The sequence below is a fragment of the Ruditapes philippinarum genome, unplaced genomic scaffold (assembly GCF_026571515.1).
Source record: "Ruditapes philippinarum isolate M1 unplaced genomic scaffold, ASM2657151v2 ctg2292_1_1_1_1, whole genome shotgun sequence".
Classification (NCBI taxonomy): domain Eukaryota; kingdom Metazoa; phylum Mollusca; class Bivalvia; order Venerida; family Veneridae; genus Ruditapes; species Ruditapes philippinarum.
In genome coordinates this window covers 1-72,089 of record NW_026859003.1, presented here as the reverse complement: position 1 = coordinate 72,089, position 72,089 = coordinate 1, and the positions used below count along the sequence as shown (strand labels likewise).

General features: G+C 31.9%; 3 protein-coding genes across 7 annotated transcripts in view; 1 reads left to right on the top strand and 2 right to left on the bottom strand.

Annotated features, from left to right (window-relative positions):
• The window catches only part of LOC132754890 (uncharacterized), a 33,868-nt gene extending 24,868 nt beyond the window's left edge, over positions 1-9,000 (bottom strand). The window contains exons 1-2 of the mRNA XM_060745638.1: positions 8,571-9,000; positions 1,278-1,343 (exon numbers count right to left, since the gene is read on the bottom strand). Coding sequence (XP_060601621.1) covers positions 1,278-1,319 — 42 coding nt within the window. The 5' untranslated portion in view covers positions 1,320-1,343; positions 8,571-9,000. The remainder of the gene's footprint in view (positions 1-1,277; positions 1,344-8,570) is intronic.
• A 7,470-nt stretch (positions 9,001-16,470) lies between these two features.
• LOC132754891 (uncharacterized) lies at positions 16,471-19,259 on the top strand. The gene is made up of 2 exons (XM_060745639.1): positions 16,471-16,698; positions 18,075-19,259. The coding sequence occupies exons 1-2, from the start codon at positions 16,487-16,489 to the stop codon at positions 18,664-18,666; spliced, it is 804 nt and encodes a 267-aa protein (XP_060601622.1). The 5' UTR covers positions 16,471-16,486; the 3' UTR covers positions 18,667-19,259.
• A 3,884-nt stretch (positions 19,260-23,143) lies between these two features.
• On the bottom strand, positions 23,144-71,645 carry LOC132754889 (WD repeat-containing protein 64-like). Of its 5 annotated transcripts, none has more exons than XM_060745635.1 (28): positions 71,528-71,645; positions 61,122-61,262; positions 60,532-60,765; positions 59,645-59,704; positions 59,227-59,315; positions 58,812-58,904; positions 58,469-58,561; positions 57,611-57,728; positions 56,753-56,822; positions 55,862-56,156; positions 54,572-54,677; positions 49,633-49,784; positions 46,749-46,781; positions 41,604-41,706; positions 40,667-40,773; positions 39,992-40,071; positions 38,700-38,738; positions 35,838-35,861; positions 33,987-34,082; positions 33,582-33,629; positions 31,898-32,064; positions 30,456-30,618; positions 29,821-29,972; positions 29,382-29,526; positions 28,345-28,473; positions 27,614-27,795; positions 26,280-26,392; positions 23,144-25,825 (listed from the first exon to the last, which is right to left on the bottom strand). In XM_060745635.1, the coding sequence occupies exons 1-28, from the start codon at positions 71,627-71,629 to the stop codon at positions 25,672-25,674; spliced, it is 3,288 nt and encodes a 1,095-aa protein (XP_060601618.1). In that variant the 5' UTR covers positions 71,630-71,645; the 3' UTR covers positions 23,144-25,671. The 5 variants fall into 5 exon arrangements, with proteins under 5 accessions (XP_060601618.1, XP_060601616.1, XP_060601617.1 ...); XM_060745633.1 differs by lacking the exon at positions 71,528-71,645 and adding an exon at positions 64,286-64,464; XM_060745634.1 differs by lacking the exon at positions 71,528-71,645 and adding an exon at positions 63,099-63,197.
• Positions 71,646-72,089: the final 444 nt, after the last annotated feature.

The following is a 72,089-nucleotide window of genomic DNA, read 5'->3' as shown; positions in this document are numbered from 1 at the left end:
ACAATCATCCAATGAAGTTTGAATATTGTGGGCCAAATGGAACTTAAGTTATGCTCCGGAAACCAAATTGCTAACGGACGATGGAAGTTTTTCTTCCAGTTTAGTCAAAATCTCTTCAGAAATGTAGGAGTTGTGCCTCTGTTGGTTTTTAGAAAAGGGCCATACATATGCCTCAGGGCATTTGATGACAAAGTAAAGTTTGGTCAAAATTCCTTGAGAAATGTAGGATTTGCATACAAAAGAAATTGTTCATACCCACTGACATATCCCAATCTAATAACCAGACTTTTCCTATGTAAAAACTGGTGAAAAATCAAAGGGCTGCATGCTCTGTGGTATTTTCTGATCTTTCCTGTATAAGTTTATTTTTATATACTATAATTCATCTTACGCAGCGACTGCGTTTAGATTTTTTTCTATAACAGTTTGAGATTGATACATATGGAATTTTGCATGCCTAGAGTTGCATCAAAAAATCATTTTTCATTTTTTTATGACAGCCACACTTTATCCTTGCATATCGTGGCTACTTCCTTAAAAAAGACACTTAAAAAAATGTTGCCTCGACTAGGATTTGAACCTTAGGCCTCTCACACCCTAAACGAGCGCGCTACCTCTGCACCACGGTGAAGTAATACGTATGTAGCTTGAATAAAAACAAATACATTGTAATTCTAAAATTGAGAATTTCCATTTCGTGTTTGTAATCCTTATAAATTTCGAGGTATTTTTTCACGATAAACCTGTTGTTAAACACTGATGAAAATAATTTAGCGAAAATCTTCTCGCCAAAACAGTCCGACATGTATATATTCCACTACTCGACAGTCAGATTTATTTGTGTACTACGCTCTGGAGTATTCGGTAATCGACATAGCTAAAAATAGCATTTTCATTGATTAAGCTTTACGGAAATAGTCGAACATTATTCATTGGGTAAAAAAGATATTCATCCTCGAAATTTGTGATTGTAACCTCATATTTCTATTGACTAATCTAAACTTTTAATGCACTGTAATTCGTTAAAGGTCTACATTAAACATTATTCTTTCTTTTAAATTGCTGGTTTTTAAGCAGTTTTGAGTGAGAACTACTTTGCGTTGTTAGGTCTGTGAGGAAATTTTGTGTTAGACCGTGGATGTTAGCTTTGTATTTACTGATCTTGCGATCAGAAAATACAACCATGATACTTAATCAAGCAATTTTTACTTAATTTTATCAATTGTCAAATGTATTATTAGATAACCTTATAAACAGCATATACATGTATTTCTTACCTCATCTTCTTCAATTCTTGAAAAATCTGGGATACCTGACATTTCTTTTGTTGTAATTGTTGATACCTGCAAATAAATATTAGGACTTTGGTCAATATCAAAATACACTGTAAGTATAGTCTAACTAGAAATGTGTTGTCATATCATGGAAGGCCCGCATGCAGCCTAAATTTCAAATGTTATAATAAGATTTAGTTACAAATTTGTTTGCACAAACTATTTTTTCAAGGTTCAAGGCTCTCAAATTATTCAATGTTAACACAAACTATTTTTATACAAAGTTCAAGGCTCTGAAACTATTTAGTGTAAACCTTTTGCAAATAGCATATTTGTAGCCGAGGTAACAATAAGAAATTGTGAATTTTTAGATCTTTTCCCAGTTCAAAGGGGATAACTATCAAAAAATCTGACTATGACCAAATATAACTTGACTTGTAATTTCTGGTAAAATACAAGCACATGCCATGTCAATCTTGGACAAGCATTAACAGAAACTGAAAATTTCTTATTTTTCAAGAAAGATAACTTGGTCAAAAATCATCGGGCCAAAACCAAATAAGAACTTAACTTGTATTTTCTGGTAAAATACCTGTACATGCTATTTCAACCATATACATACATTTCCACAAAAGTAAGAGTGCGGAATTTCAAATCTTTTCCGAGGTTCGTGGATTACTTTGTCCAAAATCATCAAACCATGACCAAATTCAAACTTTACCTGTGCATTCCTATGACACATCCATATTTGAATTAAATGTGTACAGCTATTTGGGAGATAATGAATGGAAACTGAAATTTCTTTTTTTTTTAATTCAAAGTTAAAGGGGCATAACTCTGTTAGAAATACTCGAAACATGACCAAATTCATACTTGACCTGCATTTTCCTATGATATATCCATATGTCAAATTTGAGTTTAATGTGTACAACCGTTACTAAGATAATGAATGGAAACTGATGATGAGGGAATGACAGAGGGACGGAAAGATGGAACAGGGTAACACTATAATGCCCCAGCCATTTTATAAAATAACATATAAACTAAGCCGCTATAACTTTCATTCATTCTGCTGAAATGGGCATTTAAGATTTTGTAAGTAAATAAACATGTGACATTTCCTGATCTACTGCCCCGTGTTCACAAAGATTTAAGGATCAGGATCAAGATCAGGATCAATTTTAAAACTCAAAATTCTCCATTATTTATCCTCATAGATTAAACATCCAATATTAACATGATCAAACTTGACTTGAAATAGCATGTTTATGAAATTTTAGAATAAATTTATTGTTGTTTACAAGATATGGGCAATTTACAGTTGATCCAAATTTTGTTCTTCACCCCAAAATTGATCCGATTATTTTTGTATTTGTTTTGTTATTCGTTGAGTTTATCCCAAAATAGGTTGGTTAAATTTCTTTGCAAATAAGCAATTATTTACATTTCGGATATGTACCCTTTAATTCTAGCATAATACGATCAATTTAAGTTTTATAAAACAATGAAAATAAAATCAGGATCACCTGATCCTTGTCTTTTCTTTGTGAACACGAGGCCAGGGTTTCAGTTAATGGAAGTTTGGGAGTCATTTACTCCTTGATTTTGGCTTGTGACTTTCAAATTTTGGAACTTAATGGAAGCCCTGGATTAGGTTCATTAATGAATATACATGCAATTTAAAAATAAAATATATGATTATTTTGTTGTCTACATTTAAATTAAGGTTAAATTTTTGTTGTAATTTCATACAAGTGTCCATCAGATTTTTTTTTTTTTAATTTAATAAATTTAATGAAGTATATTTGGGTATATTTCGGTTCAAAACACAATGATTGGAAAATGTATGTTTGGATATATTTGGTTATATCTTAGGGAAAGGATATTTTATTATAATTAAAACAGCATTTTTTAGTATAAAATATGTATTTTAGTATATATTTGGATAGGCAAGTTGACTGATGACATCACATGCACCTGCTACCAGAATTTAGCAGATTTAAAGCCAGTATTCATATACATGTATGCATTATAACGCAGCAGAATTTTTAAATTCTACCTTTTTTATTTGTGGATCGATTTTTTAGATTCCTACATCATTTAAAAGTTCTTTATATTGATATTTTAGACATATAAGAGGATTTTCATTTTTCGCCTTTAAAAAGAAGTCAGCTATTTTTTAAGGAACTGGCTAGCCCGGACACACTGTATTGTCTAGTCATAAGGCACTTTTCAGAATTATATGAAAGTCAACTAGAGCTCCGCGAGTCGGATGTGTCGCCTTGTGAACAATATTGTTTAGGAGAAATGGCCAGAACAAAAATGAAATATGAAAATTAACAAGAGCGATAAGTGATCACATGTGTCGCCTTATGATGGCCAATTTCATGTTGGGACAAGTTTTGTGACAGCAAACAGTGCACAACTAGACTTGGTACTGATCATTCCTGTAAAGTTTGGATGAAATTGCACCTGTAGTTGAAGTAGTCCGGACAAGCTTTTGTGTATCTGGCAACACACAGAAAAAAGCACCTTTTTATCAAAGGGCCATAACTCGGCCAAAAATCATTCAACCGGAAAACCCGTGCAATATGCGCAAGGACTTGAGCTACAGATCAATCCTGTAAAGTTTCATTGAAATTGCATTAGTGGTATAAGAGAAGTAGTCCGGACAAACTTTAAAAATAAAAATTATTAAAGGGCCATAACTCTGACAAAAATCATTGAACCGGAAAATGCTGACAATATGCACAACTAGACTTGGTACTGATCATTCCTGTAAAGTTTGGATGAAATTGCACCAGTAGTTTATGAGGAGTAGTCCGGACAAGTTTTGTGACGGATGGACGGACGGACAGACGGATGGACGAACAGACGGACGACGGAGAAGTGATCCCTATATGTCCACTACTCCGTAGAGGCGACACAACAAAGGGCAATAATTCAAAAAATAAGAAGTGCATAGCAGCAGTTTCTGTGCACTGCACTTCTTATCAATAAGATCTATTATCAAGTCCATAGCTTTTATACTTTAGGAGAAATGGCCTGGACAAAAATAAAGTATGAAAATTAATAAAGGGCAATAACTCAAAAAAAAAGAAATGCTGAGTACTGGTTCTTATGCACTGCACTTTTTCTTAATGAGATCTATCATCCTATGAAGTTTCATGTCCATAGCTTTTATACTTTAGGAGAAACAGCCTGGACAAAAATAGAATGAAAATTAACAAAGGGCAATAACTCAAAAATTAAGAAGTGCAGAGTACCAGTTATTGTGCACTGCACTTCAGATCATTATAAGAAGCATGCATACCAAGTTTGAAGTCAATCTGACTTTTAATGACTGACTTATGCTCCAGGCAAGCTTAAGGGACGCCGACACCGCTGCCGCCTACAAAAGTAACCCCTATATGTCGCCTTTTTCAAGGCGACACAAAAATGCATATGCTAATCTTTACAACAAGATTTTTAAATTTATTCTTATAATTCCTTTTGTTTGCCATGTCAACCAGATTTCTGCATGGAATGAAATTCTTTGAACAACTTTGGAAGGATCAATTCTTTTCTAGTTTGGTTGAAATTGGACTAGTGGTTTTTCACAAGAAGATTTCATACATGTAATCTATAAAACACACAAACATACATACAAACACACAGGTGAATTGCTATATGCTACCACATCGCAGATGCTGCGGTGGCATAAAAACACTGAAATTAATTGTTGTTGGGCTCGGTAAATTGCGACAATTATTTACAGCAGAAGTTTGTCCATCAATAAGGAAAGTTTGTATGTTTCGTGTTGCGGACAGCTCTTTGTAGAGGTACAGGTCTCGTTTATTATAGTGTCACCCCTACTGAAAGGGCCAGCCAATTCTGACTTATGGGACACCTTTTGCTTGAATACCATGTACCTCCCAACTCCTACCACTATGCCAGGAGCCAGACGGATAGAAATTGGTAACCATTCATTTTAACTACCTCGCAGCTCACGAAGCGGCCATTTTGGAACGATTCCCACATGTGGTAAAGGAAAACACATATTAAGTAAGCACGGATGTAATATAAATCTGTGGAGAAAGTCATAAAATATTTCCAAAGTAAGTTATCAAAAAAATTATTTCATTATTTTTTCTCTTGATTTACTAGTATAAAGTAACGGTACCAAAATAGACATCATAAGTTAAAGCATTTTTATGTTTAGGAAAATATATTTTCGAATTTACATCAAATAAAGACATGAAAGAGACCATGGTTTTTTGACAATTAATATTTCTTTGTTTATTGATTGCTCTTAATTTTTTGTTCATCACTTTTGAATAAATGCATACGTTCACACATAATTATTGATGTTAATATAATTATTCATTATCACTATTATGTATAAAAGCCTTAACTGGTGCAATTAAATTACCAACAAATTATAGCCTAATAATGTTTTTCAATAACTTTATTATATGGTTACTAATCTTCATTTGGTAAAGTTTTATTTACTTGTAAATATGCAATTATTCATATATATTTTGAAAATCTTTTTTTGATGTGTGTAATAATTTTAAATATATCATTTATATACAAAAGGGAAAATGAAAGAAGCAAAATATTGTCTAAAACATAATGATTTAATTTAATAAAATATTCTCTGAAAATCAATTTTGAGGCCGGATTAACTGACTTTGGGCCGCATTGACCAAATAGAAATAATGTGGGCCGGATTGACTAATTTTGGGGCCGGATTGACTTGAGGCCTGGTTAACTTGGGGCCGGGCTGACTGTAATTCTTAACTTACAAGTCCCGTCTCTTACAGTAATCAAATATAGCATTTAAAGCACTCGATCTGCAAATCAGACTGGCACTCAGCAAACAGTATTGTATCATCCGCATGAAGCAACAAATAAAGTCTAAGATATACATCAAAATCATTCCCACTCAATAAATCAAATGCTGATTTTGAGAATGATCTTAGCCACCCAAACTTTGTCGACATAAATTTAAAATTGAGACAAATCATTAACAGATTAAGAAAAATTGAAAATATGGGTGAAAGGTTTACACCCTGACAGACGCCTGAATCACTGGTGAAAAAGCATTACAAAATATTACCAGACTTTACACAGGATTTTACGGTGGCACAAATGTGACATGTGTGTGTTTTTATTTATCTCGTGGCCACGAGATAGATAAGTCGTGGCCACGAGATACTATGTTGTGGCCACGAGTTACTAAGTACTAGTGGCCACGAGATACTATGTCGTGGCCACGAGTTACTAAGTCGTGGCCACAAGATACTATGTCGTGGCCACGAGGTACTAAGTCGTGGCCACGAGACACGAGTTACTAAGTCGTAGCCACGAGAATTTAGCCAAGTCGTGGCCACGAGATACTATGTTGTGGCCATGAGTTACTAAGTCGTGGGAACGAGATAGCTAAGTCGTGGTCACGAGATAATTAACCAATCAGAATGCACCATATATTATATTATGACTTTTTTAAACTTAATAACTTACTTTTACATGTAACATTAATCTTTGAAAATACTGAAGATATTCACTTTGAACATGTCTTTAAATAGGATCATATTAGAAAGTCATCTTCCAAGGCCCATCAGACATTAATTTTGACTATAGCCTCTTGTTGGGACAATTTTGTGATCAAATTGGTCAGTTTGTACGTACTTCAGCCTCTTAACCTTGTTTATACGATAACATGAGAAGGAATAAGTCCTGGTTTATTTTATTTGGAAGAGATATTGCCCATGGACAGTAGATAGCTTATAAGGTAAAATCCTGGTCTGATGAATAATTTAGACGGGATAAGCCATGGTTTATATAAGATCATTGCACCTGATCAGTAGATGACATCTAATAATGTTGAGGTCATTGGGTCAAAAATCAGGGTCCCAGTGATGCTAAATGTAAAATTATTGACCAGTCAATAAGTTGTATAAATTGCACTTTTACAGGCTGATGAAGTTGGGGCATCCTTGTACTATAGCACATGTCTAGTTAATTAGGGAAATTCATATAAATGGTGTAATCTGATTAGTTATTTATCTTGTGGCCACGACTTAGCTCTCTCGTGGCCACGACTTAGCTACACAAATGTATCTCATGGTCACGACTTAGTAACTCGATCGTGGCCACGACATAGTATCTCGTGGCCACGACTTAGCTATCTCGTGGCAACGAGATAAACTGAAACACACACATGTCACCTTTGTGCCACCGTAGGATTTAGCCTTTTGATACATGTATATCATTTATAATTTTAGAACATTTACCATGAATATACAGTAGCGTAGCCGGGCATACGCCAGTACGCCGTAGGCATACTAAACGAAAATGAATTTTCAAATATCAAAAAGTCTTAAATGTTGAAAACAGTTGTCCAAATCAGTACCCTAACCCGTGTTAGGCATCGCCGTGAGTTTTGACGGAGAAAAAAGGATTTGCTGACAAAAAATATTTTGTTATTTTTAAAAGCGATTTAAATAGTGTATCGGTATTTTTTGTTGCAAGTGTAGAACAGTTAGTACTATTTTAGGTAAGACAGTGTCATGCGTATTGACTTTTTAGTATCTTATCGTAGAATCCTATTATATTCCGAATGTTGTTTACATAAGAAGTTAAACTAGCGGGAAAAATCAAATGGCGTCCCAATGTAAAACGTCTGAAGAACATGAGCCTCCTTACGTAGATATTTTCAACTGCACCGTTTTAAACGATGAACAGAAAGTCACTAAATTTATATTAAAGTCAGATTGGCCCGATGTCCATAATTATGCATTTAAATCGAGGTAAGTTTATGCAGATCAAGAAATTTAAAGTAGGTAAGATAATGCAATTTGTCATTAAATCATATTCAAATGTATTTTTTTCTATCAAATTACATCAAATATTATTCTATTTTATTTTTTAACTAGATTTATAATAAACTGAAATAAAGAGTCATTTTTAAACGCTGTCTAGGGCGTACGGACGAAGCTACCTTTACAAGGGAAGTGAGAAAATGGGTTACATGTTGGACAGATGGAGCACTTAATGCGTTGGACTGTCCACAAGCTCCTGATACACTTCTAGGAACATTACCACTTGGCTAATGAGCAGTACTATCCCAATGTCTGTCATTGTTTGCTAGAACTGCTCACTATGCCAGTGTCTACGGCTACAGCTGAACTATCATTCAGCACCATGAAGAGATCTACCATGACATGCCACCCTGTCCCTTAACCCTCCAGAGGCTCACATAATATATCAATTTATTAAACTCATTAAATAAATTTAGTATATTAAACTTACACTATTTCAATATCCTCTATTTATTAGATAAGAAGAGAATTAAAAATGTTGTCAAATGTCTCCAGATTGCGTTATTTTGCATCTATAAATCCAAATTTCCTCGGGGGAAGACCCCCGAACCCCCTGCCGTTTACAAAGGGAGGGGCCACCCCCTCCCTAACCCACTACTTTTGGTCGCGCTACGCCACTGATATATATTAACTTCGTATTACTGAATCAAAAGCTTTTCAATAATCAACAAAAGCACAATATAATATCTTCTTGGAACCTAAATAGAAGTCTATAAGCAATTTTAATTTGAAGATATGGCCAGCTTGTTTACACCAACATCTTTTCAGCAGACACGAAGAGCAGACACGAAGAACGGAAGTTAAAGAGTTAAAACTCCATCGATTCGCATCTACAATGAAGAGTATTTTAATATTGATGGCATTAATCACGGATTTATAAATATAAATGAGGTAATAAAAATCCGTGCATTTATCTACGAATTTGACCAGGAAATGTTTAACGCCATAAAATTAACTGAATGTGAATAAAACTGTCAACATATTTAATACAGTAAATGGTTCCGTATCAAGTTGTAGTGAGCATAACAAAAGAAAGTAGTAAATGATTCGCCACGAAACTATTCGCTTCCAGGGCTTTCTTTTTCACAGGTTCGGAAAGTAAAAACAAATCACGATATATTATCAACTATTGCAGTTCACAGACGCTTGGGGGTCAGATCCTGCCCCCAACGTGATACGCCCCTGTAAACAACCTGTCAAAAATATTATAATGTCTAGCTGCTACAACGATACAACTGGTTTTCGAACAATTGTACTATTCTCCGGTCCGGTCGCTTCCGGTCTCTCCCGGTCTATTTTGACCGGAATTTTCGAGAGACCGGCGAATAGTATCATATTTACTGGCCCGGTCAGTGCCGGTCTTCTAAATAATATCGATCTTTCTAGATGAAAAATGTGTTGATATAAGATTTTTTTTCGTATATAATGTATTTCGTTTCAAATTAATTGTTTTTTAATTATGTATGTTTTTTGTAGGTTATTGTATGATTGTATAATGATAATAATTAGATCTATAATAAATAAATAAATTTGAGAGATGATCTCTGTTAATTCATTATTGCAACCAAATTAAGTGAAAACATTTAATTTTGGGAAAAAAATCTTATTTTTGATACGATTTCAAATAAAATATCTACTTCAAAACCGAGAGAGACCGCGTGATACTATTCGCCGGTCTCTAGTAAATCCCGGTCAAAATAGACCGGGAGAGACCGGGATTTACCGATAGGAGACCGGAGAATAGTACATCCCAAACAATTTTTTACATATCTGAAAAAAATTACCTTTCACCATCAGGATCTGACCCCCAAGCGTATGTGCATATACCTACATTTATCAATATTGTAAATGCTTGAAATAATCGTACTAAACAAATCAGAATATAATATTTACTGTTGAAATTTATTAAAAATGATAAAGAATATAATATGAAATTCATAACTTTTATAAACGCCCCCTCTGTCTCTCCGACGGAATGTGACACATATACTACCATACCAGCTATAAAGAGCATTTATAAATGTATGTTTCTTATGTGCTAAATGAGAAAATATGCGAATTAGATATTAGCAGACACTAATTTTCTGTCTCATTAAAAGCAATTTCTAGTCCAATACGTTACTCTTTGAACACCCCCTATCGGTCAAACCAAGTAATGTGACGGGTATACCTATATTTAGCACTAAAGACCAAACATATACCTACATTTATCAATATTGTAAATGCTTGAAATAATCGTACAAAAAATTCACGATATGATATTTACTATTGCAGTTTAGTGAAAATGATTAAAAATATATACAAAGTCAGTAACTTTGAAACGACCCCTCTGTCCCGCAGAAGGAATGTGAGACTTATACTGCAATGCCACCTTAATCAAGGCTTTCATACCTTTATTATGCCCCCACAGAGTGGGAGCATATAGCGTTGCACTTGTCCGTCCGTCCATCCGTCCGTATGTACGGCCGTCCGTCCGTCTGTCCGTACGTCCCGAAATCTTGTGAACGCAACTCCTCTTAAACCGGATGGCAGATTTTGCTTAAACTTTCAGGGATAAACAACCTTAATGTGTAGATGGTAGTAAAGGAAGGAATTTTCGCTGTGACCAAATTTAACAGAATTATGGCCCTTTGTTGATTGTTTCACTATATACTATGTAGAAATTTTGTGAACGCAACTCCTCTTAAACCGGATGGCAGATTTTGCTTAAACTTCCAGGGATGAACAACCTTAATGTGTAGATGGTAGTAAAGGAAGGAATTTTTGCTGCGACCAAATTTAACAGAATTATGGCCCTTTGTTGATTTTTTCAGTATATTACCATATAGAAATTTTGTGAACGCAACTCCTCTTAAACCGGATGGCAGATTTTGCTTAAACTTCCAGGGATGAACAACCTTAATGTGTAAATGGTAGTGAAGGAAGGAATTTTTGCTACGGCCAAATTTAACAGAATTATGGCCCTTTGTTGATTTTTTCACTATATACTATATAGGATGGCAGATTTTGCTTAAACTTCCAGGGATGAACAACCTTAATGTGTAGATGGTAGTAAAGGAAGGAATTTTTGCTGCGACCAAATTTAACAGAATTATGGCCAATTGTTGATTTTTCACTATATACTATATAGAAATTTTGTGAACGCAACTCCTCTTAAACCGGATGGCAGATTTTGCTTAAACTTCCAGGGATGAACAACCTTAATGTGTAGATGGTAGTGAAGGAAGGAATTTTTGCTACGGCCAAATTTAACAGAATTATGGCCCTTTGTTGATTTTTTCACTATATACTATATAGAAATTTTGTGAACGCAACTCCTCTGAAACAGGATGGCAGATTTTGCTTAAACTTCCATGGATGAACAACCTTAATATGTAGATGGTAGTGAAGGAAGGAATTTTTGCTGCGACCAAATTTAACAGAATTATGGCCAATTGTTGATTTTTCACTATATACTATATAGAAATTTTGTGAACGCAACTCCTCTTAAACCGGATGGCAGATTTTGCTTAAACTTCCAGGGATGAACAACCTTAATGTGTAGATGGTAGTAAAGGAATGAATTTTTGCTGCAACCAAATTTAACAGAATTATGGCCCTTTGTTGATTTTTTCACTTTATACCATATAAATGTTGTCAGTGGGGGCATCCGTGTCCTTTGGACACAGTTCTAGTTTTTCTTATGTGATAAATGAGAAAATATGTGTTTAAGATATTAGCAGACACTAATTTTCTGTCTCATTAAAAGCAATTTCTAGTCCAATACGTTACTCTTTGAACACCCTCTATCGGTCAAACCAAGTAATGTGACGGGTATAGCTATAGTTTGCACTCAAGACCAAACATATACCTACATTTATCAATATCATAAATGCTTGAAATAATCGTTCAAAAAATTCATGATATGATTTTACTATTGTAGTTTAGTCAAAATGATTAAAAATATATACAATGTCCGTAACTTTGAAACGACCCCTCTGTCCATCAGAAGGAATGTGACACTTATACTTGCATGCCACTTTAAATTTAATGAGGGCTCACATACATTTATGTTTCCTATGTGTTCAATGAGTAAATATGTGATTAAGATTTTAGCAGACACTAATTTTGTGTATCAATAAAAGCAATTACTTCGTCAAATACGCTACTCTTTGAACACCCCCTATATATCGGTCAAACCAAGTATACGGGTAAAGCTTTATTGAGCACTAAAGAACAAAGATAAACATACATTAATTTTATCAATATTGTAAATGCTTGAAATAATCAAACACAAAAATTCACGATATGATATTTACTATTGCAGATTAGTGAAAATGATTAAAAATATATACAAAGTTCGTGACTTTTTAAATCATCTTTGAAATTTGTTTTTATTTATGTCTATTAATGTTCAAATTTTAAAATGATTGTATAAGGAACCTACAAAACGATGAAATAGTTTACTTTTGATCGAAAAAGACAATAAATAATTAATTAATAAAGTACGAAATGGTAAACACTGATTTACGCGAAAATATTGAGTACGAATTGAAATTGTTCGTGTCTGCTGTTGGCGGCTTCGTGTTGGCTGAAAAGGTTTTACTTCAGAGTTAAATTTAACTCTGTACACGTATACACTGTAATTCCATAAGAAATTGTGCAATTTCCGGGGGCCTGTATAAAACGCGGACGTCTAAAGCGGACAATATAAACATATAGGGAAAACGCGGACAATATAGATAAAGAGGAACAAGTTAAATGTTGATGCTGCACATCAAAGACGCCGCCAAATGATGTGAACAGTCAATCAGCATCTCTATTGGTAAGGTCGACGTGACGTCACTTCCCGTAGAAACCGATATTCTAAAAATAGCCGAGGTGAACATCTGTTATCACGGGGAAGGAAGTGTTACACGAGGGATGGAGTTCTTATGATAACTTGCCAAGGAGTTCTTGTGAAACTGTCACGGAGTTCGTCGGAAAACTATTGTATATACTGCAAAACACTCGTCAAAAATGGTCATTTTTTAATTTTTAAACAGTGATTTTTAGGTGCTCAATTAATCTTTAATGATTAAGATTGCCTTACATATTGCGTTATGTGTCAAAAACTAATTCACAGTCCATTTTTCATCGCATCTTGCTTAAAATCTGTTTGTTTTGAGTAAAATTTCCAAATTATTTGCCAATTCGCAAGTATTGACCTGTTTATTTCAAGTCTTCATCCTTGCTGGAACATACGATACATCCCAGATCCTTGCCATACATAATTACCTAATTATATAATTCAAAATTGCAAACATAAAGCCCCGGCTAACAAATTTATACCCGATTTTTCAAATGTCCCGATAACTCATAATATATGTCCTGGAGTTCTTTACTGCCAATGTGTTTCTTGTGCTAAATCACGGCACGTTTAAATAGCGGTTTATGTTATTCAATAAGGTTGTACACACCGTATTACCGGCGGCAGTGATGGCAGATCACTGCAGTGATGGCAGATATCTGAAAATTACCGATCGATACAGGTAGGTTATAAATTTGGTTGGTTTAATTATATTACACAAATACGGCCCATTTCATTGCTATAAAACTATTGTCCATTGAATGGAGATACTGTAGCATTTATAATATGTATCTGCCTACAACGGCAGCATTTTTTCATCGACCGGACAAGATTGAGCGTCTGTAAAACTTTTAAGAAAATACTCACGGGGTAGATATTTGGCTTGCGTGACCCCAATGGATGAACGTCTATATTGATAACAGGAAATCCTGCCATTTACTTAAAACTTGAGATATTTTGAACAGAAAACAGACATTTTCACGGATTTTTTCCAAGGCTTTCACTTTTAACCTGCTCAAAATAGTCTTAAAACAAGAAAAAACGAGTCCAAAATTACCTTACAGTATCTCCATTCAATGGACAATAGTTTTATAGCAATGATATGGGCCGTTTTTGTGTAATATAATTAAACCAACCAAATTTATAACCTACCTGTACCGATCGGTAATTTTCAGATATCTGCCATCACTGCAGTGATCTGCCATCACTGCCGCCGGTAATACGGTGTGTTGTAGATCATTATGAAATGAAGTACATGTACGCTCACTTTTTGCACAAAAATGAGGATATATTATCTTGGTTTTGCGTGTTTTTAGTTAAAGAGATATTACTGAGATATCTTATCCCCGTTTCTTCTTTATGGTTTTTTTGCTGAAGCAAATTTCGTAGACTGGAAAAAGGATTGATGTAGAGCATTGACTTTCATGATATGCTCAAGTATGGTATCTTCATGTATATTTTTCTGATTGCCGATGTTTTATGGGTATTTTCCCTATGTAATCTTAGTGGAGTAAACTCTGTTAGTTTTGCTGTAATTGATAACAAAAATATATTTTAGTCTTGAACCCGGAGGGACTTGCAAATTTGTTCGAGAGATCGGTAGTCATAGCTAGAGCCAACAGCAGTTGAGTTTTTATCATATTGTCGTACTTTTTGGAAACATATAGATTTGAAGAAATTATGCTTCACATGTACTTGTTTATTATGGTATAAAATTAACAAATTACTTAACCCTTAGATAAGCGATGCACAACTATATATTAGCTGCTTAAGAAAGATGGTTGAGAACAACGTGTAAGTTTTGTGACATTTTTGTTTTGCGGTTTAGGCCATGATACTGCCGCTGATTCAAAACGCTATTAAAACGTGCTGTGATTTAGCGCAAAAAACACATTGGCATGCAGTAACAAAAGTTATCATAAGAACTCCAGGACATATATTGAGGTATCACAAGAACTCCGGGACATTTGAAAAATCGGGTATAAATTTGTTAGTCTGGGTTTTATATTTGCAATTTTGCATTATACATGTAATTAGGTAATTATGTATGGCAAGGATGAAGACTTGAAATAAACAGGTCAATTCTTGCGAATTTGCAAATAATTTGAAAATTTTACGGAAAACTGCCAGATTTTAAGCAAGACGAGATGAAAAATGAATTAGTTTTTGACATATAACACAATATGTAAGGCAAGAGCTTAATCATTAAAGATTAATTTAGCGCCTAAAACTCACTTTTTTAAGATGAAAATTACCATTTTTGACAAGTGTTTTGCAGTATATACAATAGTTTTCTTTTGAAGCGGTTACTTCCCTTTATATATGTAACACTAAGGCCGAAAAATTCAGGGGAGATCACTGCGTAAATATGGTCACATGACAGGCGCATTAATTTTCAAGCAAAATAATTCCCGATTGGTCGAAGATTTCTAATATTGTTTTATTCTTTATAGATATACATGCTTATAGTAAGCGACATGATTATTTACACAAGTGTTAAACAACAGTAAGCGTCGTTACAAACCCTACTTTATAATAATATGCTTTTCTTCAGGCCGACAACATATAAATTCACTATGGCCGAGGGGTTTGGAGTTCAAATCCCAGTCAAGGCAACTCATTTTTTTTCAAATTGTTTAAGTCAAATAAACATTGGATTGAATATCAATGTTGCAATTAGTCTTATAGCCAATCTACTAAAATTAAAACGCTGGAAGCATTGGTGACACTATACAGAAACAAATTGTTTTATATAAAAAATTGTTTTATAATCTGACAACCTTCACCTTTCTGACATTCCGAGACCCAAACAAATTCAGCGCCTTCTGTGCTTTGATTTATCAAATGTGATCAATCAAAAACCTATATTATTTTCTTTTTCTTTATTTGTTTATCGTATCTACAAAATGCCGTTCAATTTTCCAGCGAACTATTAATATATTTAGGTGACAACTTACAAATGGGTCAGATTAACCTAATTTTACGATATTACAACTGTCATGTTGTGTATTGTCGGGGTATTTGCGTGTACTGTCTGTCACTTTTCGAAATGCAACAAATCGTTTTAAGTAAGTATAAATGAATGAAATCCTAAGCACGGGGAAGGAAGTGTTACACGAGAGATGGAGTTCTTATGATAACTTAAGGAGTTCTTAATTGTGATAACTTTCACGGTGCTTGTAATATACTGCAAAACACTCGTCAAAAATGGTAATTTTCATCGTAGAAAAGTGAGTTTTAGGTATTGATGTACGGCAAGGATGAAGACTTGAAATAAACAGGCCAATACTTGCAAAATTGCAAATAATTTGAAAAGTTTACTCAGATTTTAAGCAAGAGGCGATGAAAAATGGACTATGAATTAGTTTTTGACACATAATACAATATGTAAGGCAAGCTTAATCATTAAGGATTAAGTTAGCACCTAAAACACGCTTTTTAAAGATAAAAACTACCATTTTTGACGAGTGTTTTTGCAGTCATAATTTTATGTTGTAGGTGTCTATACAAAAGCAACAATGAAAAATTACAAAAGTTTAGAGGCTCACAACCTTTTCATTTCTGGCTGGGTACAAACAGTATTCCATCTTGAGATAAAGGGCACCTCAAACCTTTTAATGAAGGCAAATGTTAAACCTTCATTCCGTGTAAATGAGGATCCACATCAATCCTGGGTAGCAATATCGAAAGAAGGCGACATAATATCGGCCCATTGTGATTGTAAAGCAGGGTAACAAACTACACATACAAATATATGATTTAACACAAATTTATTCAAATATGTAATTAATAAGTTTACTTTTTATAACACTGTAAAAAAACAACTGATATGATTGTTCTATGTACATCCACATAAAGTGTAATCATATCCAATCATTTAAATGTTAAAAATGCTTAGTAAGTTTCCAGTAATTATGTCCGACTTATATGATGTTAAAATAAGTGGCTGTAAGCATAAATAACAATAGGCCATAGATGAATATTATATGAAATACAACCAATAATTGTATACAACCATGCAACTTATGAAGCATTTTTATATGGAACTGAAAGTGAAATAGAGGATATTTGTTTAGTTCAGTGTAAGATCGGAATTTATCATGCCATTACTATGACAACTGCCTGATAAAGCCTGTCTGAGAACAGCAACCTTTCTCAGTCAGTGACTTGAGAACACTATGTTCCTACGCCAGATCAGCACTGATGATGTTTATTGTTGGTATTGTTTAATTGACTTTGCTGAATATTTATGATATTACACAGTAAATAAATTGTTAAAACAGATTGTACCAAAAATTGTGTTGTGTTATAAAATTATTGGTAAAAACCCTCGGACTACTTTTTTGGCGTATATAACCCTCTTGTGGTTACTGTACTTTCAGAAATTAGCGCCCCGAATTAAAAAAAATAAGATGCAAAATCATAATAGAGGCATGATAAAAAGAATAACATTACTGTCTTTTGAGAAAGGGATTTCTCAGACTCGGCTAGATATGGTCCGGAAGGGGCTCGGCAAGCCTCGCCCTTCCAGGACCATATCTAACCTCGTCTGAGAAACCCTTTCTCAAAAGACAGTAACCTGTTATTCTCTATATATTTCACCGAGTGAGCACCAAAAGATATATTTCACGAGTGGCGCAGTCACGAGTGAAATATGAACTTTTGGTGTTCACAAGGTGAAATATATTTGATCTTACACTAAACTAAACACATTTTCTTTTTATTATATGCGAAGAAACGTTTTAAAAAGACATTAAACCTAATACTGAATGAAAAGCGCGCCAAATAATAATACAACGTGACGTCATTTACGACGTCACGTCATTAAGTTGGTACCCAGTTCTGTGCACGCTGGTATTTCACTGAAACAACGTAAGGGGCTTCAATTCAAAACAGTGAAATTATCAAAGTGGTAATTTCACTCTGTCAAACAGTGAAATTACCAGTTTTTATATCACTGATATATTTCTATAAACCACCGAAAAGCATGTAATAAATAGAAATAATACATTAAATGGAAACAACATAAAAAAATTAATTACTGATGTTATTAAAAAAATCTTTATGGTTGTACTACAATGATGCATGTGTTCTTATTTTCATCAGGTTGGGAGAATCCTGTTCACATGTTGCAGCTATGCTGTTTAAAGTAGAAGCTGCAGTAAGAAATGGATACACAAAACAGGCATGCACTGAACAACCTTGTGCTTGGAACAAATGCTTCACAAAGTCAGTAGAACCTGCCACTATGTCCGCGATAAAGTTCTACAAGGAATCAGCAAAACAAAGGCTTCTTAAATCAAAAAGAGTTAGAAAACCTCCCCCACCACCCACTTCTAAAGAAAAGCAAATATCCTTCCTTCAATCATTAACAGAGACTGAAACAAAGCCTGTGGGTTTAAGTTTATTCAAGGAAACTGCTTATGTTTTAAAAACATCAAGTGTGTCAAATATAAAGCGTCTTCCACAACCACTGACTACATTATATAACGATGTGAACAAAAAAATGACTCCCCTGGAACTACAACAAAAGTGTGATAATGTCACAGATAGTTTGATTGTAAGTAGTGATGAATGTGAATATCTTAAGCAAAGTACAGTGAATCAGTCTAATTCTGAAACTCTGAAACTCGGCATGAGCAACGTGTTGGAAGAATCACAGCTTCTGTTGCTCATGATGTTTTACACACATCAATAGATAAGCCTGCTAAGTCATTAATTTAGAAAATTTGCTATCAAAATAAACAAGTCAATGTTCCTTCACTGGCATGGGGTCGTGAAAATGAAGCTAACAAGGCACTAGGCCTATACAAAGAAACAATGGCCACACAACATGAGAACTTAAAAAAGAAAAATCAGGGGACAAAACCGTACATTTGGGCATCACCAGATGGAATTTTAACATGGTCATGTTGTGGTACTGATGTCATTGAAATAAAGTGCCCCTATTCTTTAAAGGGAAATACGGCCGAAGAAATGTTAGAAAGCAAAAATTTCTGTCTTGATAAAAGATACCAACTAAAGGAATGTAGCAAATACTACACTCAAGTGCAGTTACAAATGTATGTGTTTGATTGTGAATTTTGTCATTTCATCATCTGGACTACAGAAGCCTGCATTATTACATATGTGGCTAAAAATTCCCATTTTGTACATGAGATGTTGCCAAAACTTAAACAATTTTGGAAACTTAATTGTTTACCTGAACTTCTAACTCATAAAATGACATGTGAAGAAGAAACAAAACAGGTGAAACCAATTTACTGTTATTGTGAACAACCCGGGGTTCTGATGATGGGGTTGTAATGCAGTATCAATGGATTCGTTATAAATGTGCAAAATAGAAAGACTGCCGAAAGGAAAATGGTACTGCAAAAGTTGTAAAGTATCAAAAAAATAAATACAATGCAAAAATGAAAAAGCAAAAACTTTAAAGAAGAAATGACTCGCAATATATATTTTTCTTTTTTGAAAAAATATGTGCACAAACTGATTCTAGCAATTTCTAGGCCGTTTGTCTGTTGTTGTTTTTTAAATGAGGAAAGTGAAAGTATATATATATATATATATATATATATATATATACTTTGATACTAAATTGATATGTCATAACTGCAGCAGCATTCACTTACCTTGAGCTGTCATGAAGCGTGTTACATTAAATGTTGATAAATCATGACACAATCCTATATTAATTAATTTGGTAACATATGGTAAGTGTAGTAGCAGCCACTAACGTGAAGCAATCTTTGACGATGATCTCCATAAAATATTTATCGTTGCAGCAGTAATCTCTAATACATGTATCATTACTAGGAATTTGCACATATCGAATTTTATTGTCATTTTCTATTACCCATTATTCAGAAACCATTTAAGGTTAGTAGTCATGAAGTCATCAGTTAAATGTCTACTGGTATTACTGGTAATTTATACTGGAAAGCCAATGCAACTATATATTGTCATATATTTCCTCGAAATCTGGATGATAGACAATCCTAAAAATTGCCTGGTAAAATATGTCATGCACCTGTTTGCAAGAACATTTGTAAAATAAAAATATGGGATAATTATGGTAAAAAAACAAAAACACAAATTGAATCCTGAACCAATTTTATACCAAAATAAATACAAAAATGAAGATTGACATTCTTTAACAAATAAAGCAACTGCCAAGGACCAATCTCCAGTTTTCCTTTTATTTAAAGTAAAAAAAAAACACACTAAACAACACACAAAAAACACACACACGATAGTGATAACGTTGTGTTGAACAGTTTTCAGAAATATGTTGTATATTTTTTTATAGACTGCAATCAAAAATAGAAGATATGTAATGGTATACATTAAAAAGGAAAGAAATAGAAGTAAATAAAAACTTTTAGGCAATTGCATGAATGTATATCATGGTAAGTTTTGTATGGTTTTATATAAAATTCAATCCTTTTTTTTTTTAAGAAAATCGAAATGTGATTCTACCCACCTGACTCTCCTCTATATTCCCCATTTTTGTTTTGGATTTCTATGCAGTCTTCATCGAGATATTCTTTCCGTCGTGGGTTCTGGTGTGTTCAAAACATGCAATGTGAATGAAGAAAATGTCACTAAACGGACTCACAAAACAGAGATTTTAAGAAATTTCACTACAGACCGATGCTTAACATTCAGACAAATCCTGATTTAAACATTTATTGAGATGTGGCTACAAACGAAGGAATCGCTGCTCAAAATTGCATTTGAGATCCATATGTGGATAATATAAATATTAGCGACATAATTACGCATCACTTTCATAAAGCAATCTATACTTTATTCTATTGTGTATCATTCTGTAATAAAAACATTATTATCCGAAATAGACACATTTTCACGATGCGCTTGAATAACATAGTATCCATATAGAAAGAGATAAAAGACATTGTGCATACGAAAGGTTTTGAAAATACGTAGATATGGTGGGAAGGCCTTGCTTATTTTGATTTATTGACGTCATGTGTACTGTACTCATTCCCTTTTTATGCATCATGCATTAATTAAATAACTAATTATTCACTCGACTGCACTGTCTGCTTAATTGGTGAGTAATGTGAAGCGTGTTTGAATTTGTTATGATGCTGTAAGAAAGTTAGTGATAAACTTTTTTGAAAAAGATCAAAGAAACTTTGCATATTTATTTTCCACATCAAGGAACGTCCTTGCATAATATTTACATGGTTCACTTTATGCCCATAGTCGCAAATATGGGTCAATGCCTATTTTACTTATTTTATGCCTGCTCTGTAACAGATATAAATTTAACAAGAACTGTCGGAGGACAGTGTAACGCTCGACTATTCAAAAAGTTGTCACAAGGGTGTTTCATTGAGTATAATAATGCTTACCTATATGAATACATAAAATTGTCCGAAAAGGTACAAACCCTTCAGTAGTTATGGAGATACCGTCTAACAAGCAAAAATTTACCTAGAATTTCTAAGTCAAAAAAGTGGCATAATTATGCAAAAAAGCAAATCAGAGTTATGGGACTTGTGCCATTCATCTAAGAGAATCACAGAAAACAAGTGTGTGAAGTTTCAAATCATTCCCTTCAGTAGTTATGGAGATACCAGCTTACACCCAAAAACTTAACCAAGAATTTCTAAGTCTAAAAAGGGGCATAATTATGTAAAACAGCAAATCAGAGTTATGGGACTTGTGCCAATCATCTTAGATAATCACAGGGAACAAGTGTGTGAAGTTTCAATCCATTCCCTTCAGTAGTTATGGAGATACCAGCTTACACGCAAACACTTAACCAAGAATTTCTAAGTCGAAAAAGGGGCATAATTATGTAAAAAAGCAAATCAGAGTTATGGGACTTGTGCCAATCATCTTAGATAATCACAGGGAACAAGTGTGTGAAGTTTCAATCCATTCCCTTCAGTAGTTATGGAGATACCACCTTACACGCAAAAACTTAACCAAGAATTTCTAAGTCGAAGAAGGGGCATAATTATGTAAAAAAGCAAATCAGAGTTATGGGACTCGTGCCAATCATCTGAGATAATCACAGGGAACAAGTGTGTGAAGTTTCAATCCATTCCCTTAAGTAGTTATGGAGATACCAGCTTACACGCAAAAACTTAACCAAGAATTTCTAAGTCGAAAAAGGGGCATAATTATGTAAAAAAGCAAATCAGAGTTATGGGACTTGTGCCAATCATCTTAGATAATCACAGGGAACAAGTGTGTGAAGTTTCAATCCATTCCCTTCAGTAGTTATGGAGATACCAGCTTACACGCAAAAACTTAACCAAGAATTTCTAAGTCGAAAAAGGGGCATAATTATGTAAAAAAGCAAATCAGAGTTATGGGACTTGTGCCAATCATCTTAGATAATCACAGGGAACAAGTGTGTGAAGTTTCAATCCATTCCCTTCAGTAGTTATGGAGATACCAGCTTACATGCAAAAACTTAACCACAGGGACGCCGACAAATGGGTGACTGCATTAGCTTGATCATTCTGCGAATAGTCGCGCTAAAAATCCATCTTTTGGCATGCCATTTAAAATGCTTATGAAACGGCGGTTAGCATAATACTGGCGCGTCCCAATTTATGAAGAGAAGCCAGTTATAAATTGAAATTTTATGTTAATTAAAATTCTCATTTCTGTTTATCATGCGATAAAACAGTTATTATATATCGAACTCGACTAATATGTAAAAATATCATGACCTGGGGCGGCATCTCAGGTTTTCCTTACAATGTTCTCGGCCCATATTCTGTAAAGAAAACCCTTCGATGTCGCACCAGGCCATGATATTTCCACATAACAGTCTGTTGCTATAACTATGACTTGTGGAATATTAATGTTATAGATATTTTTATGAATGTTTGTTTGTTTGTTTCATTTTACGCCTTTTTCCAACAGTATTTCAGTCATATAGGCGGGTAGTTTCCTAACCATCGTTCCTGGAGAGTTATGAATGTTAACATTATTATAGAAACATATTATTTATGACATGATAGCTTTACAAAGTTCAATGGACGAAGGGGCACTTTAAGGTCTTCATCCACCAGTTAAAGCTGGGAAATAATCACATGATGTTTAAAGTGTTGGTATGAATAAAAAATCCAACAAAACTAACAAAAACTATGTTCAACCCCTGCCCTGAACAAAATAAGAATACATCAGACAGTGAAATATTTTATTTAACATGATTGTTTCAGCATATGAGAATACTGAAGGTTTAAACAATGATCAAAGACATCACGTGACTTATTATCACATCATATACATTACTCTATCCTTCCAGGTGAACAACATATAAAAACATTTCAAACAAAATATAACTGAACAAACTTTAAGAAAAAAATCCTGTAGCATTAAAATCAAAATATTTCATTGTAATCTTTAATTATCTTCATTTCAATTTCAAGATGTCACAAAGAAAGGAAAGGAGAGAGTTCTCTAAGACAATCCAAGAATTATTCAAATATTAAAACCAAGTTAATAAGTGTGAGAGGAGCATTTCCAGTAGATCTACTTGAAAACAATATGATGTCATTTTCTATACAGTTTCCATCATGAAAAAATGTATTCCTTTTATATAAAAAAACAACAAACAAAAACATGTGCTTCCATAAAAAGTGCTTCATAACAATATTTTTCTTATCTCCTCAAAAACTTCACATATAGATCTACAAACAGAAGAACAACATTTTCTGTCACACATGACATATTCTTTACACATATTTAGAAACACATACATACAACATTTCAATTATTCTTAAGAACATATCGAGGGTTGTTAGCAAAACTGTTGTAAGTCCTTCTTTATTTCATAACAGTTACTGCAGTTTTGCATTCAACCCTCAATATATAAACTAAAAGCACAGAGCAAAACCTGCCGGGTACAGTAACAAATTTTCATAATTAAGGTAACATTAATTTACATAGAAAACAAAATTACTATTAAAAATATATCTTATATAACAACAGATTCTCTATCAAATTTATCACAGTCAATGTGCCATATAAAACAAGACAAAAAAATGGACGGAATTTGATTTTATAACAAAAGATGCGAAGATGTTTGATTTTATGTACATGTAATTACATGTACTACTGCAAAAGAAAGTCAAAAAGAAAAACCCACAAAAACAGTGCATGTATACAGTTTTGTGATTTAGTATATCATAAATGTGCTCTGTTGGGTTCCAATACCTGATGTTGAAATTGAAATTACTAATAAATTCTCATCTGTATTACTTTGTAATTCAAATATGTAGGCGGTTACTGTTCATGGTGTTCAACCAGCACATTTGTGGTAGTGTTGGTAGATTTCACTCCCGATCACGGCAGAAAGCCACATTGAATTTCCTGGGAAGGCCTTCAAACTAGTTGCTTTCACTTTCGCAAGGAACTGTTACTTCTGTGCATGCCAGAGCAAAGGTACAGTGCAAATGACAGTAGAAAGTATTTCATGATCAAAAACAAAGAAAGTGACCTGCACCGTCCGGGAATCTAACCCAAGTCGCCCATTTCACAGTCCAACGCTTTACCCATTGAGCTTACCAACAGCACATTAAAGATCCAGATCGTACATATACAATAAAGAATCGCTGAATCTTACATTCTCCATTAGAATTACATGTACTAGTATGTAATGACACAGCTTTTTCTTGAGAAGACATCTCCATTTATGTTACCATTGGTGATTATCAGTACATACATGCTGTACTTTTCTTTAAACAGGCTTGAAGATTAATTAATGAGTTGGCAGTGAGAGAAAAAGGGAGGTAATTAATTGCTGACAAAATGAGATTGTTTAAAAACAAACCATATTAAAAAAAAGAAATAAAATGATGTTATCAAAATGAAATAATCTTTTTGTATATCACAGACAAATTGGGAAATGTATAAAGTGTTAACATATTGTGTAAGCAAGACAGAAAACAAATGCAACTCACGCACATAAAAAGTCGGACAGATATACTGTGTGACACGTGACTGTTAAGCAAATCTATCCATTCTCAAAACAAAAAACAAAGTAATGAAATATTGTTAATTTATATCAAAAAGCTGCAAACTAAAAAAAAAATGTACCTTTGGTAAATTTCTGATATTAAAGTACACATGTTTTTCAGAGATATCTTAAAAAAACGGCTCCAAAAACATATCTGAAAAAAATACTCCAAAAACAAAACAAACACTTTTCACACATGTTCAACATCATCTAATTTGTGCTACATGTACATAAATTAAAAAATTACAATGTCTCTTGGATATCTATTTTTACCCTTTTCAGTTGGTCATATATTAAGAAAAAAATAATACCCACTGAACATTTACACTGTTTTGAAAATATTATTTTTTTATAAAATGAAACAAACATTGACAGTGACAATTTTACATCAGTGAAGCATGTAAAATAAAACAACAGTAGAGTAACTCAGCAGTAAAAATAACGCAATTTGAGACAATCCTCGCAAAACCGGTGTAACATGTTCTAGAAATGCACCGAGTTACACCAGTAATGTATCCATCTCTACTTCTTGTCTTTAATAACAGTAAATACTAGCGTTTAAATAATCTCATATCATAAACTAAGTTACATAATAAATATAAATAGATTTTTTTATCATTGAAATATATATTGTGCGCGGCATTCTTGCCGAAATGCATATTCTAAAAATATATAGTTGTATTATTATCCAGTTCAGTCGTAAAAACTGAACGGATCATCTTTGTTGAGTTTTAACGTAGGTGTTTTTGGCCGTGGGGTATCTTCCAGATCTTCACATCGCAACATCTGGTACTCACTTGGACCTCCACGATCTACACGTACTGGGCGCAATTTCTCGTGCCTTTGTCTGTAACAAAAATCGAGTACTACAAAACTCCTATAAATCCATTTTTAACTAGCGGATATACTAAACACAGATTACTTATCGTGTATGCCTTCTTTCCTTTCACAAACCTGATGCACAATGTATTCATTAATAAAGGATATTGAATGAGTATAGGTTCAATATTGAATTTATTTAACAAGTTGAATAAAATTATACTATGCTCCCCTTGAATTTACCTTTTTGGTGTTCCAAGGATTTTATTCAAGTACTAAAATCAAGTACTAAAGTCTATCTGTTATTGCACATTTTTAGTACAGACCTTTCAACAATCGATTCTGTTTACAATAATTTAAACCATTAAGACATAAGTTTCATTTTAAAAAAAGATTTATTTCAATGTTATTTAAGCCAGTACAATACACAATATATATAATAAATGTTATAAATAATGAACAAAAAGTTCAGAATGAGTTACCTTTTTCCTGTACCCTGTTTAAATGTTTTCTCCCTAATAAGTGAGGCTATTTCATCATCATTATCATATTGTTGTTTGCTGTATACTATGGGTGGAGTAGGAGTTCTCGGACCCTGCAATATAAAAACAGAAAATTTGCATTTTATATTGCTTCTATGAGTAAAATTATTTACAAAATTGACTATCACTATAAGTCTTGAGGGCTTGAAACAATATGTCATATAGCAACAACAAACTTGCCGTTCTTATACCCTCCCTGCATAATACAATTTGCATGCTTTGTCCAAAAATCTCAGATATCTGAGTTTACCCCATATATTCTACACAATAAAGAATGTAAAATATTAACCCTTTCCCTCATGAGCATATTGTGAAAAATGGTCGTTTTCATTGAAAAGCCTCCTGTTCAAAAGTTCAAACTGCCATGAAACTATGTAAAATGCTTCGATACTAATCAAACTTGGCACAAATGTTGACTAGACCATTGTCATTGTAACAACATGCTCAATTTAAATTTCCTGTTACCATGGCAACGAGGGGACATCTAAAAATTGCCAAAATTACTATTTTGTCTTGATTTTTTTCCATCAAAATTTATTTCAAAGTGCTGCAACTTCTCAAGGGATTGAGATAGAGTCAAATGCTTTTCAGCGTTGGTTACACGTTACCCTAGGATAGACCTGGGGCCATTTTTAACCTCTCACAAGTCCAAACTTTCTTGGCGATGAGGGGGACTACCGCCCCATTCAAAACCCCCAAACAGAAGGGGGCACATCACCCTTCTGGCAACCCCTGATGTATCTTTTGGATGGGGGGGCCGCGCCGAAAAAGTGCTCACTTTTTTAGCAACATTTTTCAAACGAAAACATGTGTTTAGGGCCCAAATAGGACATTTTTCACTATTTGAGGCTTAAAAGGGGAGGGGGGGGGGGGGGTTGAAAGTTTGAAACATATTGTTTCAAACTGAAAGCCATATAGAGGCTAGTGGTTCAAGGTTAGTGACCATGCATTATTAACAATCTTAGACCAGAAATGTAGATAATAATGTTATCTATTGTCTCTGCTTAGACTTACAAACACAGCACAGAGTTAGTATATAGACAGTTATCTATCGATTTTGTAGACATTATCTTCCGATTCTGTAACAATATCAACGCTCACTGTCATAAAAAGTAATGAATTTGTTTCCAGCATTTTTTTTTATTTGAGTCCTTTAACTCAGCTAGTGAACACTTTGAACTCAAAGTGTTCAGTCAAAAGTCCATGATATAAAAGAGGTACAATAAAGATTACACAAACATGTCTAAATCATTCTCATTTATAGTTATACTTACATTTTCAGTTTCAGCTTTCTTAGCCATGTCTTCATGGATAATTTGCTGCATGGTCTGCTTTTCCGCAACAACCGGATGATCTGGTAAACTCATGGGATCAATCAGTACATCATAGGGAACCATTGGGTGTTGCCATAGTGACTGGTTGTAAATGTCCCAGGCATCTGGCTGGCCAAAAGTACCTTAAATAACAGAAAAACAAGAAAACGACAATAAGCAGCTACAAAGATGTAGTGATGATTTACCAGTCATTGCTAAAATGATATTCAATCATTTTTTCAATATATCAAAAAAAGTTTACTGTATATTTGTTCAGAAAAGAGAGGGACTATAAAATATGTTTAGTTGTGTTCAGTCTTTATACTGGTATTCACTGATAAATTGTTACTTGTAATGAATTGTTTAAAAATTATTACTTGTAAAATGAATTGTTTAAAATAATGATAAAGAATCTGTTTGATTTTAACTCACATCCACACATTTAAGGTCATATGGTGACAATCTTTCAAGCTTTACAGGGGGAGAAAGACTGGAGCAGCCCCTTTATGTATTATTTCGGGCATGAGACGTGAGTAAAACCGCTGGCTTTCCTTAAGCTATCTGGATATCTTCCTCAAAGGAAAGAATCCAAAGTCACTGTTGGGAATTGAACCCACATTGGTGCAGGGCAAATGATTTAAAGTCTGCAATCAAAGCCACTTGGCCACGGATAACATTAAACAGTTACATACCAATATAATGTCCCTCCATGTTCCACATTCTAACTGTACAATCTACGGAAGCACTTATTAACAGCTTGTGTTCTTCAACTAGAGCAAGAGATGTGACACTTTTCACATGACCCCTCCATGTAACTAACACTGAAAATAAAAGTACCAATATAAATCATGATTAAATTTAGTCACCAATGACAACCTAAATGGGCAAACCTGCTAGAGGAGCAGTGCTTGTTTTTATCTTTTTAAAGATAGTAGAAGACAATGATTCTCTAATCCTGAAGTTTTTAACTAGTTCTTGAACTTATAACCAAAACATGCAATCTTAAGTTACCATTGGTAAAGCTACCTTTGTGTCTTTTATGACATTTCTCATAATTTTATGAGAATTACACTATGATAAATACAGGAAAATACTAGATTTGATGACATCATTGAATTACTAGAATGGTTAATTCAGCGAAACACAAGGACGGTTGATACAGGTAAATTACTAGAATGGTTGATACAGGTAAATTACTAGAATGGTTGATACAGGTAAATTACTAGAATGATTGATACAGGTAAATTACTAGAATGATTGATACAGGTAAATTACTAGAATGGTTAGTTTAGGGAAATCACAAGAACTGTTGATACAGGAACAGCACAAGAATAGTTGATACAGGTTAATTACTAGAATCATTGAGACAGGTACAATAGTATGGTTTATACATGTAAATTGCTAGAATGATTGATACAGGGAAAATTAAGAAATTTGTTGACAGTCAGGTCAATTACTAGAATGGTTAATTCAGGAAAATCACAAGAATGGTAGGTAAATACAGGTAAATTACTAGAATAGTTGACACAGGTAAATTACTAGAATGGTTGATGCAGGTAAATAACTTGAATGGTTGATACAGTAAATAACTTGAATAGTTGATGCAGGTAAATTACTAGAATTGTTGATGCAGGTACAACACTAGAATGGTTTATACACATAAATTACTTGAATGGTTGATGCAGCCATTATAGGCAAAGTTTTAGAATGGTAATTTCAAGAGACCAACCTTCAGGACTCTCTTGCTCTTTATGTTTAAGGCAGTATCCATCTACATTCCAAAGATAAATGAATCCATAACTGTCCCCAGAGAACAGCACAGTGTTTGCCTTGTTAACATCCAATACACTCACCATTGCACCTTTAGAATTTGACTGAAAAAAAAGTGGTATAAAATTAAAATATATGTTAATAATCATTCCGTTGTTGCTAATGAATGATCTTCTTTTAAAAAAGAAGACAAAATTTCTCATCCTAAATAAAATAAGCAGTTGCAGAAAAAAATAACAGTGGATCAACTGTGAAAAATGCTTTTGTATACTAAATGAAAATATTAACTGTGAAATAATCAACTTTTTCTTGTTTTTAATGTTCAAACTGTGACAATCACACAAGTTTTTCTTCCAAAAATATATGCCATTCAAATTATCTATGATCAAACTACCCACCCCTGGAAACTGTGCCATCAGTTGTCCCCCTTGAAATACATTCCAGAAGTGTATATGTGCCCGTGGACCACTTGATATTAGAGTGGCTGCATCTTTCTTGTAGGCACGGCTCTGCATGAACACCAGTTTGTTAATACTCAAGTCTCCATCCACTTAAATTACAAAAATTGTAAGCTTTTATAAAATATAGACAATCCATAGTGTTGTTTATTGATAAAGTCATGACAAATGGTTAAATTCTGACAGAAATCTGTTTGACTCTCAATGAAAACCCCCTTTCTTTGACACTGAACTCTATAATGTGAGGAGGTTTTTCAGCTTGCTTGTTTAATAACAGCAGATATAACATAGTAAGGTAATTGTTCTGTTCTGCCTAAAATAATTCACAGAGAAATATTAAATTTTGTTTTCTTCTTTTACCATGTCCTAAAGGAGAAGAATTAAAACAGAATGATTGCTTTATCTTAATTCATATGAAATTTACTTTTGACTTTATTCATACTCAGTTAAGTCATATATTAAAATGCAGAATTTCATATATGAAAAATTGCAGTAACTTTATATTGGACTGCTTGACATCTTGCACAAACAAAAATATTCAACTTGAAATGAAATTTGTTACACAGTCTACTTACATGATTGATCTTGGTACTCTGGAGGCTTAGGAGCTTTTAAATGAGCAAATATATGTCCCGAGACCATGTTCCAAACAATCACCTGTCCATCATAGCTAGCTGTGGCTAGAAGATTAGGTGGACACTGAGCTACTGACAGTATATCCTCTTTATGTCCTCGGTTCTACAAATAACAAGCAAATAATGTTGCATTTAGTCTCTAAATTAAGTCTTCAATGACAGAATATTTAAGAAATTATGAGTATCTTTGAATATGAATACAGTTAGATATTAACTTGTTATAACCAATGGTATAATATTTCAATAAATAGAGCAGGAGATTTGGTGAATGACAGTAAAAGTTTTATTTTTCATTTTATATAAACACAAAAACTGTCTGACAGGGTGAATATATCAAAGAAAACCAAGAATTTTATATGTGAAACTATATCAAAGAAAAGCCAGAACTATATATGTGAAACTCAATATCAAAGAAAAGCAAGAACTATATATGTGAAAATTTATCAAAGAAAAGCAAGAACTATATATGTGAAAATTTATCAAAGAAAAGCAAGAACTATATACATGTATGTGAAAATTTATCAAAGAAAAGCAAGAACTATATACATGTATGAGAAACTTTTTCAAAGAAAAGCAAGAACTATATATGTGAAACTTTATCAAAGAAAAGCAAGGACCATATACTATTATGTCAAATTTGAGAAGAACCAAGACTATATGTGAATCTGTATCATTGGGAGAATGAGGACTTTCTGTGAAGCTATGTCAAAGAAGAAAAAGGACTATATGTAAAACTATATCAAAGAAAAACAAGGTCAAATATATGTGAAACTATGTCAAAGAAGGACAAGGACTATATAAGTGAAACTATGTCAAAAAAGAACAAAGACAATATGTGAAACTTTGTCAAAGAATAACAAGTGCTATATGTGTGAGACTATGTCAAAAAGAACAAGGACAATATGTGTGAAACTATGTCAAAAAAGAACAAGGACACTATGTGTGAAACTATGTCAAAGAAGAACAAGGACAAATATATGTGAAACTATGTCAAAGAAGAACAAGGGCAATATGTGTGAAACTATGTCAAAGATGAACAGGGACTATATATGTGAAACTATGTCAAAGATGAACAGGGACTATATATGTGAAACTATGTCAAAGAAGAACAAGGGCAATATGTGTGAAACTATGTTAAAGATGAACAGGGACTATATGTGTGAAACTATGTCAGAGAAGAACAAGCAGCATATGTGAAATTTATCAAAGAAGAACAAGGGCTATAATCATAGTAAAATGTAAAAATATATCAAAGAAAAACAAGGACTAAAATGTGAAACTAAATCAAAGAAGAATGAGGACTAATATATGTGAAACTTTATAAAAGAAAAACAAGAGCTGCATGTTTGACTGTAAATATCGGACTATGTATATTAACTTACAATATCATCTTGCCAGTTGGGTAGAGGATGTTGTATATGATGTATATTGCTGTCTGCCAGGTCGTCACTGTATATGTTGATTCGTCGATCCCAACCTACACCAACTATGTAACGATTACGGTTCATTTCAACGTATGATAAATCACAGATCTCTTCATTTTCTTCCTCTGTAAATATACAAAAATATAAAATACAATAAATTTCAAAATCATAGCCAATTTATCATCTATAATAACCCATTACCTGTATCTCCTTTGTGATTAGGCCAAGCAAATGACACAAATGTTTATTATGTTTCTGTTAACATAAAATTTACATGCAAATACTATTTGTTTTTGTCTGAACCTGTATAAGATAAATAATGATGTACACAATTTTTCACCTTATCCTCGCCAGCCATAGATTATCTATCAACATACTTTTCTTTGGTGCAAATTATACCTTCATGAAAACATTTTTTTTTGTCTTACCCATACTGTGCAAAATATACTGTTTATTTGTTTGTTCACCAGTGTAAAAAGCACACACACCGTTATATATTGAGAATTCTAATTTTATATGTACACACAAGCTGCTCTCTAAACCAGTGTGAAATAAAAAAGAAAACAATTATTTTCTATCTTTACCATTCCTTTGTATAAATGCACCTTTCATTCCTCAGAAAAATAAAATATTCATAAAAAGTTAAAAACCACACATTTCTTTCCTATGTCAACTGGTGTGTACACACTTTTCTATCTTAAAAACAGTGTAAAATATATACATATAATACATCAGTGTTCAAACAGAACAATATTCATAAATAAAGCATCATAATATGTCATTCTGGTTACCTAAATATAAAATAACTGTATGGAAATGGAAGAAAGAGGTAGAGTTTAATCTTATACTAATTTTGTTACAATTTTATTACTTTAAAGGCACATTAATCCAAAGACATGCTTTTTTTTCCCAAAAAGCTTTTTATTTTTTGGTATCCTTTTATTGTTGCCAAAATGTTACTCATTGCTTATCTTTTGATTTTTACACTTTTTGCCGACATATGGTAATATAGTGATTTAGTTTTTTATTTTACTGTTTAGAGACATTGAAATTTGAGACAATGATAGTTGTAGTGAAATTAGTTGTAGTGAAATTGTTTCTTTGTATATATATATAATTAACAGATTATTACTTATCACTACACTGTAATTTTTTTTTTTTTTTTTTTTTGTAATTAATAACTTGTTATTTTTTATTACTGTTGTATTTTTTTTTCTCAGATAAACTTATTTTTTCATAATATTTTCAAATTTATCTGCACATACTTTTTCCTTCTCATTTTCATATTTCATGCCAGATTCCATGCCATTTCAGCCTAAATTACGTGCCAAGAATTACATCCCAAAAATTACGTTTAAAATTTTGCACTGACATTTTTCCTGCTCATTTACATATTTCGTGCCAAATTCCGTGCCATTTCCGCCCAGAATCCGCCCGTAAAATGAACCCTTATCATATACTGAAAATTTTAAAGGAATTTTAACTTTCTGGGCGTAATCCGTGCCGAAATTTCGCCCCAATTCCGGGCGTAACATTTGGTACAGGGTAAGACTGACTTCACAAAGTGCTGCAGCTACCACCTACTGTAACATAAACACAAGATCTATTCAATAATAAATTTGGTGTATTGTGCTGTTTTTACCTATAACTGGTCGCACTTCTTTCTTAGGTAATTTTACATCATTGTCAACTTAAAGAAAATAGATTTATTTTTGTCTTCAATATCAATCTAAGAAATATTTAATAATTTCTTATAAAGTATTTTTACATTTAAAGTTATATTTCTGTCTTCAATGTCAATCTAAGAAAAAAATATAATTATTGTAATTTCTTATAAATACTTACAGTAAAACTTATCTTTATCTTTTGTTTAAATGAAATAATGTTGTCACTGAATATAATCAATCTTATGATTTGAAATACTTGTCTACCTACATTTAAGATAAAATATTTGCCAATTAAAATGACCAATTTTACTTCCATTATGTATGAAAATCTTATTTTTTCTATCAGTCATTTGACTAATGTACTTAGTGCATAGATTTACCTTCTGGAACACTTGTTAGGAAGAAATTAGCAAAAGATTTACTCCGTCCTTTATTACGAATTCTACGTATCATCCTTATATCTTCAATACTTCTTTCTACAGTATGTATAAAACATACAAATACAGTAAATATCACTGCCCTCCTGTTGTAATTAATAAATTAAGAAAATTACAAATGTAAATAATTTAAAAGTTAAGGCTTCGTCACCATTAAATATAACACAGTGTTAAACTTTAAAAAATTTTTTTGAAAAATATCAACATGCATTTTATTAATATTACTAAGGTCAGATCAAAATGAATATTACTTTTAATAATTCTATAAATAACATATTTTATTATGACTTTACTCCACTTTATTAAGATAGCATAGTTTTTTATACAAAGCAACAAGTAATAATCTAAAGTTTTATGTTAAAAAACTTGTCGGATAATCCTTCTATTCAATTCAAATAATATCTTGAGTATATTGACAAAATTAAACCATATCTTAACAGTCCTCCTAAATATATTATCACCACCATAGTGATAAAGCTTTTACAGTCATTTTTATATCAACACTACATTGATTATTATTACAACCATTTCAATATCATCATGGTAGAATATCATCACCACATCAATCTTGTTATAACAACCATTTTAATAACTCCATGATAGAATATCATCGCCATATTTATCATGTTATTACAACCATTTTAATAACATCATGGTAGAATATCATCACCACATTTATCTTATTATTACAACCATTTTAATAACATCATGATAGAATATCACCACCAAATTTATCATGTTATTACAACCATTTTAATAACATCATGATAGAATATCATCACCACATTTATCTTGTTATTGCAACCATTTTAATAACATCATGATAGAATATCATCACCACATTTATCATGTTATTACAACCATTTTAATAACATCATGATAGAATATCATCACCACATTTATCATGTTATTACAACCATTTTAATAACATCATGATAGAATATCACCACCACATTTATCATGTTATTACAACCATTTTAATAACATCATGATAGAATATCACCACCACATTTATCATGTTATTACAACCATTTTAATAACATCAAGATAGAATATCATCACCACATTTATCATGTTATTACAACCATTTTAATAACATCATGATAGAATATCATCACCACATTTATCATGTTATTACAACCATTTTAATAACATCATGATAGAATATCATCACCACATTTATCATGTTATTACAACCATTTTAATAACATCATGATAGAATATCATCACCACATTTATCTTGTTATTACAACCATTTTAATAACATCATGATAGAATATCATCACCACATTTATCATGTTATAAAAACCATTTTAATAACATCATGAAAGAATATCATCACTGTATTTATCATGTTATTTCAACCATTTACAGTCATATTAAAACTTCTTGTTATTACTGCCATCTTTGGAATAACAACATTAATTTAAGTTGTTACAGTTATCCTAGTCAGTCAACCTTGTTACACCACAATATCATCATATTATTGTATGATATTGTTTCAGTAACTTCAACATAATTACTTATAATATTACAGTCATTCTTTTATTACTAATGAATTGTCACCATGATGTTACACTTAATTACCATGCAATTATGTTATTACAGTCAACAACCATTATTCTTATAACACCATCGTGTCATCACAGTACATTAATTCTTTAACAATATCACCATGCTATTATGTTATTACAGTCAACAACCATTATTCTTATAACACCATCATGTCATTACAAGTTGTTGTCATAACATTACCACATTGTTATTACATTACTGCCATTTGTTTTAAATTACCTTCGTCAGTTTCCTTTTCTTTCTCTAAAAATAATAGGGAAATACAATTTTAATAATATAATGAATTAACCAATAAATCAAACATTTTCAAAAAGACAATCCTTAGATTCTTATTATATCACGTCCTATATTTAGGGTTGCATTTAAACAAGAACTTACCAGAATAAAGAACACAAAAATTGTATTGTTCATAACACATTAATTATAATTAAGAGCTATTACTGATACTGTGTTGTGAAAAATAGCTTTAAAGAAAAGTAAAACAGTCAAAAATTTTAAATGAATAACGAAATCTCAATAAAGACAATGTGTCAATGTGTAACACTTCAAATTTCAATTCTGTGGCATGACTTTAAGCCAGACAATCATTGTTACAGTCATGTGGCAGCCTTCCAATATCAGTTGAAAAGACAGGCCTTAGGTACTATGTGGACTTATGCAGATGTAAACAGACACCTTTAACCCTTTTACTGCCATAGGGATGGCTTATGCTGTCCCTGTTATTTTTGGCGTATTTGCCATATGGACAGCTTTTCTATAATAATAATAATAATAATAATAATAATAACAAGGACCGGTTGAACCCGGTGATGCTCCCAGAGAAGGTTCTGGACACAGGAAAGTATAAAAAAATGAACAAAGGGTAAAAACTCCAAAATTAGGCAAAGCGGAGTTATGTTTTTTTGCACTGCACTTCTATTCAATGAGATCTATCTATCTATTAAGTTTCCTGATGATATCATAGTTATGTCCCGGGTAAAATTCAAAGTGTAAAAATGAACAAAGGGCAATAACTCCAAAATTAGACCAGGCTTTGTTTAGGTTCTTTAAGCATTGCAGTTCTATCCAATTATATCTAGCTACCTACAAAGTTTCATGTTGATATCTCTAATAGTTTAGTCAAAAAGTAAAAATAAACAAAGGGCAATTACTTCAAAATAAGGCAAGGCAGAGTAATGATTCTTAAGCACTGCACTTCCACCCAATGAGACCTATCTATCTACAAAGTTTCATGTTGATATCTCTTATAATTTTAGAGTAATATCCCGGACAAAGTTCAAAGTGTCAAAATGAACAAAGGGCATTAACTCCAAAAGTAGGCAAGACAGTGTTACAGTTCTTGTGCACTGCAAACTTACTCAATGAGATCTATCTACCTACAAAGTTTCATGATGATATCTCTTATACATTTAGAGCTATGTCCCGGACAAAGTTCAAAGTGTAAAAATAAACAAAGGGGGATAATTCAAAAATTAGGCAAGGCAGAGTTAAGGTTATGGTTCACTGCACACCTATTCAATGAGATCTATCTACCTACAAAGTTTCATGTTGATACCTATTATAGTTTTAGACTTATGTCCTGGACAAAGTTCAAAGTGTAAAATAAACAAAGGGGGATAATTCAAAAATTAGGCAAGGCAGAGTTACGGTTCTTGTGCACTGCACACCTACTCAATGAGATCTATCTACCTACAAAGTTTCATGTTGATACCTCTTATAGTTTTAGAGTTATGTCCCAGACAAATTTCAAAGTGTAAAATAAACAAAGGGGGATAATTCAAAAATTAGGCAAGGCAGAGTTATGTTCCTTGTGCACTGCACACCTACTCAATGAGATCTATCTACCTACAAAGTTTCATGTTGATACCTCTTATACTTTTAGAGTTATGTCCCGGACAAAGTTCTAAGTGTAAAATAAACAAAGGGGGATAATAAAAAAATTAGGCAAGGCAGAGTTACAGTTCTTATGCACTGCACACCTACTCAATGAGATCTATCTACCTACAAAGTTTCATGTTGATACCTCTTGTTGTTTCAAAGTTATGTCCCGGACAAGAAAAGGGGACGGACGGACGGACGGCCGTTCCTACTGAGTTGACATTATGGGGTTTTTTCTTTTATCTCCTTTGATCTCTAAAACCCATAAGCAACGTATTTGCACCCCATAAGCAACCTTTTTCCTCACAAGTACCTTTCTTTACTGATTGAACATGGATATTCACCCCACATCGTCATTTCAGTGAGCTCGGAAAGACGGACGGACGGACGGACAAGGCGGCGACTATATGCTCCCCCGAAATTTTTCGGGGAGCATAATAATAATAAATTAATAATAATAGTAATAATAATGATAATAAATATAAAGAAAATTATACCATTGACAAAAAAATTATTATTATACTAGCAGATTTGGAAACATATATAATTTTTATAATACTAATAACAAATAGACTATTCTTAGTGCTTGATAGTAAAAAAAAATGCTTGATACAGTTACCTCCTCCTGTTTACAGGTTGGGGTCATGATGGTGAACAAGTGTGCAGTTTCAAAGCCATATGTCAATGGACTTTGAAAATATTTGAACTATTACAAAAACTTTAACGTAAATTCTAAGTCGAAAAAGGGGCATAATTCTGTCAAAATGCTTGATAGAGTTACCTCCTCCTGTCTACAGGTTGGGGTCATATTGGTGAACAAGTGTGCAAAGTTTCAAAGCCATATGTCAATGGACTTTGAAAATATTTGAACTATGACAAAAACTTTAACATAAGTGGTTACGCCGACGCAGACACTGACGCCGACGCTCGGGTGACTACAATAGCTCTACTTATTCTTATCGCATAGTCGAGCTAAAAAATACAATTTAAAATTGTGCACTAGTAATTTCATAGTGATCAGGCTGTCAAATAAGAAAACACTACATTAAATCTTGTCTGAAGTTTAAAACTGTATATTAAATAAATAAATCATTTGGCCATCAATGAGATTCATGATAATGCTTTAAATCTAGGAGAAAAAAAAACAAAACAAACTGACAAACTAACTATTCACCATAATTTATAGTGGTGCATATCATATACCTTTATTGCCATTGTTGTTGTTGTTGTCATCTTTATCGGCTATTTTTAAAAAACATATCATAAATTAATTAACTGGTCAATTAATGCTACAACACTTTACAGGTGTCAATTCTTTAAACAAATGCTAAACTTTGATAAAACAACGTCCTTACAAAATTAACAAGTCCAATAAAGTAAAGAGCACTTTTGTTTATTTTGAAACCACCGCGGCAAACATTTGTACAATATCAATTAAAATAAGCATCTTTTTAAAGATTTCTGCTTGAAAAATAATATCCATTAAATCAAAAATTGATAAGGAATGTTGAAGAAGAAGTTGCAAATATAAGCATAGCTTTTCACTCACGCCTAGGTGAACTAATGATAGGTCCACTATTCTTTCAACAGTCCAGCTATAATCAATATTTATAATGGAGCCTATCAGTCAGTACAGATCTGCAGATTGGCTTGGATCTTTATTTGTGAGTTTAAGCCACTAGTACATTCAGAAAGTTAAAAAGAGGGTTAATAGTCAAAGAATCAATTGGTTAAATGTAACATTTTACATATTCAGTTACTAATCACTTCACCCAGAACGTTGAAATCAGAAATAATACATTTTCAGTATTCCAATATATTTACATGTATATTGTACACACTGTTTACTGACAGTAAATTCTCATGTTTATAAACTTAAGAAAGTTTATTAACATCACCTGTTTCCAACAAATTAAGATTAAAGCATTGCCCTTACATACACTCAACATTATTATTACAACTAGTAACAACTGCCTGTCCAGACATTTTTACGAAATAAAATGTGATTTTTGTGTTTTCAGTGGATTTTTATGTGTCAACAACACAGTAAAAGCGACTTTCCAGCTTTACTGGTGGAGGAAGATCTCAGGTGCCCCACCGTGAATTATAAAAGGAAAGAATGAACACCTGAGTAAAACCACTGATGTTCTGTAAGTTAGCTGGATTAGTTCCTCACATGAAAAAATCCAAAGTCCCTGATGGGAATCGAACCCACATGCAGCAGTGAGGGGCAAGTGATTTGAAGTCAAAGACCTTTACCACAAGGCCACTCAGATGCCCCAATTTATATGTAATGGTCTAAAATAGATTTTCACACTGTCATGAAACTTAACAAGTCATTGTCTAGTGTGGTTTTAGCCTTAACATTCGATTTCAATCAAAGTTATTCATGTTAATACGTATTTTTTTCACTATATATTCCATCTATTAATGCGTACGATAAACTTAAATATTTGCTTTGGTTTGTGGTTCACTGAAGATAATTGTAGACTCACCTTTTTGTAGCACCTTCAGACAGTGTCCATTGTTATAGTTCCAGATTCTTATAAGACCATCTCTACCACCTGTGATCAATCTACAAGTTAAAATATAAAACAATTTATATACAAACACTTTAAACAAATAATCTACAAGTTTAATTTGAGAGACATTATTTTTCTCATTTCTTCACTGTCAAGTCAAGGTTAATTAAATAAAGTATTTTAAAGATTGACTATTATAATGGAGGACTGACCATTAATCAATAAACAAAAGAGTAGGATAAAGAAAAAAAACTAACTAAATATTGTACAGAAAGACTGCCGAACACTTTTTATCATTATAAAAGTAGATTCTGAAAGGAATTTCTGTGGGTCACATAAGTAACTGATTGTATTTGCATAGTAAAATGTAAAGTTGAAAACAGTTATGGTAAAATCTACAATTATTTTGCTTTTTACCTGTATACTTGCCATTTACACTTTAAAAGGGATAATGTCATTTTCAATAGACTCATTTCCAGCTTTACTGGTAAAAAAAACCTCCAAATGCCAATCTGTAAGCAATTTCAAGCAAGCAGCAACATCTGAGTAGACTGATTGGCCATTTTTAAGTTCCCTGGATAGTTTCAAACCCTTGTGTATTTTCAAAATTATATTATTTCAATAAATAAGTCAAAGGAGTTATCTTACCTTCTTCCACACTTGTCAAAGGTCATGCATGTGATGGCAGAGTCCCCGTGTGCTTCTCCATATTCAAATATAGGTGTGCCAGTTTCAAAGTCCCAGATCTTAATTACCTAAATACATGTAACAACACAGAAGAATGAGTTTTTATATAAATTTATTAGTTAAATATCATTGCCCCTAAATAATAAAATAGGCATAAAAAACACAAGTGTATATAAAACTTAATTAACACAAAAACAAGGACTTTACAAACTTCAGATTTTTCAATGTACATGTATTATTCAATTGTAAAAAGAATAAAGGAATACAACTCAACAGTAATACAACAGTATTTCATCAATGTTAAGTTGGTTAAATAGAGGTTAACTTTTTCTCTTTTAGCATTAAATATTAAAAGGACTCCACTGAGGTTTTTTGACATGATGGGGTTAGGAATATTTTTCTGATATTTGTATACCATTAGATGTAAGTCTAGAAAAATATCTTGTTTGCAAAATTTAAAATCAATTTTTCCAAAATTATCATTTATATAGTGCAAAATTACCCCAAAATGAAAAGGAAATCTTAAAATCACACAAAAATGATTTTCAATTTAATTTTGAGCATATTTCTCCATCATCCTTTGCAGATTTTTCAATTTTAAGTACTTTACTTGATCTATGTAAGAATTTCAAATTTTATGTTTTTTTACGCTTTTATAATGACTTCACAGTGGAGCTCCTTTAGTTCAATCATTGAGATGTCAAGAAGATTTCTTGCTTCTAGCAAAATGTGTAGCTTATGTTATATTTATGATATGCAGATAATTGAATGACAGGCCAAATGTTCACAACTGCATGATAAATGCATTAGTCCTACTCTGCCCTTTTTATATTACAAGCACTACAAAGCATGCGATTAATGGGTTATGCCCCTTGTTCAAGATGATAATAAGACTTACAGAACTCTCGGAGCATGTGATGACCTGTTTAAAGCTTGGGTTGTACATACATCCAGTGACAGGTTCTTTATGACTGATCACAATATCAGCATTCAGGCCTGGTCTGTAAACATACCAAACATTACCATATATAACATCCATTAAATAACATATATAGTCACTAACAATCATTCTTAATATGCAATCAACTTTTTTTACACTTATTATGCTATGGATAGAAAAATCAAATGCATACTTTTTACCAGAAATTTCTCAAAAAAACTAAAATAAAACTGAAAAGAAAATTAGGTCAAACCCTGACAGTTAAATAAGGTAATTAATAATAAAAATCAACATCATACAAAGCATCATATAGAAATCATTTCAGTTCCTTGTAACTTTTCTTTCCTCTACTATTTCTTTAATATGAAGACATGACTTGATAAGCCCTTATTTTAGTTCAAACATTTATTCTGTAATATGAAAATTTACTTAAAGACTAATTCTTTAAGAACTGCAGAGAAAATTCAATTCAAGTCAATTTTTAAAATGAAGTGGTAATATGTCCTATCATTAAAAGTTTCTAAACAATGCAAACGCAAACTTTCTTAACAAATACGTAACTATATGAAGGACATATAACATTAAACTTGTTTGGCACCATCTTTAAAACAACGTAAGATTTAATTATATGATTTAATTAACTACAATGTCACAACAATATACATGTTCTCCTACAACATCACACAATATTTCTTGAACAATTTCAAACTACCATGGTATAACATCTTCATTTACATAACAAAGTAATGGAAACAATAATCAACTAAATTGAGCCGCGTCATGACAAAACCCACATAATAGGTTTGTGACCAGCATGGATCCAGACCAGCCTGCGCATTCACGCAGTCTGATCAGGATCTATGCTGTTCGCTTACAAACTCTATTACAAGTAGAGAAACTGATAGCGAACAGCATGGATCCTGATCAGACTGCACCAATGCGCAGGCTGGTCTGGGTCCATGCTGGTCGCAAACCCATTATGTTGGTTTTGTCATGACGCGGGTCAAATGGTTTACTACGTAAACTATGACGAAACTTGGTCAATGTCTGCATACTTACCATCGGCACCATTTCTTATATTTTTCTAAATAAACCAAACAATAGTGGAAACTAAACCATCCTCTTGTTTTAACGGATAGATAATCAAAATATACGAATTAATATAACATCTAGAGAACTTAAAAAGAAAATATAAATGTCTACTTGGTTAACAGAATAGAAACATAACATTAATAATGCGAATAATAGATATTAATAGATCTTGGATCTTAAATAATAGCTCAAATAATTATGTTTTATTGAATTGGTTAAAAAATACATATCAACTTTTGGGAAAGAATTTTTTCTTAATTTTAAATCTTAATTTTCGCCTCTTTTGGCTTGCTAACAAGTCGTCACGCTTAGAACCTATGCCACAATTATAAAAACCTGGCCGCCATTTTAAACTGTTGGCCAACATATCTCATATTTTCACAAAATGATACTATTGAATTTATAATGAACTGTTTCAAAACCCTAATGCAAGACTGTGTTGAAGCCAATTACACCAAATTTTGAACGGATATTTAAAACTCCTACTTCACTTCTGATTTGTCATACGTACATACATATAAGGTAGAAATAAACTAGAAATGTGTCATCATGCCACGGATGCCCCCGCATGCAGCCAAAATTTCAGATGTTATAATATTTAGTTCGAAATTTGTTTGCACAAATTATTGTTTTCATTTTAAGTTCAAAGCCCTTAAAACTTTTCAATGTTAACACAAACCATTTCCATACAATGTTCAAGGCACTGAAATTATTCAGTCTTAACCTTTTGAAAATAGCATATTTCATATTTGTAGCCAAAATAATGGCTACATACATTTCCACAAAAGTAGGAGTGCTGAAACTGAAAGTTCAAAATTTTTCCAATATTCAAGAAAGATAAGTTTGTCCAAAATCATTGAACCACGACCAAATTCAAACTTAAACTGCTTATTCCTAAGATGTATCTATATTATTTTCAAAGTAAAAGGGACATAACTCTGCCAAAAAAATCATCGAACCATGACCAAATTCCAACTTGACCTGCCCATTCCTTTGACATATCCATATGTCAAATTTATGTTGAATATGTAACACTGTTGGGTAGATAATGAACAGAAACTGTAAATTTCATATTAATTTCAAAGTGAAAGGGGCATTACTCTGCCAAAAATCATTGAACAATGAACAAATTCGAACTGGGCTTGGGCATTCCAAAAACATATCCATATATCAAATTTGAGTTGAATGTGTTGTACTGTTGGGGAGATAATAAACAGAAACTGAAAATTTCATATTATTTTCAAAGTAAAAGGAGCATAACTCTGCCAAAAATCATCGAACCATGACCAAATTCAAACTTGACCTGTATTTTCTCATGACATATCCATATATCAAATTTGAATTGAATATGTTGTACCGTTGGGGAGATAATGAACGGAAACTGAAAATTTCATATTATTTCATATTATTTTCAAAGTAAAAGGGGCATAACTCTGCCAAAAATCATCGAACCATTACCAAATTCAAACTTGACCTGTATTTTCTCATGACATATCCATATATCAAATTTGAGTTGAATGTGTTGTACCGTTGGGGAGATAATGAATGAAAACTGAAAATTTCATATTATTTTCAAAGTAAAAGGGGCATAACTCTGCCAAAAATCATCGAACCATGACCAAATTCGAACTTGACCTGTATTTTCTCATGACATATCCATATGTCAAATTTGAGTTGAATATGTGCAACCATTACTAAGATAATGAACGGAAACTGATGATGACGGAATGACAGAATGACGGAAGGACGGAATGACGGAATGACGGAAGGACGGAACAGGGTAACACTATATGCCCCGGCCATTACATGGCGGGGGCATAAAAATTGTGGCTACTCAGTGCTTTAACATTTACAATTACTTAAGTTTTAAATTGTAAATAAAATGTTCCAACTTCATAAACTATAGTTAATTTAAATGTGAAAGTAGACTTATATTTGTATACAAGTCATAAATACTCAAACTAAAGTTTTCAGAAAAATGCAGCAACAGGAGCATAATATTAGTAAAAGTAAAAAGAAAAATATATGTCGGTGAACAAACAATAAATAACAAGAGGGCCATGATGGCCCTGAGGTCGCTCACCTGTATATAGGCCCCCCCAACCCCCCCCCCAAACGTTGCAGGGCCAATTTAACCAAAGGGCTTTTATTTGCACAAACTTGGTAGACACCCATAAGAAGATGTTTCATGCTAAACATCTAAGCTCTAGCTCATTGGGCTATTTAAAAGAAGATTTTTTTAAAGTTTTTACTATACACATATAGTTAAAAACAATGACACCCCTGGGGCCGGGCTAGTTATGACCCCAGGGTTTTTATTTGAACAAACTTTGTAGACACTTACTAGAATATGTTTCATGCTTAATATCTAAACTCTAGCTATTTGGGTTTTTTCAAAGAAGATTTTAAGTTTTTGCTATACACATATAAGGAAAATCAATGACCCCGGGGCGGGGCCAATTTTGACCCCAGGGCTTTTATTTGAACAAACTTTGTAGACACTCACTAAAAGATGTTTCATGCTTAATATCTTAACTCTAGCTATTTGGGTTTTTTTTTCAAAAAAGATTTTTTAAGTTTTTGCTATACACATATAAGGAAAATCAATGAACCCCGGGGCGGGGCCAATTTTGACCCCAGGGCTTTTATTTGAACAAACTTGGTAGACACCTATTAGAACATGTTTGATGCTAAATATCTTAACCATAGCTCTTTGAGTTCTTTAAAAGAAGATTTTTAAAGTTATTACTATATGCATATAATAGGAAAATCAATGACCCCCCGGGGCGGGGTCAATTTTGATCCCAGGGCTTTTACTTGAACAAACTTGGTAGACACTTATTAGAACATGTTTCATGCTAAATATCTTAGCTCTAACTCTTTTGGTTCTTTAAAAGAAGATTTTTTAAGTTTTTACTATATGCATATAGGGAAAATCAATGACCCCCTGGGGCGGGGCCAATTTTGACCCCAGGGCTTTTCTTTGAACAAACTTGGTAGACACCTATTAGAACATGTTTGATGCTCAATATCTTAGCCATAGCTCTTTGAGTTCTTTAAAAGAAGATTTTTAAGTTTTTACTATATGCATATAGGGAAAATCAATGACCCCCCGGGGCGGGGCCAATTTTGACCCCAGGGCTTTTATTTGAACAAACTTGGTAGACACTCACTAGAAGATGTTTCATGCCAAATATCTAAGCTCTAGCTCTTATGGTTTTTTAAAAGAAGATATTTAAAGTTTTTTTCTTTCGGTTGCCATGGCAACCAGAGTTCTGCATGGAATTAAATTCTTTGAACAATTTTTAAAGGTGACCACCAAAGGAACATTCCTGTGAAGTTTGGATGAAATTGGCCTTGTGGTTTATGAGGAGATGTCATTTAAAGTAAAAGTTTACGGACGACGGACGGACGACGGACGCCGGACGGACGCCGGACGAAAAGCGATCACAAAAGCTCACCCTGTCACTTTGTGACAGGTGAGCTAAAAAGCCATAGATGAAATAAAAATAAAGAATTGAAATTCAAAACTGTCAAAACAAATTGCTTCACTTTGTAAAAATATTCTTTAACCCTATGAGTGATTGTAGTCTTATAATTATAATATAGTTGAGAAGAAGAAAAAAACAATACCAAACAGTTAAAATAGTCTGCCAAAAAGAAGTAAGTAAAACTGATAACCCATTAATGCTATAAATAGAATAAAATATTCCAACGCTTCAAAGGTAAATATTTTCATTTATACTTCTTTGGACAAGATAATAAAAGTCAACATTAAAGACCAGTCTTAATATCTGTAATTTGATTAGTTGAATCCGAGCACAGTTTTAAAATTGACCAATGACTGAGCTTCACTTCCAGACTGGTCACAAACCTCTGATAATCACACAAGTCAATTTATTTAGAAAATGCATTAAGCAAAAAGACAAGAAAATAGGCAAAGAGAAAAGTTTGTGTAAGAAATTCTTTGCTACCTGTGCATTGACAATAGCTTTATATTGAAATGTTTACCTGCCGCCTACATGTACTATGTCTTTTTCAACTCTATACCCAATAAATAAAGCAATTTTAGAAGAAAAAAAAGCATAAAAAGGTAGAATGGTACACCATAATTTACTGAACTGTAGGGAGCAAATCTAAGTAGCTATAATTAAAAGAGTTATACAGATAATAATATATCATGTTAAAGGTACCTTCCATAATTTTTAGTTTCCATGTTTAGTTCTAAAATTCTACGACTTTTAAATAGTTTAAATGGCAAAACAGAGTATTTTTCTAAATAATTTCTACATACTATCATCTGAATAGATAAAACAATTTACCTAATATTCCAAATGGGGAAACCTTATGTTTTCAAATTTACTTTTTCTCTTAATTTTTGTAGATATACAAGTGGATATTAATTGTTAAATAATTGACTTCATTATGTCTAATGTATAGTGAAAAAATTTAGAAATTTACAAATAAAAAAAAAGTTTCAAAACTTTAAAACATGTACCTCCAGATTTTTTTATACATTTCATTTAAGAAGAGAAATTAAGGCAAACTTTCAGTATTTCTGATTATTAACAAGTTTTGGAGAAAAAAAACAACAAGAATTTTATTCGCTGATAGTTACACACACAAAAATTTGTAGTAAAAATAGAAAATTCCTTTTTTATACTTGAAACCGAATGATCAGTTCCTTTAAATTCTATCATGCTCATATAACATCTCTCAAATTTCAATATAAAATATGGTGACAGTCTAATGAAAATCTTTTTTCTTTCATTTTTTGAAATTTTAACTGTGATAATTATTATTCATCGTGTTAGGAATTTAAAAATTATTATAACTGATATAAAAATTAAACATTTACATAACTGTTTCTCAGAGCAGTGCCATTAATGTTTAATTTTTTCTCAGAGAAATATCATGACATTTAATTGTTTCTCAGAAAAATGTTATTAACATTTAATTGTTTCTCAGAGTAACGTCATTAAAAGTGACTTGTTTCTCAGAGCAATACATGATAAGTTGCATTGTGGTATGGCAACTTTTAAGTTTAGTTAAGCTTAACTTAAACATTACAAATATGATGAAGTTGTCCCTAATGAAATTTAAACCCACAATAATTATTGTGAGAGATAAATTACCTGAAATTAGCAATTACACCTAAGTGATCAATCTAAATCTAATGTAATTAATCATTTATTAAAAGGATATTTAAACTAACTCTTATTATGATAAATATAATAAAATTTCTAGATAAATGTTAGCAAAATAAATTCTGGTTTCTGTTGAAATAATTAAACTCACTCACTCAGCAAGTACTCTACAAAAATAGTGCCACATTTTCAACTGTGAGAATCTTCATTAAATTTTTAACTTATATATATATGTTTATATATATATCAAATATCTCTAGAATTTTCTCAAATTAAATTATAATAAATTAGGTCTTTGTACGAGGTATTTAAACTACAATGCAACCCCTGCAGAGTGGCCCTCCGTAAAGCAATAACCTTTTTTCAACAAAATGATTCTTCCCAAATATCACAATAGATTTAAGGTAGTCTTACTGTAATGTTTTTCCACTAAAAAATTGGTCAATATCGTAATATATCCGTCATTTCAGGAATGTTATTTTTTTAAAATCTGTGGTATTCAATAATTTTTAACGGTTTTTAACCAGAATTTAGTACATTAATGATAAAGGATGAATGATTGTAAATAATCTAATGCCAAAGATTTTTTAAAAAAATAACGTTCCGGATATAACCGATTTGCTACTACATTGGCTAATGGTAGAATTATTTGGCGGGGAAAGCATTACAGTAAGACTACCTAAAACTTCCCAAAAGCAACTTCTCAACAAGAACTAAACTTTTTCTCTGCCATAAAGATGTTGCTCTTTAGAGGCTACACTGTTTATCTACCTAATGAACTTTATATATTTACAATTTACTATATGTGGTATAAAAACAACTTTTTTTCTAGCAAATTACTGTACTAGAATAATATAGGTTAGGTACTAATATACAGAAATATAATTTAATTAAAATAAAAGCAAAGATATAAATATTTAAACATTTACACATGCCCCTAATTATAACATTTTTTCTAGCAAATTACTGTACTAGAATATAGGTAGGTACTAATGTATAGAAATATAATTTAATTACAATAAAAGCCAAGATATAAATATTTACACATGCCCCTAATGATCACATCTATATTATAACTAGTTTTATACAAGCAGCAAGGACGTTGGTATTGGTTATATAAACTAATATTTATATAATATATCTATCACATGACACTGTTCATGTTTAATATTATATAACCATTTATGTGCTTCTTTGTACAGAAAAGTTAATAGCATAATCAAAAACATATTGAATCTTTACCATGCCAAATATCTTAAAAAGGACTTGTCCGTCTTTCAATCTGGACAAAACTTTCAATCTGGACAAACCATATTTCATTTTCAATAACAATTTTAAAATATATACTGACTGAATAGTGAACACTCACTGTGCATACTTTTATTAAAGTAAACGAGTGGCCTTGTTTTTAAAAACAGTATTTTTTTTTGTAATTTTTATAACAAGTTGTGGTCTTTCAATATCATGTGATAAAAAGGATCTTACATTCATTGTAACTTTATATTCACTTTCAATAATATAATTTTGTCCAAAAATGTTGCTAAGCTTGCCACAGGCTCACTTTATAACACTAAGACTTATTTAATATATCAAAATGATACAAAATGACAACTTATGCAAGGTCCTATATAATTATATATACATAATATTTCCTCAATGCAAGATAATTGTAACTGATCATATTTGTCAAATTACAGCCTTCTTGCACTGAGGTGGCACATTTTAAATAGAAAGTAACACAAACATACTTGAGCCTCAAGTTGAGTCCTGCCATCTGGTCAGTTGCTACGGCAACAGTTTTTGATATATTAGAATAATGAACAGCTTGTAGGTCGCCACGTATTTTGTGACTCTTGGGTCGTATAGTGAGAAGACAAGTGTGATCCTGTATATCCCATACCTGAAAGTAATTTATATCTTTATATTTTTAACTTGTTTATAAATTAAATCAATGAAATAAATGCCAATATTTCAAATATTATGATTTAAAAAGAAGGGAGGGGGAATACTGGTCCATTAAGCCGCAGGTTTCAATTTCCCTTGCTGCATCATGAATGGTAAAAAAATGCAAACAATACAAGAGCTGTTGGTAGGACAGCACGCTCGACTATTCGAAGTGCTTGATAGTAAAAGAGCCTTGATAATGTTAAATAAAGTTCACAAAAGGGCTAATTTTTTTTTATAAATTCATGTTATAGGCCTAAGAGAGAGTCTAATTATACAGTAATGTCACAAGGGTGTTTTATTGAGTATAATAATACTAATTACCTATGAATAAATAAATTTGACAGAAAAGGTACAAAGGCTTGTTATTAAGATGTTTTATCAAGTAAATCCCTGCTTTATTATTATGAATGCATAAAATTGTCACAAAAAAGGCACAAACCCTTCAGTAGTTATTGAGATAACAGCTTACAAGCAAAACTTTAACATGAATTTCTAAGTTTAAAAAGGGGAGAAAAATCAGCCTAAATGCAAGATAGAATTATGGATCTTTGTCAGTGACCTACAATTATGACCCTAAATGCATATGTGAAGTTTTAAATAAATATCTTTAATAGTTATTGAGATATGTAAAAATTGCATGTAAACATTAACCAAGAGACTAAGTAGAAAAGGGGATATGAATCAGCCTTAATGCAAGATAGAGTTATGGAACTTGGTCAGTGACATACAATCATGACCCTCCAATTATGACCCTAAGTGCATGTGTAAAGTTTCAAGTAAATATCTTTGAAGACCTTTAATCTTTAACCAAAATTTCAAAGTTTCAAAGGGGCAAATAATTCTGCAAATATTTTAGGCAGAGTTATGCAATTTTGCAAACTGATGTACATTGTTACTATAAAAAAGTATTTTAAATTTCAATTGAATATCTCAAGCAATCATTGAGATATTTGACTTTACAAAAAAACTTTAACCAAAATTTCTAAGTTCCAAAGGGGCATAATTCTGTCAATTTTGTAGGCAGAGTTATCCAACTTGTCAATCTGATGTACCTTATCACTATAAATAAGTATTGTAAGTTTCAATTGAATATCTCAAGCAATAATTGAGATATTTGACTTTACAAAAACCTTTAACCAAAATTTCTAAGTTAAAAAGAGGCATAATTCTGTCAATATTGTAGGCAGAGTTATCCAACTTGTAAATCTGATGTACCTTGTTACTATAAATAAGTATTGTAAGTTTCAATTGAATATCTCAAGCAATCATTGAGATATTTGACTTTACAAAAAACTTTAACCAAAATTTCTAAGTTAAAAAGGGGCATAATTCTGTCAATATTGTAGGCAGAGTTATCCAACTTGTCAATCTGATGTACCTTATTAATATAAATAAGTATTGTAAGTTTCAATTGAATATCTCAAGTAATAATTGAGATATTTGACTTTACAAAAAACTTTAACCAAGGCAGACGCCGACGCGGACGCTGACGCCGACGCCATACTACAATAGCTCTCATATTCTTCGAATAGTCGAGCTAAAATTGCAATCATCTTCTTGTCTACATTCTGATTCTGCTAATGATAACTTTTTTGTTGTGTTGTGTATATTTATTTCATGCTTTCCAGTGTTTTATTGTAATATATCAGATGATTATATTCTGATAAACCACTAGTGAAATTTATAAAATATAATTTTCACTGTAGTCGGACTATATCTGAATGCGGATGAAAGGAAAATCATAACTGAATGGAATAACAGGCAGAAATATATGCCATCATGCGTAAATTTTGCTTCTTTAGGAAAAGAAAGTCGATGTCATCATACATAATGTTAAAAATGTAACAAAATTAGAGAAATGTAACAGACCTATTTTTCAAAATTGATAATGTGACGTCATGATGTGATGACGTCACATGGGAGAATGCGGGACGTTACGCAGCAAAATTAGTAAAAAAGTACTTAAAATCATTTAAAAAGCATGAAATAAAAAGAAAATTTATTTGTTTTACATATAAGATTGAAATATATTTCATTCGTGAACACCAGCTATTATATTTTCACTCGTGGCTACGCCACTCGTGAAAATATTGCATCTGGTGTTCACTCAGTGAAATTATATTTCAATCTTACATGCAAAACAAACAAATATCCTCTATATATATGTTTTGTATATGGTGGGAAATGTATCCTGTATATAAATATGTCTACTTTCTTGAATAGGTTAATGGTCTTCAATCATAAAATACTCTTACACCATGTTTTTTACTCCAATTGTTTGTGTTTAATTCTTAGTCCAGTATCCAGCAATATATCAGTGATACATACAAGCAGACAGTCAATATTACACAGTCATAATTTTTGACTAGCAAGTTTTTGACTAATAGGTAACTTATTCTCCTATACTAGGACTATACGCTCATTCTCAATAAAACACAGCATTTGATGTTCCACTGGGTAGCTCTTATACGAAGGTTTTTCTTGAGGTCAAAATGTCGTTAGAAAGGTGGCTGCCACTTTGTCTAATAGGGACACTCTCAGTTTTACATTTCTATCTGTTATTTTTCTTTTACAAGTACCATTAATGCCCTAAAATGTAACATACGTTACTGTCGCCACCTAGAATTTTCAACTTTGAAATTGTGTTTCAGAAAAATAAGTTCCAGAATAAACGAAACATGTGCAATTAGTCATTGCTGTGTGTATATGAACTTTGATTATTGGTAAAAATTATATTTTACTGTTAAAATCTCATTGATATAATGGATGATCAAATGTCGCCAAATGCATATAAATAAATAGTGACAAACCTAAAACAATAAGAAGTGAAACCGAAATTACATAATTGAATCGATGCATGCTTAATAATACAGCATATATATAATTATAAGTAAAAATAAGCTTGCAGCCTCTCAAATATCATTATATTTTCGGAAATTTTCATTTTTTATTCATTTTTTTTCAACAGCATTTTAAAAAGAAACATACGTTACCATTATTTAAGAGCCAATCCATTCAAAGAAGAATCCAAACAAGAAAGAAAATTAACATGTGTGTAACTCTGATATATTAACCACAAATTATGGCGGGTTAAACGGTTTTGTGTCATTTTTTAACCCACTTTCAATGTAAAAATGAAACATACGTTACAGAAACATACGTTATCAACTTTTTAAAGTAAGTTTATCAAAAGGGAAATTGAAGTCAGAAAGCACGTATATCAGCAACATTAACTTCTATTTGACATTAGTAAGTAAATTTTGTTAACTTTGGTCGAGTTTTAACTTGTTTAAGTAACCACAGTGAAACAAACGTTACTTTTATCAAACATACTTTATATTGTTTACACATGCATATATAAAAACATAAAATCGCATTTTTATGAAATAGAATGATGAACATTTGATTCCTAAATAAAAAAGGCGATTTTACATGTAAGTTTCAATTCCGTGATAAAGTTCATAAATAAGCGAGTGTGAAACATACGTTACTCCAACTTACAATTCAACATTTTTTTTAAAATTAAAGATAAAGTTGGGATTAACATGCCTGTTAGTAACGGTTACCTTGTATTAGATGTAAGAAGATACAAAATTGTTTTTACAAAGGAAAGATATGTTAATAATATGTTGATGTACCAGCAGAAATGTTAAAAATATATTACAAGATATTGATGTTCTCAGCAACAACTAATTCGTTTCTGCAAAGAGCTTACTGGCCGTATTTCATTCTATATATAATAATGTTAAAATAATATCCATAAATATAAATTATTTTACAAAAAATAAAATTGTTTTCTCATCCTTTTACTTGCATTTGAATAAAATGAAACATACGTGACATCCTATATTGGGATAAATACAGAACTGCTTAGCAATAAATTTTCCAAATATTAAGAAAGTGGAAAGTTGAATGTTTTGAAAAAAAAATTGCTAATACAACATTTGTGTATGCATTCGACCTCTCATATATTATTTATGATATATGTCCTTTGAACGAAGACATAAAATAATCATTTCCAAAATTGACTATTTTTTGCTTTCTACGAATATTTCACTTTGAAGAAATTGACTGAAAATTAGCAAGGTACCCAACTTCCTTGAATTTTCCTGGGTTAGAAAGGCCCTCTAGAAAGAGAATTTACAGATTTTGATATATTTTACAGACATTTGTTATTAATATGCAGCCAATATGTTACATTATTAGATCTGAAATCTACGTTACCGAAGAAATACAGTGTCATTACCGAAATAAATGCCATCCTGTTATATCATAGTTTCTTGTTCAAAATATTTCTGGCAAACTTGCAAAATACCCTAAACTTTTACTTCAGCGATAAAAAATGACACAATGACAACATCAAATTTTTAATATTTTTCAACCTCAAATGCTTTATTTTATTGAGAATGGGCGTATAAACTGTTTTACATAGCGTTCATCTTCTCAGCTTACAAATATACACTAAACTGTATTAGGAGTAAAATAACAAACCTATCTAAAATCTATACACTTAGAACTTTCTGAAGGGCATACCATTTACCCAACAAGCTTTAGTACTGGCAAAACGTCAATGCAAAAAGTTAAAATGTGCACTTTTTTATTTAAACTAAGTTTGTATTTACAGTCGCTTCAGTGGACATGAAATAGTCTTTCAGAAAATTATATATCAAAGGAGAGTGCTAGATTATTAAAGTCTTATACAGAAATAGACCAGTGAGATGATATTAGCTGAGGAAATACCTTGATACATTTATCTGTAGAAATACTGAATATCCTGTTCTCTTCCTCTGCCACAAATATGAAAAATATGGGGGCACTATGTCCTCTTAACATCGCAGTTGGTTTCCTACAAGAAAAAAAATGAAATAAAAATTGGTACAAATCCATGTTGATATTTTTGTTCTAAGTAACTTGTAGGTCACTAGATTCAAACAGTGATTGTTTGACATTTGTAACTACTACAACAGTTAAAGCAGCATGCCCCCAGATCCATGCTAATTTTCAAGAACACTTTTTAAACTGTAGTAAAAAATAAAATAATGTCCAGTTAACAAAGAAAGTAATTTGCACATTGCAAAAAGCACTTTAAATCTAGAAAAAGTAACAATAATAGGTCAAAATTTGCAAAAATAGCCCTTACTGTGTTTTTCAAGCAGAAGAAATTATTATGGCATTTAAAACTGCAAAATCAGTCATAAAATGCCTGTAACATGTAAATTATTTCTTGAATCATGTATTTTTTAACGTTTCTTAAAATCTTAGTACATTTTTCTCAAGGTTGATGTTCTTGAATTTTTTTGCCTCATCTGGAGGCATGCAGCTTTAACATAATGTCTTCGATGAAATATTAACTACATTTAGGCACTAGAGCATCCAAAATCATAAAGTGAGGAAGAAAAGACCTTTCCATCAATATTTTACACTGACCACATACCAAGTTAATAACAGTACTAAATGTTTGAACCAGAACAAATAAAAAATATTATGACATATTTTTATCTAAAATCTTAAAAATGCAATCACATATTCAAGTTAGCTAATGTTTTTCACTTGTCTGGCATTACGACACAACCTCTTTCAGAAATTCTTCCAGAAATATTGTTTAGTTTATACACAGAATTTATTTTAGTTTGATTTTGTAGGAAGCTATTCGCTTGTAAATATACTCTCAAATCCATTCCTGGAGAACCAACCAGTACTGAGTGATGAATGTAAAAGTTTCTTGATCAAGAAAATAATAGCTTGCTCCTGATGGGTTTTAAATCATGAGGCTAGCAATCCTTAGACTACTAGTCTAATGTTTTTTAACCAAACAGACGGACAGATGAACGGATGGCTGTGCTATCAAAAAAGTGTGTTTAGTAAAAGATGACAAGTTAGTGACCCGCTTTACTAAGTACCATTTAAATTTTCCTGCTTTTTAGGAAAGTAAACAATAAAGTACAGGCACAGAAATTACTACTTTCAGCATGTAATGACATAAAAGAAGAAATTGTGCGGGCAACCAAAAATATAAACAATGATCTTTACCCGGATACATATGGATTCCAAAGTCTGACAATCCTGTCCATTCCGCCGGTCACAATAATGTTTTTATCTTTTGAAAAATCAAAACACTTTACACCTTTATAAACTCTGAACACTGATTGGTCTGTTTCTAGTCTGTTTTTCATTACTCCATATGTGTATTTGTTTGTTTGTTTTTTCTCCTGATTAGATGATATGACGTTAGCATCACGATTATCTTTTGGTTCTTTATTATCCTTCCCACCATCCTTCAGTTCCTTCAACTGCTGCTCAACATGAGTACTTCCTGTGGTGCATCCTGGGAAATAAAAAAAAATCTTCTAATTAGGGCTGTCATTGACCGAAAATTTGGTGTTGATATATCGAGAAACAAATATGGACAATATATCGATATATTGACTTTGACAGTAGAAACAATGAAATACATGTAAACATGTGTTATAAATTGGGATCATGTTGCTATTTATGCTTGTATAAGACATTACAAATACTACAAACTTACAGAAAGTTGATTTTTTTTCCTGTTATTTTTGTCAATGACATATGAAAACTGAGTTTAAAGTTCAAGTCAGCCAAGAAAACTGGAAAAAAATGACTTTTCTTAGGCAAAGAAGAGAGGTACATTCACTAACAGAAATAAATAAATTTGAGCTTGTATTGATATTTGAAAATGTGTATTGATATTGTATTGGATGATAATATAATGATATTGTGATATTCAATGACAGCCCTACTTCTAATGTATATTCAAACTTCCAAACAAATTCAAGGCATGTCAAATAATTTTGTTGTAAACACCACATATCAGATGCAGCTAAACTACATTAATTAGAATAACTTTGGAAGTTTAAATATCAAAAACAAGAATTAAAGTGAAGTCTTTGACAAACTTACCAATAACAAGTGCAGTATTAGCATGGTTTGAACACGAGATCACCTGCTCTATTTCATGGTAATATTTCAACTGTAATAAAAATATTTAGTTGTTAAATAAATGACAGCAAAACAAAGACCCCAAAGATAACAAAAAAACCCCAAAGATTACAAACTATTTAAATAAATACACATTGTTAAGATACAACCTATAAATACAGAATTCATAGTACTGAGCAAGCATATGATATTTGTATGCCTCTTTAAAAAACATTTTTAAGATCATACAGTGTTAAATCTTTCATGTATTTCTTGACCAAGTTTTTCTATTCCAGTGCAAGTAACTGACATTACAGTTTCTTTTGACCATTTTTTTACAGGTTAAATGCTCATTAATTTATTATATTATTGCTGCTTGCTGCAAGTAAAATTGCTAATTTTCTTTGTGTTCTACTAATTTAAAAACATTATTTTTCATCAGAGACAGCATAGCTTTAACATGTTATACTTGTCTTATATGTCTTACATATTGCAAGTCAGTTTTCCATGTTGCATGTTTTTTGTGTGTTCTTTCTGTATATCATACTCAATTGATCACTAATTTAGCATCATCATTATTTCACAGTAATGACATATTTTCAAAATTGGTCAAAATTTGGCATATTATAATCTGACCTTGAATGAATATGTTGTTGTTTTCTTGTATCATACAACAGTATCATACAACAGAAAATACCGGAGTGTTACAGCTGATGACAATATTTTGTACCTTAAATTCATTGTTTGTTTTCCCTCTTGTTTCAAAGTGTTATGTACTGTGAACTAAGAGAAGCACAGTGTACATACACTGTAGTTTTCACAATTTTACAATAAACCTACCTGTTGTACCCAATCCCCATGCACTGCCCAGCGTATAAAATTGACATTTGGTCCAACAGCGTCATTCAATGATATACTTGCTATAAAACCATCATTTTTAGGCATCTTTTTCCAGGTTCTAAAAAAATGAGATAAGTTTTCAACATCTGTACAAAAATTGTATTCTCAGGTATACATATTAAAATTTTCTACTTTTAAAGTACCAGTATTTTGTCCATAAATAACCTGTACTGATTCTGTCATGCAACATTGTCAATCTGTGTAGCTCTTAATTATTCATTTAGGGATGCTATGGACTTTTTTTCGTTGTAAATGCTCATCATCATGCTCATTTGATCATAAATGATTGGACAATGGACATAGCAATATATATCATATTGTCAACTGAACTAACTTCTCAAGTTTTCAAAATTAGTAATATCAAATTAACCTCATTATTCTTATCAGTAAGGTTTTAAATCAAAGGCTGTAAACTTTTCACGTTTTTCATGCCGATTTAACACATTTTGGTGCTTAGTCCACCTAACTAACTTTCCTGGATCACTTACCAGTAGTTACCAATTTCTTCGCAAGGGACTGAATACTAATATCCCACATGATTTCTTACTTTTAGGCTTAATGTCCAACATCAATAATCATAGAGAAATTTCGCCTTGCCTAAGTATCGAACCAGTGACCCTGAATTACAAATCCAATGCTCTCCCTTTGAGCTAAGCGGGCAAACTCAAACAATATATGAAACAGTATAAGAAACAGTATCGTAATTCATTTAACATGCATCACATGATCATTTGGTTTCAATCAACATTTATAATAAGGTAATGAACAGTGATCAGATTATGTATATAAATAATAAACCTGAGACATTCTCCAGCTGATGTTATGACTAGTATATTAATCGCCCCTTGGCTGTCTCCAAACAAAATCAGACATTCATCATGTCCAGTATCACTGTAAAATATACATATAATAAAATGTGATTTAATATATTAGTTGAAAAAATTAATACACTACAATACAGTGCCTAACATTATAAAAAGATATCATCCTAAATAATTTGTATTTCAGAATTTTTTCATAAAATGTGACTCCTTTCAAATGTTTAAAAGACATTTTTTTCTTTTTGGAGTCGAAATTTTACAAGATGTTTAAATAATTTATTAGAAACAATATGAAACAACAAATATAACCATTTACTCACCAGTAATCAAGTTTAAGTGGCACAGTTTCAAGACCACTTATCTGACAATAAGGCTCAAACGAGGACAGCTCAAAAAATTGTATCTCACGATCCCTAAAATATACAATCAAAACTCAAAACTTGTGAATTTTACTTTGTACAATACCAAACTCTGAGATTTACATGATATTATGCTTGTTTTTGGAATACTTGATAAAAAAATTCAATCTTTACCAAATAATTCCATCAAAATCCATCATTTTCATATAGAATTGTCATTTTTAAAAGAGTTTCAAGAGAGCATGGAAACTTTAGGCATACAGGTAATATATGAAACACAGTAACAACTGTGCCTTGTCATAATTAGTCAGTATGCCAAGTTTTATATTGGTATACCTTTTAAACTGTTCAAAAAAATAACAAAAAGTTTGTATACCCTGTTCCGACAATGAATTTGTTGTACTGTGGCATTATAACAAAGTCTGTGATCCATTTTGGTTTTGCTCTCGAGGACTGCTCTGTGTTCTAGAAAAATGACACAGAAAAATGAAATTATGATAAAAAGAAAATTGACGATAAGTCTAGTTCATGCAAATTTATTTTATTTTGAATTGTGTGGGAAGCTATAAGCTTATTGAAACACTTGAATCTGTTCCTGGAACCAACCTGTACTAGTAAAGTTTCTTGCTCAAAATGGACGGATTGATGTTGATCAAACCAAAATTTTGACAGTAAGAAACGGCAATATAATAACAGATTTCTGAATTTTCGTATAATATAATCTAATTATGGCTAGTAAATGTTTTGTTCCTATCAAATAAATAATATGATATACAACAGTGACGTGTACATACCACAACATGTCTCGTTCTCTTCAGTTCAATACCAGGAGACCAGAATGATACCATGCCATCCTGTAATACAAGTAAAACTAAATGTATAAGTCTGTATAAGTATATAATTTATTAATTACTGCAAATTGTCTACAAGTACAAACACTGCAATGTTTGTTTTAAGAGTACAAATGGTGAGAAGACTGTCTTGCAGACAGAAAGAACTTCCACAGTTTTCCTAAAAAATATTACATTTTCTGATAACCTAATGCTTTTTTGGTTGGATTTTAATTTTCACCAACACAATATTGGTAATATAGCGACTTTCCAGCTTTACTGGTAGAGGAAGACCTCAAATGCCCTTCCATGCATTATTTGACAGGCACAAAAGGGCACTTGAGTAGAACCACTGTTGTTCAGTAGGCTAGCTGAAAAGCTTCCTCACATGAAATAACCCAAAGTCCCCGTCAGGATTAGAACCAACAGCGGTGAGGGGCAAGTGGTTTAAAATTAAGGACCTTAACCACTCTGTTTTAGTATTGGTCATATTATTAAGTGCTATGAATTGGTAGAATTCTACATTTAATAATTTTCAATAATATATTAGAGACACACATTTAAGATTTACTAACCTAAAATTATGTTGCTTCACTATATGAAAGTATTTAATACTTTTACTGCCTTGGTGTTGACTATGTAAATTTATGCTTATATTGAATAGGTGACAATATAGTTTAAGACTGCATAGTCTTAGATATGCATTCTGGCATCATGTGTGCACAGTCAAGCAATCACTACCAAATGCGTTCAATGACTTCAATAGATAATTTTTAACAAGATTATTGTACTGTATAGTAAAAATTTACGACAGCTAGAATAAAACCGTGGCCTTTAACAAGCTCTGTTACCTGACTGCAAGCTACAAAGGTGCCATCTACAGTATCAGTTATCCTTAACATAGGATCTCTATGTGGAATATTGGTTATCTTGGCTGGCAGGTGAAAGTCCACATCTTTCGCCCTTTTGTACGAGTCTTCTTTCTCGGCATACTCCAGTTGCATGTATGTACAGAACTCATCCCAAGTAATAGCTCCCTCCGACGCCCAGTCTATCTTCATAAACAGTGAATCTATCTGTGCTTCCTAAAAACACAGTAAATAATTCATTAATGACATACCTGATCAAAATTTGCTTGTTTATTCATATCTATGAATTTTTTACTATATATGCAGGCTTTCCTTAGGGGAATATAAATATTATGGTAGAAAAAGTGAATATAACTTGATTTTACTTAGACAGCCTATATCAGGAAAATTATTAAAACAAACAAATGTGACAAAATAATTATTGAAAAACTGTCAAAGACCAATTTTTTATAAATATATTTTAAATAGTGGGATATAAATTACAGTTTGTCCACTTTACAGTTTGTTTGTCTGTTGGTTCATTTGTTCTTCATTCATTCATTCATTATTGGAGACACTAAGATGGGACCTACCCTATTTCCACTGACAGCAAGTTTTGATTTAAGAAGTGCTTTAAATTCATTTAGTTCAAGTTGTCCACTCTTGTTGGTATCGGCCTGTGCAAATGTTTTCTTAAGTTCTTCTAGTGTATCTATATTGATTCTTTCCTCTATCTGAAACACATCATTAAAATACAGCAAAATTAATATCATTTTATGAAGATAAAGAAATAATTTATAATACAAAAACACTTGCCAAGCTAACATTTTAATGAGGGCAGCATTAATTTATATATAGTACATAATAAATCCAATAGAGCCATATTTTATCATAACATACTAAAGTAAATGTCAACCTGGATACAATGGTCACCTGTCTAAAGTGGTCATTTAAGCTCAGTTACCTGACCACTATAGGCAGGTTACACTGTAATTTTACTAGGATCATGAAATATCCAATCAGCAAACTGCTTAAAGCAATATCATTATTTATAAGTCTACAAAGTTAAGGATGTTTATTGTAATGCTTTCCTACAAAAAAAATTCGAACATAGGCCAATAGCATAGCAAATCGGTTATTTCTTAAATGTTATTTTTTTCAAAATCTTGGGCATTACTGATTATATACAATCACTCATTCTTACTACTATGTACTGAATTCTGCTTATGAACAGTAAAAACAATATTGGACACCGAAGATTGCAAAAAATAATGTTCCGGAAATGACTGATTTATTATGATATTGGCCGATGTTAGACATTTTTTGGGATTGCAGTAAGACTACCTTAAGTAACAATATATTTACTATTTAGTCATCTAAAAAGATAATAGATGTAAAGTTCCTACAAAATTAGAAACTTAACATACAATAAATAACTGATCTTGTTGTAGCAACTATAATGTATGTCATACCTCAATTAGATTTAAATTTGTTTTGAACATACAGTCCCACTTCCTTCATGATTAGACCAATAAGTCATTCTGTTCTAACATCGACAATAAATTTTATATGATAAAATAAGACACCAGGGTTAGCACCTTATTTTCAGTAGAGTGTACTTTAAAAGTTGAGATTAAAATGTAAATCTAACATTGAATGTAAAATTTATTGCTTTTATCTGAAGTAATTTGTTACTATGTATATTAAGTGTTGGTCAAAGTGGTTGGTAACACATTAACAACAAACACTGTGTTAACATTGCCCTTCCTTAACCTTTCACTTGCTGGAAGCAATACTATCAAACCTGACTCAGCTGCCGGCATATAATAAGCCAAGCCAAACTCTATACATTTGGTTACTCTGAGAGGGTTGTCAATAACTTAAGAGGCACCTGTAGGTCAAACTGTATTATTGTTTTAAATTCATTTGTGGCCACCTCATAATTTAGAAAACACTATTTGTTGTATGTAATAAAACCAAAAAATCATACCGTCACTCTCAAATTCAAAACAAATTTTGTCAGAAAACTTATGACAGCCCTGCTACACAAATTTTCATTTTAATACACTAAACACTAAATTAAGTGTATAGCAAGTAAGAGAAAAAATACAACAGGGAATTTAAAAGAACTATCAACACTGAACTTTAGAATAATTCTACTAGGCACCTTATCAAGCAGTTACACTGCTTGTTTGCCTAAGAATATTATGCAAGGTGGCCACAAACCTTTCCTCAGAATTGTGATAACTTTGCTCCAATTCCTCTTATGACTTTCTGTAGCTATTTACATATATAAATACATATGTTTCATGCTGTTGTTAGTTATTTATAGTGTGGAAATCTTTTTATATAAAAAAAGAAACACGAGCAAATTAATTGTACAAACAGTGTGTATAACAGATGATGTAGCAACAGAAAATAATTGTTCCAGTAAAAAAAATTAATCTAAGTAATACCTGCACTGTGTGCTTTGTGGCACAAAATCAAATACAACTTTGTTGAAAAAAAAATGAAAACCCAAAACAAGCCCACTTTCACTTAAGAGACAATAAAAATCACAGACAACCAACCTCGCGCTTTCGCTTCCATCGAGGACAAAGCTTTCCAAAAACATGTACATCCATTTTTAGCAAATTCTTAACAAAAGCCTCCATTTTCCACGATATTGAACACATATACAATATTCCAATATCATCTTACAAGCAGAGCTGAGACATTTAATGGTGAAACCAGGATATATCCAACAATAAAACACACCATAAATTTATTAAGTGGTCATTTTTATGATTTCTCTCCTTGAAAATAAATGACAAGGCCTGTTGACATGCATTAGTGTGTTTACCAATCAAGCACACCACAGAGAACTTGGTTTAAGGGCTTGCAATAAAAACTTGGAAATTGGAATATTTGAAAAGCAAGTTTTTTACCAGATAAACAAATAATTTAATTGCTTTAAAGTGTTCTTAAAATGTTTAAGTGACTTTTGTAATTACAGCTTTGTTGAATTAGCTTCATTCTATGCAAGTTTAATATAAATTTTGATAAATCATACTTGAACTCAATTTTAAATTATTATAACTTAATATCATTTAATCAAAAATCAGTCTGATTGCCAATATGAAATTTCAATTGTCTACATTCAACAGTTTTTTGTTTGTTTTTTTTGTTGTTGTTTTATTTTGGTTAACTTTTTACGTCTCACCAACACTTTGTAGGTCATGTGCGACTGTCCAGCAATACTGGTAGAGGAAAACCTCATGTGCCCTTCATTATTTCAGGTATGAACAGACACCAGAATAGAACCAGCAATGTGCTGTAAGTTAGCGGCAAATAATCTTCATATTGAAGAATTCAAAGTCCCTAGCGAAATCAAACCCATTGCGGTGAGAGGCAAAGGTTTTGAAGTCAACAACTCTGCCTTAGACAGCAAGTACTTACATGTTTACACAAAACTTTACCATAATGACTCATGGATGTTTGTCCATTTTTCCAATTTTTATATTTTCTTATCCTTTAAGCCTGTCTTTCTCTGTGTAATGGCCTCCATGGCCAAGTGGTGAAGGTTGTCGATTGCAAATTACTCACCTCTCACCACTGAGGGTATAAATCCCACAAAGCACTATGGATACTTTACTTACTTTACTTACTTTAATTTACATCCAAACAAAACACTTACATGCTTGTGATATCTAAAAAAAATATTTTTTTAATTTACTATAAATGGGAGTTTAATAAGTTTTCCTATGAATTATCTTACCTTGTAACAAGCTTGACTAGCCTCGCCATAATCAAATAATTTTTCAGAAATATCATTGGCTAAAAACCCTCCACTGTACACATACTTCTTAAAAAAATTCTCCAACTTTGCAGTAACATTTAATTTTGCAAGACCAAATATTGGGTTACTTTCAGCCATTCTGGTTTCGTGCAAGCTGGACCAAATTTCCAGTTATCACATGTAATTTTCACATTGAAAATATTCCTTTTCTAAGTGTTCCTCACGAATTCTCGCAAAATCATATTCCAAAAAGAGCCCGCAGTTTTCATAAACTAGAAAAACTATTATATTTTTCCTGAAGCTTTTGGTTTAAACTCTGTAAATTTAAAACTGGACCAGTGTAAAGTTCAAAGCTACAAAATCATTTACAATTAAAAAAAGTAAATTCTCAACATTAAAAACTGATAAAAAGATATGTCACTTGAGGTACCATACATGCTAAAGCACCATTCATGTTTTATAACTTTTTAATTAGCAAGCACTTTATTTTTAAAAAGTTAAAATTTGATATCCAATTAAAACCCAATGAAAAAATACACCAATCTAATTAATAAAGAGTTTTAAAGAATTAACTTTCATATAAATCACTTGTTGAAAATTTTAGCACACTCCAATATCCAATTAACTTCCATTTTCTAAAGAACTCTTTCTGTTGGAAAACAATTTAACTTGTTATTTAATATTTCTGTAGAACTTTAAAATGTAGCAAATATATGTATTAAGACATTAGAATGGTTCTAAAGTTAGCTAACAACTACTATAAACTGCCAAAAAGTATATAAATCCAAAAAAAGATGACAAAACAATTTTTATTGTCAACTTTAACAGTTTATCACACAATATTTTCAATGTTTCAAGTAAGAATGAATATTGACTGTTGTTTGAAATAATTGATAAAGAAATGTTTGCTGCTTATTTTAAATGTTACAGCCTAATTTACCCTGTTGTTATTATATACAGTATTATGCCTTGTAATAAACATTGAAGATCAATAAAATCATACTTTTTTTACAGAACTTTAATACACCTTAAGGCCAACCTTTATTATCATAAGTTGGGTTCTATATCCTATTTGTTTCTTGCAAAAAAGCTAGCAGTAATATAATGATTTGCAACATTTCAAGATCCATTCCAACACAACAAGTTCAACCATTTAACACATCAAGATCCATTTTACCTTATCAGCCATATAATACACCAAGATCCATTTCAATATATCAGCCATATAACACATTGAAGATCCATTTCAATATAACAGCCATATAACATACCAATATCAATTTCAATATATCAGCCATATAATACATCAGAATCTATTTCAATACATTAGCCATATAACACGTTAAGATCAATTGCAACATATCAGGTATAAGCTGATATAAGAAACACACAATAGCTCAGCACCAGTTATACTCTTACCATTCCAGCACCAAGGATTTAAATCAACCATTTTATAACAATGCTCATCTTCAACCACAAAATCATTTTTCAAGAAGCCAAAGGACCTAAAACCAACAATGTTTTTAACTTGACCTACATTGTAACAACCTAATATGGACACCAACTGACTCTGTAATGAACTGTTGTGTACCAGGCAATGATGCCGATTAAATTAAACTGTACTGTAATTCCCCATGCATTTACTAGCATCAAATATCACTGCTTTTATGGATTAAGTTATGGTTTATTAATTTTGATTATAGATGATTACTGATATGATTGATTTTCTTTCTAGAATTTTTTTTAATCTATATTAGGCAAACAAGAAAACATGCCAGTTCCAAGATGCTTCAATCCAGTTGGTCAAACACCAAAGAGGACTGAGAACAATATGTCTCTGTGTTTCCTAGGGTAACTAGACCTATCACTGAAGGTGATTAATACCCCCACCAGCAACTTTTTGAAAAAAAAGTAGTCTGAAGAAAAAATTCAACACAAACTATCAACTGTGTACAAAGAAATATTTCAATTAATTGTAATCCCAACTGGGGTCTCCAAATAAGCTTGCTTTTCACAAAGTTTGATTACAATATCTCATTCCTAACTCTAGTTATTGTCCGGAAACCATTTTTCTATTTTAAGGAATGATAACCTTGACCTTGACCCCAGGGGGTCCAAATGCAATACCAACCCAGGTCTTCATATAAGCTTGCTATACACCAAGTTTAATAACAATATCTCATTCCTAACTCTAGTTATTGTCCGGAAACCATTTTTCTATTTTTAGTAACGGTGACCTTGACCTTGACCCCAGGGGGTCCAAAAACAATACCAACCCAGGTCTTCATATAAGCTTGCTATACACCAAGTTTGATTACAATATCTCATTCCTAACTCAAGTTATTTTCCAGAAACCATTTTTCTGTTTTTAGTAACGGTAACCTTGACCTTGACCCCAGGGGGTCCAAATGCAATACCAACCCAGGTCTTCATATAAGCTTGCTATACACCAAGTTTGATAACAATATCTCATTCCTAACACTAGTTATTGTCCGGAAACCATTTTTCTATTTTTAGTAATGGTGACCTTGACCTTGACCCCAGGGGATCCAAATACAATACCAACCCAGGTCTTCATATAAGCTTGCTATACACCAAGTTTGATTACAATATCTCATTCCTAACTAAAGTTATTGTCCGGAAACAATTTTCTATTTTTAGTAACCATGACCTTGACCTTGACCCCAGGGGGCCTAAATGCAATACCAACCCAGGTCTTCATATAAGCTTGCTATACGCAAAGTTTGATAACAATATCTCATTCCTAACTCTAGTTATTGTCCGGAAACCATTTTTCTATTTTTAGTAACGGTGACCTTGACCTTGACCCCAGGGGGTCAAAATGCAATACCAACCGGAGTTTCCACATAAGGTTGCTATATACCAAGTTTGATTACAATACCTCATTCCAAACTCTAGTTATCGTCCGGAAACCATGATGTGGACCGACCGACGGACCGACCGACCGACCGACCGACCAACCGACCGACCGACAAGCTGACTCCTATATACCCCCCCTAAACTTCGTTTGTGGGGGTATAATAATAAGAACCGTCATGTTTAAACCATATTCAAATGCAGTATCCTTTAAGCAAAATGATCTTTTATCCTAAATGTACCATAAGAGACAAATCTTTGCTATTTTAAGTAAAAAAAAAACGACAACAATACTATATCTGTATCCGGTTTTCTTAATTATCTGATTTTTAATCTTTTGCATTAGCAATAAAATTGTTGTGGCCGATGCACTTCAACTTTTCTGATATTTCAATTTAAATGTACTATCATATATTAACAACTACAGTACTTTTTAATGGAAAATTTAAGTTTAATTTGACCAAAACAAATATACAGACCCTTATCAATTAAAATATTTACAACTTCATCCAACATTTATGAGGAGGAATTTCCTCTCTGCAATTATGATTGTCTTGACTTTCTGATATAATACAGCACTATTTTACACATTTTTCTTTTTTTGTCTGTTTATATATCATACCCATATGGCGCTATATTCCAGCTTTACCAGTGAAGGTAAAGTGAGCTTCTCTTCTGAACATTATTTCAGGTGAATATAACAAATGATGTTCTGTAAGCTAACTAGATAGCTTTCTCACATGTAGAATCTGACGACGCCTCTGATCGGCTTGAACCTACAGCGGTGAGAAGAAAGTGGTACGGAGTCAATTAACATAACCACTTGGCTTAGGACGGCTCAACCACTTTGGTTAGGAAGGCCCTACTATTGTACAAAAAAATGAGAAGAAAAATCACTGAGGCAGACCCTGTTATTTTTAAGACAGACAACAAGAATTTTTAAGACAGACAACAAGAATTTCTAAGACAGACAACAAGAATTTTTAAGATAGACAACAAGAATTTTTAAGACAGACAACAATAATTTTTAAGACAGACAACCAGACAGACAAATTTTGGACCAGGAAAAACCTTTCTTGGCTGCAATTACATGTAATTACAAGCTTTATATCATCAACCATTTCAGAACTATTTTATAACAAAATTACCTTTAATTGAGAGAAAACTTAGCAAACTAACATGAAGAAATACTTACCATTTTAGACCGAATATTAAAACATATCCATATACAGGCACTCAAGTCTTAACAGGGTATTTCAAAAACTGACAAACAATATTATCTAACACAAGTTCAATGTTTGTATGATGCAAATCCTAAAATATTCTTGTTTGAATTTTTTTTTTTCCGTTTGATTTCCAATATTTCAAAATTTATCCCCTGCTCTTTGATATTATTGCAACATTAATCATTTTAATATTATACGTAACACAAAAGATAACTTCTTCCATAGAGATTACATGCCTGAAAGATATTCAAATCCCTACGTGCATATTCAGCAGGCAGCCTCGCTGTTTGTAATCAAGTGTGCATGCATAGAAAATTGATTATTACTAAACAGTAATTTATTAGTTTTCAAATTGTTTTCCACTTACATATTACCAACACGAAGGTATCACCCTTGTTCAAGGGAAGAAATTGACAATCGTGATCAAATATCTGTGTATCACATTGAAGTCATTCCAAATCAATACTTAGGGATTTAAATGTACGTTAAGTCTTAGCTGCAGCACCGGCATCAGAATCTACTCAATTGAAACCAGTGCCGACCAAAATCAGCTGGAACATACACGCCATAATTGTCCATGGTCTGCAATGTTCATTATTCATTTGGTACATATTTTGAAATTTTCCCTAAGATAATGAATGATTTTGTCTACATTGAAAGATAGAGAAGTCCACTTACAATAGTGTTAAAAAATATGAATAAATCAATTTAGTTAACCTACACAGTAGATATGTTAATGTATGAAGAATAAATACATTTAAACCTGACAGAGACCGTGACCATGAGGCTTATCAATATCAATACTTAAATTACTGTGAAAAGTGACATGACTTTGTTTCTGTTGTGGCTTCTACTTCATTAAAGCAAATTGCATAAATAATTTAAGCTAAATGAACACATTAAATAGCCACAAAATATCTATAATAATAATAGGACTTTTGGCACAAATCAAAATATCTTTTTTTACATACAAATCAAGATAGTTTTGTTTTTACATGTAAATCAAGATAGTTTTGTTTTACATATACAATAAATGACCTATATACAAGATAAATCTTACTGAAAAGCAATTTACAAAATAATATTCCATTTTAATTCTTTTCTATGACGATTCCTGTTAGAAAGACAAAAAAGTTGTATGTGCGTAACTTACATTTTTCAAACAAACATCTTGCGCTTCTGGCGCAGCAGAATCTTCCCAGCATACCCGTCGTCTCCGGCTCGCGGGACAAGCAGAATATGTGTAATGTGGCGTGTTTAAAAACATTTTATCTATGACACATCAATCTTTATTTTAAGTATTGATTATTACAGGGTATAATGATCATTATTTTGTTATATTAACAATTTACATAATTATAGTTCCATGTTTTTATTTTAAGTATTGATAATTATAATAATCATAATTTCCTTATATAATTTAACTGTACAATGTCAAATAGTAGCAAAATGATCTTAAAGTGCATTAGCTAGGTCAATCAGAACAAAATTAAAACACCTTGAAATCTCGAGTTATCTAAAATCCAATTGTTTTTTTTTTCTTTCTCACCACAAAATAAAAATCAGATTTTTTTTCATGAAAATTATTTTTCACACTTGATTCACTAATAATTAGTTTTTATAATATAAATTTTTATATTCAATTAAAGAGAAACAACATCCGAATATTTTCCTTTCCATATATATCATTATACTTATTATTACCAAAAAAGTATTTTAAAAGAGTAACATTGGTAATATTAGCATCACAAAAAAATTATAAATTGTCATCTTAAAATAGAAACTTCACGTACAGCCTATTGTTTGTTACTGTCTTTTTCTTCAAATTATCGCGAAATAAATTGATTACCACAACCGTATCTCTTTGATTAAACATGAGAAAATAATGCTTTCTGACAGATTATTATCATTCTCATCGAATATCTACGAACAATTAACACAAAGAGAAAAAAATTAAAATAATTAACACAAAGAGAAGAAATTAAACACAAGATAAGAAATTACTGTAATTTCCAATATGATGATGTTTGAATTAAGAAAATTTTTGCTTAACAATTACATGTAAAGTTTATACATTTAAATCAAACTTTAAGTGTGTGTCTTGACTTAATCCACAAGTGCACAGTTTCTAAAATCGGAAAGATTTTTTTCTTTAAACAATACTGAATAAGGAACAACCTTACCAGATTTAAGGGATTATACAGGATCAAGTTTGCATGTCACCTGAACTACATTTAATACAGAACAATTTGATATAGTGGCTGACAGGGTTAAACACTGGGATATTACAGAAAGACCTGTAGTCAATGGGTTCTTATCTCTAATATGGCATTTTAATAAGCATAAACCAGTTTTTAAATCTTAGTCATTTAATGTATCTAAAATGGTAAATCCTCATGCACTCTGGAATTTTTTCTCTTTGCAGGTTACATTGTAGCTAAAGTAACTTACAAAATTATTGAGCACAGTTGATTAGTGCAACAACTTCTATTCTAAGAAAGGCAAATGCATCCATTTACATCTTAACTTATTTAAAACAGTGTAAAATTGTACTTTGAAACTTAAAAAGTCCTTATCTTAAGAAATTAATTACCATAAATCATAAACTTCCTAGAGTTATTTATTCTGAGGTATTCAATATCAAAATTAAGTATCCGACAGCACTTTTCACTCATAATATATAAAGCTACTGGAACCAAAATAATTTGTGTGTGCTATAATTGCCACTACACATAAAGGCCTAGGTCTGCACATCCATCCAGTCTGACCATGACTTGAAGCTGAGAAAAAAACTGCTGGCTTAAAAGACTAATTTCAAATTTTTATCTTTGTTATTACTATAATCCTCAAACTTGAAAATGGACATGTAAGTTCAAAATCTGGAAGATGGACATTTAGTTTATTTAAGAAATTCAGCAGGTCAAGTGTTAAGGTATTTCCTTATTATAAATAATATTACTGAAACATTGACCTTACATTAGGGTCACTGACAGGGGCGCTGAATGTGCTCATATTGCATGTATGTACTACTGAATACCTTGACACTATACTGTTGCCATGCATACGCATTTAAGTCATCTATTAATGCTATATAAAACTCAAGAATATAAATACTTACATGCTTTTTCAATTTTTGGTACTTTTCTGAATTCTTTTGATTTTTAGGAATTCCTGGTACAGTTGTTATAAAGAATGCCTTGTTTTCATTTGTGATCTCCATCTTTAACAAATTTTTTGTACCATGGAGGTATGATGCCAAAATTTATGTTCAAAAAATTTTCACTGCATTTATACACTTAAAATGTCCTGAACACTTCTGTCCGTACAGTTAATAAAACTGCTATCATCAACTGCTGCGAGTTAGTTTAAAGATACCGAGTAATTTAAAATGCACATATCTCATTACTTCCATACTGTAGATTTTTGTCCATAAAAAAACTTAATAACAGAACTTCTCAATTGACAAAAATTATCATAACACTTAAGTAACACATGCAGCTGAAGTCAATTATTCTAATATTTGATTCACACTCAAATAACTGGCTAAGTTGCTCAAATTACATTTCAAACAAAACTTCATTTAATGTTTAGAAAATATTCCAGTTTGTACATAGCACTTATAAAAACCTGCATTTGTAACTCCTTTTAAGAATATTTCAATTAATTCCATTTAGATGTGT

Excerpts from the sequence above, each read along its gene's own strand:
- LOC132754891 (XM_060745639.1), top strand. The coding sequence starts at position 16,487 with ATGAAAAATTACAAAAGTTTAGAGGCTCACAACCTTTTCATTTCTGGC. Across the intron at positions 16,699-18,074 it reads CATTGTGATTGTAAAGCAGG|GTTGGGAGAATCCTGTTCAC; the intron begins GTAACAAACTAC and ends TATTTTCATCAG.
- LOC132754889 (XM_060745633.1), bottom strand. The coding sequence starts at position 64,444 with ATGGCTGAAAGTAACCCAATATTTGGTCTTGCAAAATTAAATGTTACT. Across the intron at positions 35,862-38,699 it reads CAACAACAATGGCAATAAAG|AGAAAGAAAAGGAAACTGAC; the intron begins GTATATGATATG and ends TATTATTTTTAG. Across the intron at positions 29,527-29,820 it reads TGATGGCACAGTTTCCAGGG|TCAAATTCTAAAGGTGCAAT; the intron begins GTGGGTAGTTTG and ends CTTTTTTTTCAG.